The sequence below is a fragment of the Nicrophorus vespilloides genome, unplaced genomic scaffold, assembly GCF_001412225.1.
Source record: "Nicrophorus vespilloides isolate i.1.1-1 unplaced genomic scaffold, Nicve_v1.0, whole genome shotgun sequence".
NCBI classification, from domain to species: Eukaryota; Metazoa; Arthropoda; class Insecta; order Coleoptera; family Silphidae; genus Nicrophorus; species Nicrophorus vespilloides.
In genome coordinates this window covers 298,480-370,568 of record NW_017100110.1, presented here as the reverse complement: position 1 = coordinate 370,568, position 72,089 = coordinate 298,480, and the positions used below count along the sequence as shown (strand labels likewise).

Here is a 72,089-nt window from a genome sequence, read left to right as displayed (position 1 = left end):
CAAAATATTATCAGAAAGATTCACTGTTTCACAAATAATAATACACTTTTACACTTCAATACCTCGCATACTGTTTGAAACCGGTTTAAACGAGTTAAATCTGCAAAAATAAACTACACAAAAAGAGACTATACTGTAGCAAAACCAATCATTTATGTATCATATATCCATTATAAACATATTGTGATTGTATTTATAGAAAAACTTAATCTTCTCCACCCAACAGTGGAAGTTTGTGTACAAGGTTTCTGAACACAACTCCCTATGCTAGAATTTATACAAGAATGAAACATTTTCATCATAATAATCCCGAATCATTAGAGTTCATAATACTAAAATTCCTTAAAAAGATATGTTTTTGAAGGTATATACAAATATTTTGTCAACTTTGTACCGAGTATGTCATATGTTGTGAGATTATATCATTTCCTGAAGGTATTTTCTGTTGAGAATATTAATTGTACATTTTATATGTGTTGTCTCCACAACATCAGATTTTTGCATTCCGATAGATAGCCTTAACTTTTATTTTACACTGACTCACTAGATCAGTTTAAACTGATCTAGTGAGTCAACCTCTATTAAAAATAAAATCAAATTCTTTGATTTAAATATTGGTTATATTTTTGCCAAGAAAATATGCAACGTTGGCAATTACGCAATGGAACTTCGCGATAAATGTGATGCTAGTCGACATGATTGCTGATGATTCAAGTGCTTTTCGTTGGTAACAAACTCATATCGTAAAGTTGTTTCGTATTTGTAATGTATCTACCACATCGTGTAGTCTGTTTAATGCATTTATGTCAAGCATTTACGACAAGATGAAGGTAAGTTATTGAATTAATAATAATGTAGTAACATATTATTTCTGACTTCGTAATAACGCAAAGATATCCTTCATATTACAAGCAAACACGTGCATGGCAATGTTTTTCAAATTAGAGATAGATTTTTTTTATGTCGTGTAATTTTATTCACAATCTGTTTATCAATGTGAAAATTTAGTAAATTCAAAATCGCAGTTGACATTAAGTAGGTAATCTTTCCCGGTGGATAGTATGATGATTTTTTTAATTTTTATTAATTTGTAGGTTGGCTGTCGTCTTGTAAGTTAACTTCAGTAGTATATTGATGCGATTCCACTATTTACTTTGACTGTGAATCTGCTGCTATCCTTAACACTGTCAATGTCCATCCACTTGGCTGAATGTCCATATGTTCATCTGTGTTGAACGATGGGCTCACAAAGAGCCTGGCTTGACTAGGATTTGAACCCACTAGGTAGTGGGTGGGCGACTTAACAATTCGGATATTAGTCGCCCAAATCTTAAATTCCAATTGCAAATAAATAATTGGTAAAATTACAGACAACTTCAAAATATAATTTTGAAATATTTAAATTATAAACATGCTATCTCATTTTGTTTTATCTTTTGTAATTAAATTATCAATTACAACATGTTTCAATTGATTTATTATAAATACAACTATAAAAGAATCATTTTCCCACTCTATATTGTAGAGTCTACTGTAAGTACTTAAATTCAGCGAATTGTTGACATATTTTATCTCGCTGAATTATTATCAGACAAAATAGTGAATAAATTCTAATAATACAATAAGACATAATGCCTTTTCATAGCATAGACTTATCACAATAACTTTGCGTTTAGAATTCTATTTTTTATATTTAGGAGATCTTTCATTGGCTCCTGTAGCTTGTCTGGCCATCTCAAGACAATATGATTCTTCCTATTTTGCATTGACACCTGTGTACCAAGTTGATGATGAATATTTCACGAACAAAGGTCCAACACTTGCTACAAATTTACTGCTTGTTGAACTCGGTTATTGGGTATACAGTTATCGATTCTAGAGGCTTTCTGGACATTGTAAGATATGTATATCATAGGGAAATCGTCGTCCATGACTATCATAATCATCCAGCTAACCACAGCTTCTAACAATTAAATTTTTTCTTCTTCACTCATTCTTAATCGTTTCTTAAGCAATATCGTCTCAGGATTCTTCAGTCATAGAATTACCTCCATTAGGAACATACTGAAGTGTTTAATTTAAGCAAGAATGTAATATTTTTTTCAGATTCACTTAGTTCGCATAGATATTTCATATGAAATGTGGGATTACATGAATAAAAGTTTATTATGTTAGAAAACTTCTCATATTAGACTATAATTTTATTCGGTAACTGTAATAAAGAAGACTGTAAACATTTTAAATGAAATAAAGCGGTTTCAGCATTTGTGGGCCACATTAAGAGTGTCATGGGCCTTAGACATTCGGAGGAGTTGATGTCGGTGACTAATACATTGCAGTTTTTCGTCCATATAAAAATTAACATTAATTTTAAATAATAATTACAAATATGAAAACATTTAAAACAAAAAGGAAAGAATGAAGAGAACAATGCAGTAGACATTGAAGGTCATTTAAATATTAATAATAACCAAGTATGTAATCCAAATTAAATTGTAAATAAACATGAAAGTTAATATATTATATATGACATTTTGTGTACTAAAATCACTTATTCCGTGAAGAAAAGAATATACTTTTTTTTAACGTGAAGACGACGTTGGGAAATAAGAGACAATATCCGTCATATTCGTAGACGTTTGCGACTCAATGAATTATGCAACTGTATTGTCGCTTATTCACTTGATATTGTCTCGTGATGCGTATCGATACGTGTGCGAATGGCGGTGGAAAATCTTTATTTCCTCGTATTATCTGAAATGTTCCTCCGTTTCCTCGCACGGAATTTGAAGATATTCGTCACGTGAACGACACAACGCCGCTGCCACCGCCACCAAATACCTTATCTCTTTTTCTACCTCCGCCCCCCTGACGTAACAATGTTATCTTCTGTATACGATACATATATATATCTCTATGTGTATGCGTGTGGTGAGGGCGTTCGCGACTTTATCCAGGATCGGAGCAGGAGGCTCCCCCATCAGCCACCCATCGCGCTACTGCTGCTTCTCCCGGATCGGGACTCACTTTAACTTAACTCCCCGGATTCTCATTTCGATTGCCCGCAATTCTCGCCAAATTTATTATTCAGTCGAAGCCACCCTCATTCCCATCCTTCGTCTCGCTACTAGAAGAAGCTTCGGCACGGCTCCGGTGTTTATTTAAACTGCTGGTGCCGTAGGGGAGAGGAAGAACGAGAGCAAGAGAGACAGCGAAAGAGGTAGAGTTGGGGAGGAAAACAAGTAGTGGTTGCTGCCGCCGTCTCCCCTCGTTACGCTCATCTCCACATCCATTAAAATCTTATCTTAATTGCACCGAGAAGCGGACCAACAACAGCCCTAATTGTTATATTATGACCAAAATAGAGAAAAAAATACAGGAGAAGTGGAACATAAAATTAAGAGCTAATTTCTTTAGCGCAAGATCAGCCAACGAAATAACCCAATTTCTAATCCGCGATTTAATACCATCATCTGTTCTTCTTTACCTCTCACAAAGTTATTTAAGCCACTTAACGAGTCTTTTTTGTTTGTAATAATATTACTTTATCTGTAAAGAATTTAAGAACCTGCTAACACTCATTTCTCTGCAATGAAATTAAAGCGCAAACTCACGTAGAGTTTTACAATAAATTTTGAATTCTTCGTGTTTATAAATTCTACTTTTATTCATCAACAACGAAATAGTCCAATTCCTACTTTCTAATCTAAGAATAAAGATTAAGTTTAATTAATTATTAAGATAATATTGTGTACTTAATTGTTAAATGCGAAAAGTAAATTGAATGATCACTATAACTATAATAAAATTATTATTACATAGAAACAGAACTCTCATTTAATGTTTATGATAAATTTTAATTTATGTGTTCCAACAAATACATAAATTGACTTATTTTATTTGAGAATTATGGATTTTTTTAATGGTAATGTTAGAAAACAATATTATTGTCATGTCATGTTATTAAAATATTAATCTGATGTTTATGTCATATATTATTAGAAAGCCATATTGACATGGTTATAAATTTCGCATAAAAAGTACTCGTGCCTCTTCCATTTCTATGGAAATGGTGTGAAACTGGGTGCATTAACAACGCCTGTGCAGAAATTGTCCTTTCCGTCGATTTGTTATTGAATCTTTAATACGGTGGTCGCGGTTTAATAATTAAGTGGCGGCTCTCGTGTCGCCGCTACCGTCCCCAGCCGCCTTTTTCAAAACATCGTATGGTGTGGCTGCGCCCGGTTTCGTTCAATAATTCAACCCAATTTGAAGTATAAATAAAAAGTGGACTACGAATGCTCTTACCTCTTCCGCAGCCTTCTCCCTGTACACATGCATATTCCATATTGGCCCAATTGATTTACAACCCTCGCGCAAACATAAGAGTCCTCCGTATTCATCTTGCTGTCTCAGTCTCTTCAACTACGATAAAATACATACATTTGCAAGCTTTTTACATTTGAATGTAACGTATATTTTTTTCCGAACAAGATTTTTGACGTTCTACTTTTGTTTTATATGTTATTATTATCACCTAATTTTATTTTGGTTTATCCTCGTGCCGGGGCGATAAAGTTGCCTCGTACGGCAGCAGTAAATGGTGAAACTCGGGAAGCAGAAGCGACAGGGACGGAGGGCGACTGATAAACGCGAGGATATATTCCTGCAAAATAATAAATATGTGCGAGGCGGACGGAAAGAACGAAGAGATGACATGAATATTTTTCCGGTCGTATCCCTTTTATTGGCGGTATTTATGGAAGAATAAAAAAATAATAAAACTTCATTTTTTACGCGCTTCTCTCGAGACAACAAATGTTCAGTTCATCTGGTTCCAGGTGGAAGAATCGCGACGGGATTTATTGCGTAATTGCAATGTTTCAGCTTTGCGGAAATGACGCTACCCGAGTTCCCGGTTTTGAGGCGGGGGTGATTTTTCAGTGCGGACGGGGTTAAAAGAGTGTCTCTTTTCTATGGGACCATCCGCACATAAAGTCTCGCGGCTTAAAAGAATCTATAAAATATCGCAGGCGAATATGATACATAAAAATTGTAAATTTTATATTCTGTCAGATGTAAAGGAGTCGTGGGAGATTTAGTATTTTCAATTTATGTGTGACGCCTTCGACCGCAGGAAGGGTGGAATAGGCGTCGTCTTTGGACCCGAGTGTCACAATTAACCGGAAAGTCGGTCGTCTTGCAACTAGTCAAGTCTTGCAAAGCGAAGCTGTGGACAGACGGTGGAGAGAGAAAAGCAGAACGGGTCGGAGTCGGAGGAAGCGAAGAAGTCCGGAGATTCTCTCGGCTGGATGGGCCGATATGAAGTTGGGCTCCCGGGGGACAGATACGGGGGCCCTAATGGCTCAAGCCGGAGACATTACGGGATGGCCCACTTCTAATGCCCGCCTTTTACTGCAGATATCATGGGACAATAAAAAATATCCGCACTAATGTCTACAACTTCATTAACTTCTCTGTCTCTTTCTCCTTCTCGTCTTCCCCCCCTGTGTGTCACAAGCCACGCGCTTCGTCTAACTTTTTCCTATATCCAAGGTCTCTGACGCCAGCTTCCTTCGTGTCTCCCCACTTTCCACTCTTCAACACAAAAATTTACACCCATACCACCGTAACCAGTGAACCATATACCCTTGTAGATCATTCTCGACACTTTCACAAATGTGTACGCTGCAAATTGTCATTACAATTAGTTACTGTCATTTTCTCATAGGTTACTCCATATTATATGAGGTAATTAAGTTTAATTTTCTTAAAGCATTTCAGAGCAAACGAGATCAAAGTGCCGCAATCATCCCCAATAGTTGCTAGTTTATATTTAAAAATTACTATTAACTGTTCCAAACGGCTCATATCTAGAGTTTTTCTAACATTATAACATTTTTAGAAAAATCTTAAAATAGAAATAATGACAGATAACAGGACAGAAAGACCTATGGTCAATAGCCCTTTGTATCAGTTGACTTTTTTGAAATTATATAACAGATAATATTGATGAATTTGCCCTTTTATGTAAGTTATTAATATTTATTACAACAGTCACAAATAATATTCGTATAATCAAAATATTAAATCAAAAATTATCAACTGTATGTGATTATTTGTATAAGTATATATTACTTTCTTAGATATGAAATTACATGACTTAAATTAATGATATGTTAGATGATAATATTGTTTGCAGAACGTGCACTTAGTTATATCTCTCTATCATTGATATCATAATTTATAATGTAAATGGTAAGAATGTTGTTCAACCAAGAAAAAAAAGTTATGTGAAGTGCTTAAAAATAGATATGGTAACAGAATGCCAGTGTAAAAACTGGTTTGCAAAATTTATTGTGATAATTTTGATATTAAAGACCACTCTCTGGAAGTGCAATACAAGTCGATGAAGACAAAATAATGATATTTAGTGAAGCAAAATGCTACAAGATTGAATTTGTCAAATTTGGCCGTTTATGATTATGTCAAATATTATTATTATTATGAAACTTGTTCATCGAAAAAAAAACAAATTATTTTCTAAACAACTCAATATATTAAATATATTAAAGACTAAACAAGTAATAGCTAATAATTTATAAATTTATTTTAATCCATTATTTAAATTCATATATTAACTTAACCATTAATTTAATTATTTTTTACAGGTCTAGTCTTCATATTCATTATAGTTCGATAAAATAAAGATATTAAATAAAATAGTTTTTTTTTTTATAACAATGTATATTGTATTTGCTATTTAAAGGACAGTTTATTAATAATGTAAAATGAAAATATTCTCAGACATAATAAAACATGGAGCAAAAGCTGCGGCAGAAATGAATGGTATAATTTTAAATAAATAATCTCGGTCTGACATTTTTTTGGCGTTTTTCGCGCAGGACAGCAGAGGCGGAAGGACTGCCATCCCTGTTGAAGAAACGGGAATTCGGAATTGAGTCACGTATACACACGGTATTGTGTATTTATGTAGTGAATAAAACAGACTTGCTCCGGTACTTAAGTGCCTCTGTTCCAGAAACAGAAAACTGGGACCATTTCATGCATCTTTCAGGATCCCCTATCCCCCCGACGGCAGAGTAAAATTCGGGACCAACCGCCCATTCCTTGCAAATCCAGAGAACCCTTTCTCTGCGCGAAACAAAAAAGGAGCACTAATAAAGCTTTAAATGTTGCATAATCTTAATATTTCGCAAAGATTCCGAGTGCCGAGGAGCGCGTCTTTAAGTGAGTGAAATATGCATGATACTACCGCTCGTATCTTTTTTATTTCTCGCGCAGTCTAAGCGGAATTTCATTGAAAATGTATGGCCAAAAGTGTAATAAATTTCTTATTAGTCGAGCAAATAGTTCCCAACCGGCTGCTATGCAAAATAACTGTTTCAGAGCAGCGCATCCCATTTAATATCAATCCAAACTTCTTACACATTTTATGTTGCGCATGTATTTAATATATCACTTTACAATTAAATAATTTAAGCTTTGCTCAGCATATTAAACTCAATATACCGTACGTGCATATACAATTTTCCACTATTTGCTTTAGTCAGAACTTTTGAATACATGTTTTACAACAGAAAGTCTACAATTACCAACTTGTTACATACGGCTCTCTAATTATATTTTCTATAATAAATGTGTAACAAATAATAGTATTTTGTTACTTTAAACAATTTTCTTACTTTAAAACTTAAATATTAAAATTGACAAAACCAAAATGACCAAAATGACAAAACAATGAAGGTTTAATTTTTTTCATTTATGGTCATAGAATTATTTTACACTAACAGATATTATTTACAGCGAAAAGATATTATTTATTAATGTTCTAGTAAAAATAAAATTAAACAAATGACAACGCTGGACCATTTCAACATAAATTTAAATTTTAAAATTATTATTATTTTATTTTTTTTTGTTATTCAGAAATGGATTTTCAAATATTAAGTTAGGTTGATTGGAATTAATATATTTACGTAAAAGCGTTTCCCAATGGGATGCCAATGAGTTGGCATCCCATTGTTGGTCGCAAGTCGATTTTTAGTGAGTCGTGACAAGATTATGAATTTAAATTTTTATGATTTAAAAATGAAAATTCATAAGATATGATGAAAGTATAAAAAAAAATGATGGCAGCTCATTTTTATCCAAATATTTAGATAGTAGCAATTAAAAATATATAACATATTTTTACCATATTACAATATGGATTTACATTTTCTGCCGGTACATATGACGAACAACCATTATGCTTATTATGTAGTGATATTTTGGCTTCTAAACGCATGAAGCCTTCAAAATTACTGAGGTATTTCAATCAACATGAAACATGCAGGTTATTCATAAAAACCTATAAAATATTTATTGAAAAGTTTATTGAAGGCATTAAATCAAAGCAAGTATTTGTTAGAAAAGTATGCATTTACACAAGAAACATATATTTTAGCGTCTTACCATCATATCTAATAGCAAAAGCTAAAAACCGGATTCAATTGGAGAAGATCATGTTTTACCCACTGCAGTACAATTTGCAGAAACATTTCATGGAAAAAAGCATGCAGATGAATTGCTGAAAATTCCTCTCTCCAATGAAAATTTTAGTAGAAAGATTTCAGAAACTAGCAATACCAACAATTCATACAAATTGAATTGAATTGAAGAAATTCCAACATTTGCAATTCTGCTATGCTTTGAATATACATGAATATTTACTGTGAACAATTGTTACAAACAACTTTTACTACATACAGAAGTAAGGTGGTTATCAAAGGATCGAGTCTTAAAACAACTAATACTGTTAAAAATTGAGTTAATGCTATTTTTATAGAAAAAAAAATCCTATTTTTCGAATCTCTTCCATAATGAAACTTAGTTTTGCAAATTGTGTTTTTGTCAGACATATTCGAACTGAACTAAAATTCATTCATTTATGAAAAAGATAAACTTATGGAAACCAAGTGTGGATAATGACACTTTCGTAATGTTTTCAAGTGCATATGATTTTATCACAGAAAATAATTTGGATAATATTTTAATTAAGAAAATCATAATTGATATATTTAAAGCCCAATAATTATACTTAGAAAAAAACATAGTATGGCCATAAATAATACTTTATTGTAGCCAACCATTTCACAAAAATTATTTTTGTTGTAATCTTTCAAGCATATTTAGTATAACGTAAAGGGCCATCTGTGTATCACTGTAAGTAAGTCCTCTAGTAAGTAAACTAATTTTTGTGTCCAAGTTTATTTGCGAAACGGGAAGTATTTGCAATCAGACCGGACATTTCCATGTCGCCTTCTGAACGTATGCACAACGCCGCCGGAAATGAAGCAAAAACAGCTGAACTGCGACTGCGGTAACGACAACAACGTGAAGTTTAAAATTAACACTTATTGCATATTGCGCTTAAATATGCAAGCAGCACGCAGTAGAGCCTGAAACAAAATACCCGAGGACCCTGAAATAATTAACAGAAATGCATACAAATAAACGTTAAAATTTTAATTAGACCATCGCCAAAGCAAACGAAATGCGAACCGAGTCACAATGATAAATATTTAAAATCAATATATTAATTTCAATAATTAAATAAAATTTCTATTTGCAATATTTTCTTTTAAATTAATTTACGGGCATTATTTTCGATCGATATCTTCATTTTATCATTATTATTAGAAGACATTTCGCTTGATCTTAAGACTTACCAGCTCTAATCTAATCAAATCACTATCACACAATTCTTTCAGCCAAAGTAAGTTTAAACAGAATATTTATTAGTTATTTATTTAGTGGCATTTTTGTCTTTTCAGTAAACTTTTTCTAAAGGCAGTAAATTGTAAACACTTTGATCAACCACTTTCATATAAACGTTTTAAACTATATTACTAGTATATAAAGTAAGTGTATGAAGTATGTTGAAGTCTATTTATGCATATTGAATGATAAGTAAGCAAAACACATATACATTTTTAATTCTTTAATTATATCGGTCTGTTTCTTTTTTTGAAAAATGGTGCCAACGCCATTGGAATTGATTGGATTTCATTGGACCGCACAAAAATAAAATCGCAAAAAAAAAGGACCGCACAAAAACAGGTTTAATTATACTAGTTCGCATTTTCTTTCGGTCTATTTGTTTTTTATTTACTACGATTTGAGTGCCGTATAAGCAGTTTTATTAATTATACGTTGGTTAAGTTCAAACTATTGTTTTATGTAGAAATTATTTAATAATTATGTTAATAAGGTTTCATCATGTTCTCAAATATAAAATATATTTGATTCTCTGTTAAATATGGCATGGAATTTTACGATATTCTATAAAAAATACATATAAATAAGAAACAAATTGTGGAAATAAGAAAAATCTGGATTTAATAAAGGATAATAAAATATTTCTGGGACTCCAATATCGATAATATTTATATTGGGAAAAAGTGTGGAATATATAAATACGGTATTTCCTTCCGATGGGATGGAACGTGAATGCGTGTGAGTGTATGTGTTTATGTTTGTCCCTTGTTCGTCGCAAGACGAAGCTTGATCTGGTAGAGCGTGAAGCCAAGGTCGCTTCGCAATATCAAAGCATAACACAATTGTACAGGCCCCAACCCTAACTCGAACGCCGCCACTCCCGCAACTTCTTCATGGCTATTTGGCAGGTTTTGCTCATCTCGTTCGTTTTATTTTATTTTTTTCTTCTTCTTTTACTTCCTTCGCGGTCGGGATTGAGGACGGGCGGTTGGTGTCTGCGGTCCCGCAGGGGGATTTTTCAGCTCAGCCACTTATCTCTCCTCTCTTTATTTGTAACACTCTCCTCCGGCCTCCACTTCTTTTCCGTTTTCCCTTCCTTTACTCCACCGCTTGTCTGCTACGTGATCTCTGATGGCGACGTGACCGATTTAGAAACAATAATATTATTATTCGCCCACCGAAAACTTCCAACAAACCAATCCACCGACCGAAAACTTTTGCACCATGTACGTAAGCGGGTTGAGAAGAATAAGACTGAGAGATATATATATATAGAGAGAAAGAAAAAGAAGAGGACGAACGGATCGAAATCCCCGGAGCGATTCCTCATCTTCTCTAATCGTGCACTTATTACGTTTCCCCGTGTCAAAAGTTCGCGCGACGCTCCCTCCCCCATCCGCGATCACGTGAAACTCGTAATATGTCATTCGAACGGCGACGAGAGACTTAGAGGGGAGACCTAGTAATTTCGGATTATTACATACCTCTTACACGGCATGCCGTGTGCAGCTGAAAAGATAGAGAAAAAAACGGGAGGATTAGGCTTAGGTTTAGGGAATCCCTTTGGTTTCTATACGCGAGTTGCGAACGCACGTACGTAAAATGGATAGTAACCGAGATGGGGAGGAGCAGGGAGAATTCTATTTTTTGTTTCGCACATTTGGTGAGCAGGTTTTTAACAAGTTCCGCACCAAAGGTCATTAAGGTGTGTTTCGTTTCACTCCGGGTGTATGTTTGTGTATGTATAATAATAAGGGGAATCCCCCCTGTGCAGATTTGGTAGCTTAGTCACGCTTAGTCGCATGAGATATTGTTGGTGCCACTTCCAGATACGGGCATGACAAGCATCATCCTTTAAAGCCGGGACCCCTAGCGCCAACCAACCAATCTTTCGACTCACACCCGCTAGAAGCTGCTTCACCTTGCGTGCGGAGAGACGTGTGTAAGGTGCCTCATCAAAAATGCACATAATTACAATTTATACTTTATATAACCCGAAAACATAATACAAAAGTAAAGAAGTAAACAATAATTATATGAAAAGAAAGTCTGCATTCGTATGTTAAACAATTGACGGAAAGAAGCTTATGTCAAATAATTCAAGAAATAACGCAATATTTATATGATATTCCTGACTAAAACTTATTCCTCAAGTAAAAGGACCTATAAGCCTAGGTTTTTATTAATCTATAGCAAAGGTACTTCAGTAATAAGAGCCTCACAATCATATTGATAATTTTCAAGTGAAAATATTGTCGTGTCTTAGGTTTAAAAATCTCAGCACACCGTGGATTAACTCGAAGTTCTGTGTTTGTCAATCTTTTTATCTTATGGCACACTGGGAATTGCTAAATATTTACACACACTACTGCGGAAGATACACAGTTTAGCAGACACTAAAGTTAAGCATATGGACCTTCAGCCAAGTCGAAGGACAATGACCGTGTTAAGGATTGTAGCAGATGCACAGTCAAAGGAAATAGTGGAATCGCGGAGCATCAATATACTACTGAAGTTAATCTGCAAGACGACAGTCAACCTACAAATTAAAATAAAAAATCTTCATAATGGTAACTATCTACCGGGAAAGATCCGTTCACATAGTTGAACAAATTGTGAATAAAATTACACGACATAAAAAAAATCAATTTATTTGATATTTTAATTGTATAGTATTGCGTCTTACATGAATATATTCAGTTGACAAGTACTACTCTTTCGTATCATTTAAATCAATACATATTTGTTAATTTTGTACATTAATCAAAACTATATTGGATGTAATAGGACATAATCATAGAACATGATTTAGTATTCACTTGAATAATAAACATAGTAAAGGTTGAATGTGTGCTATGTAATACAAAAGAATATAAACCATAGCAGGGATACATAATTGAAAGAAGAAAAAAAACTAGTATTTTTGTCTACAGTGTTGGATGCCATTGTTTGTTAAATAATTAATGTTATTTAATGAATATATGAGTATGTGTTGAAAATTTATCCTTCCGCCATCGCACGCGCCATCTCTCTTCCACCAATGCCTGTTAATGTGTGTTAATGCGGGTCGAGGTATGTGTGTGTACGCATGATTTATTAGCGTTCCGTGTGGTTAAATGCAATGCTCGTACACTACATCATCGGCTGGAAGGGGGATCTGGTCCAGTTTTAATACTCTAGTTATACTCCCTAGCTGCAACACCGTCCCCCCATCCTCAAACCCTCTTGGAATATTTACCGGATATGAAGCGAAATAATTTCATTTCAGATGCAACCCGCCGCCACCGCCTCCATTATTTATCGCCTCCTCTTGCCCCCGCTCGGCACAGCAGAGGAAAGCCCTCCGAAAACCACTCCAACAATGAACAAACAATGCATTCATACATTCGAAATAGAAGGAACGCAGCGTTCAAAATTAGCAGAGGGGAGTGTAACCCGATAACGGGCCATTTCCGTTTCCTGCTCATGCACCGGAGCATCCCGAGCCCATCTCTTTATTCATAACACTGGTAGAGAAAGGCCTGCATCAATCAGCCGTCATAAGCCCCAATGAAAATTACATGACCTTTTACTAATTTTGTGATAAACAATTTATTTCTTTAAGTATCGAGAATTAAATATAAATGATTATATATTTGTCAAAAACTATTAAACTTAAAGACAAATATAAACTTCGGTTTTTTTTATAATTATATAAATAATAACAAACAACAAAGGTATGAAATGTAAAAACATATGAATCGTTGCAACAGGATTTTCGCACTATATTTATATATTTATATATTTTTATAAAATGAAAAATAATCGAAAAATTTGCTGATATGAAACAAATAAAAGCAGAATATTTATATAAATAAATAATAAGTAATGATACATACATGTTTCTTTTGCAAAGAATAAAACAATTTTATGATTTTATAAAATTAATAAATAATATAAATAAAAACTATAAGTCAATATTAGAACTCAATTTATTCAGAGAATATCTACAATAAAATAGTTTTTGTCAACATGTAAAAATGGTCTAATTAGACTTAGTATAAGTAAAATAAGAATTATGTTTATTTTATTCACATTCAATAGAACTTGAGTTTAATTTATAAATTCAATACATTTTAATTGTACTATATACTTCGCATAGTGCGGTTTCGATAAGTGAACATTCACTAATGTTCGATTTGAAAATCTCAAAATAAACTAAATTTTACTTAAGCAAAATTAAAATTAGTACAATAAAATATATTTTTATACATAAATTATCGATATTCCTTTATTCAGTCATTTTTGTCTGGATTATATTTGTATGTATGTATTTAGTTCCTAGATTAATTAGGTTTCAAACAAATTACCCGCACTATTTCTGTATTTCAAAAATTTCAATAATTCTTCCGATTTGAATTTTAGGAAGTGAAAATATTGAATTTTCTATTTGACAATTGAGCCGTTTTTTTTTAAGTGAAATAAGACCATTTCTACTAATCATAGTAAAAGACAAGAACTTTCTAATTGCAATTATTATTGGTTATTCAGCGTGCAACATCTTAAACAAGAAAAGTTAAAAGAAATAGAAGCGAAAAATACTATTATTAAGAAATTAAAAAATGGTTGATAATATGATGGATAACTTGATTATTTGTGTATTTACAAGTTTAATTATTATTGTTTACCTTCAAAATCCATTTTTATAAAGCCAATGGTTATAAAACATATGTATTTAAATTTCTTCTTGTATTTACTTCCTATAATCTGTTATTATTGAAAGTAGTATAAGTTCATTGGAGATAAAATATCGTTTATTTTCTTTAACAATTTAATAGGTTTAGTGTTAGTGTTAAAAACATCACCCGAATTGATTAACATTTGCCAATGTTTTTAAATTGATTCAAAAGCAAACCCGTAAATATCACGATGTATGAATAAATGAACGGCTCAATTGTCAACGCATAAATCTTTCATTTGTCGAAATTTCAAAATATTATATTGAATATTGAGATTTATTATATTACTAATTTAATAATATTTTTGCATGTAACTTTGTATCTAATTGGGATGACAGAATACAATCGATAAATACGTCTCTTATGAAAAGTCTGCAAAATATAAATGCTAATAATTAAGTCCCAATAATAAAATATTAATATATAATGAAAAGAAGAGTAATCAAGCATATCGAGCAAAATACCTGAAACTTCAGCACAGATAAATTTTCGAAATGATATCATCTATTTAAATGCGATTCTGAATAAAGTTCATCCAAAGTTATTATTTGTATCAACATATTTTTTTTGTTTCCAATTTAGAAATCGTTTAGGGAGCAATATTTAATAATCATAATTTAACCTCCATGCTCCATGCTTTCGTGTTCCATTGGTATTGGGTAAACATGTACAATATATATTAAGAGAGATGACAGAAGGGAGTTTCACAACTAAAATTGTAAAGTTATAATTGCCATTGATACAAATAGTTCGAGCAGTAAATTTTCACGTCCTTGATAACAATGTTTACACATAGGATCGTAACTGGGAGACAAGAAACGCAATAATTTCGCTCGAAGCCTCATAAAAATGCAATTAAACAGCAACGTTCATTACGTAAGCTCGCTTTTTTTTTTTGCAACTCACTGCAAGTTGTTGTTGCCGCAGGGAGAAAAGGGCGACGAGAAAAGAAGTACACGCGAACGACTGCGAAAGGGAGCCGTGCACGTATTTAATTAAAAGTTATGCCTCCGTTTATTCTTTTGTATAATTTGTAATAAAACCGCGAATAAAATTAGTGTCCGTTTCCCCTTGTTGTATTTTTCTTCTTCATTTCTCTTTCTCTCTCTCTGACCTTCTACTTTCTTTTCTTTTTCTGAACAGCTTTGCTTCCGCTCGAACTTCGGGCATGGCATGCTTGAGGACGGGTTTCCCAAGGATGAGGACGAGATGAAAATCTCTATCAAGTTTTATTGTCGCTGAATACTAAATGGTTCTGTGCGAAGATAGTCGATTACTCCCCGGGGCAATAAAACAAAATAGCTAGCAGTTTCGCCTCCCTGTCCGCCCCTCGTCGTCCCCCTACCAAGGGACAACGGAGGACGAAATCCGACTGCCGCAACCAGAATATTCCCGCGGCCAACTTGAGAAAAACCATCAATTAACCGTCGTGTTAGCGACCCTGCCGCAGCAATTACGCGCGAAATTTAAACGGACGGCTAAAGCTAAATTAGGGCTGAATTTATAATCGGCCCTGTCTCGTGAATTATACATTTCTAATCAGCGAAATTCTGTCCGGTAAAATTAGTTTACGAACCAGAAATGAATGCGTTTGCAAGTACATATTACGAAAAACCATATGTTATAAGTTACACACTGCACAAATTTGTTGCTGCAAACTCAAGTTGTCATCCAATTGTATAATAAATATTTTCTTTCCATTGAAAAAAACATAAAATAATTAAACATCTTCAAAGTGAAGAGTTTCTGCAAATTAATATACGATAAGTTATTTACATAACAAGTTGCACGTTTTCCAATAATTCATGTCTTGAGTACTACTTGAAAATGCATGCATCTGCGAGGATCGAGGCGACAGAGACATGAATATAATATGTAAAAGCAGTATTTTGCCTAAGGGTTATGAAACCAGCGACATTGTGTTTCGCATTTAATACATGTTCTTTGTTTATAAACTGGAAACCTGCACAACTTATTTTGTTTCAATTTTTGTAACTTAATTTTCTAATTATATTTTTTATGGTGTTTATATAATAGTTTAAAAGCTAGTCGTAATATGTTACATAATTAATTTTAGTAAAGAGAGAATACATTTAAACTTTTCTTCTGCTTCGCGCCTAATTAGAAATCATGAGGTTTATGTTAGTGCGCTGCTCTTTTACTAATGCGATGTTTGATTTACCCTTTCCACCAACCGCTACTGGCAAGAGTAATCAATAGATATGCAAATCATATAAATGGATGTATAAAAGCATTAAAAAAAAATAAATTAAAACAATTATACTTTTTTCTACCAGTACGATCTGCAATGTTCATCTACTATATGATGATACCGTATATACGGTAGCTCGTTAATTTCAGCAGCGAAGAAGCCTGGATAACGAGTGGTGATAAAATCGTGGAAAACGTTTTTTACAATGCAAGAAGTGGTATTCAGTTCGTGCAATGTCTGAGGAATACAGAGAGAGTTTCCATGTCCAGCTCTTGAAGTTTGAGGAACGTTATTCTTGCGACATGTGATCGATTGTCCTGCGAAAGGTCTGTCACAATCTATTCACAAACATTGGCTGCTTAATCCCAAGTTCCCTAATTATTTCATATATTTAGTTACAGTTACATTTTGATGATCATAATTGAAACTTCTCAAACCACAATGTACTGTCTAACACTTCGTTGACATTTCGAATTATCTGCGGGCGCATTGGTTCCAAGATGATACTTATTTTTGAGTTATAGTTTACAAAATTTAATCTGCAAAATGTAATTGATACATATTTACAAATAGAAACGTGTATCTGAAAGTACCTTTCCAATAAAGCAAATGAACTGTTAAAGTTCTTTGGTACTTCGATAATCGGACAAAGCTTATTTATTTTTTTATAGAAATAATTCATACCTACTATCGTTAAAAATAGTGAATAAATAAAATAAACAATGAATATATACAATACAGACAAAAATTTACGGTAACTCAAATTTTGTTCAAATTTTCTCTCGGAAACCGAATCAGTCGAGATAGAGTCAACATATTCATCGATTAAAAATTATATAAGAATTTGTATTTTTAAGGATTTTATAAGTCAACAAAGTAACTCAAATAGTTTATGAATTATATAATGAGTTTCTGCCTCATTCTCGGCGCCAATGGTATATTCCACTCGGAGAATGTACCCTAACACTGGCCTTGATTAAATAACGAAGTAAACAACGCGTGGTTACTGTTATTCTTTATTTCGTTCGGAAATATGCTCATAAATACACATAATTCCGCTCAATTTGTTTGTGAGAAGTATCAAGCAAGCTTCGAGATAAGTCGCATTCTATTTGCACTGTATTTAATTAATCTTGGGCATAATTAGGACGAGCAGACGGATTTAAAAAAAGAAAAGGGAGGATCTTCCTTTGCTGGATGTGCTTGGAGCGCGCATAACTGCGTGGGCGACCACTGCTGATGTCGGGGGGAATCGGTGATGCGTGAGAGAGAGTAAATATTAGTTAATTAAGTCAGAATTAGGGGCGATTTGCATTACAAAATGCGAGCTAAAGGGTGGCATAAATTACGCGGCTATGGCAATAGCTGTATAGAAGTGAAGCGTTCCATTGCTTATGCGACCGAACATTCGTTGATGCAATTACACTTAGAATTTATTGCAGGATGCCAAAATACATATATTTTGTTATATAGAATAATTTATTGAAAACAAATTAAATCATTCTTCATAGATCTCTGCTGTAAATAATTTATTATTTAACAGTATGTTATCTATATATTGTTTTTATATTTATTATTACAACTCAGTTAACGTACATAATTTATACTTAAATTGTTATATTCTAAGCTAGCGGTTCCCAAACTTTTCAATATTGCGACACACAATATTTTACACTGCCGTCTTTTGGACTTTGAGATATGGAGTAACATTCAAAAATATTATATTTCAGCTTGTATGTTATTTAAATTTAGAAGTAAGATATTTCAATGAATATTTACCCGGGAGGCACTTTAAAACGTTGGTGGTGGCCTTAACTAATAATGTTCACTGCCCAGCTGACCAACTACAGCGACGTTATTAGAAATTATTTTTGTTTTTACTTTAACCATATCTTATAAATTTTAATTTTTAAATCTTATAATAATAACGCCCTACTGCCCAGGTATGGCAAAGAAAAGCTACTGGTACGAAAGTGCGAAGTCACAATAAATGAAAAATAATAATAATAATATTTATTAGTCACAATTGTGATCAAAGGGCTATCGACCTAAGTCTTTCCGCTCTATTAAATCTTAAAAATATACATCTTGGGGTCTAGTTACCCACCAAAAATCGACCCAAGTTTGGGCAGCGCTGCTTTGAGCGAATGTTTGTTAATAGGATAATATTAGGGGAAATACATATATTAGAGATTTTATGGTATACACGTGTCTCTTTTTACGCGCGAACGTACCGACGTTCATCTTCGTCGACGTCGTCGTCGTCACAGTATCAAAACCGAAATCTCGTACCCAAGTTTCAGGACGACTTTTAAAAAATGGGAAAATACATAAATCTGAATTTTAAAAAAATCAAATACAAAATTTTAAGTCTCCGTCAACAAACACAAATAGACTGATATTATTGTACGTTCGTATGAATACTTGTACGTTAGTTCGATCAGAATGTCATACATAAACAAATATGTATTACAGATTATAGCTTAAATGAGCGCTGACATTATATACATTATAGATGACAGGGCAAAAATTATAATTTAATATAATAACATATGAAAATTTATTAGAAATCATCCCCATGTGGACATTATATATGTATCCACATTAACTTGTGTGCCGTGTCACGTGGTTTTTTTTTCCGAATTTTGAGAAAACTGAGCCCAGAATCTTCGCCATCATAAGCATAAGAAAGGATAAAAACTAACGAAAATTAAACAGAAGTTTATTTAATATATTATAGGTTTCATCTCAATTCAAATCTGTAATGAAGAATTGAAATAAAGTAATTGAGTAAGGATTTATAATTTAATAAAAACAGGAATTCATAAAGCAGTTGTGGTCATCGGTGGCATTTTACTTTTCTGTCTGGTGCTAAAAGTTTATGTCTAGGGCAAACTCTCTTTAACTGACGTGCCTCATGCATAAGACACACTAGACGCACGTACGCCAATCACAGTTTACATCCTGTGCAATTTTACATGTTTTTTAATGCATCAGAGCAGACATACGACATCCGTGAGTGAAGATCGTAACCACCGGATGAATCGTTCAATGTTAGTCTATCATTTGTAAATTGACCTTTTGATACGAAATTTAATATAAAATAATAAAAGTTATAAATATCTCTATTGATATACCAAAAAGTAACATTTATTTTTCTTACTAAAGAAATTGAGAAAAGAAATTCTTAATAATATAATTATATGTAGAGTAAAGTTATTTTAGTAGTATATCATTAAAATAATCAGTTATAAGTTATAAGCATTCCCAAGCATTTTTCTTTCTCTATAAAACTGTCGGCTTCAATTTTTCGAATTAATTAATTTTAATCAACTTTCACACTTTTGAAAAGGAAGTTTGCAAAAAATATCATTTACAATATTGCTATATTTCTACCTTTTGTCGTAGTCAAAAAAGCTAAAGAAGCAGTTCGCGACATTTGTGACGTGTGTGGAGTTGATGCTATAGCTCAGAGGACCACTGAAAATTGGTTTTCAAAGTTCAAAATGGCAATCAAGATCTACATCTCAGGAAGATAATTATCTGCGTCTGATGAGACTGTGAATGCGTAATCTATTGGAAAATACTGGAGAAGAACAAAACTGTCGACAAGAAACTCTATCTCTCCCAAGTTCATCGCGTGAAAGAAGGGCGTTACTTTGGCTAACGATATAGACTGAAAATGTAACTGTTGTTTAATTAATCATAACAATTTTATAGATTTTATAGTACTTCACCTGGGATTCAATAACAGATTAAGAAATTTTACAATTATATGATATGTTTGACATATAAGGTTTCTTCCTCTACTATTAATAATTTAAACTGAAATTAGTAAGTTATTTTTAGAAATAGTTTACTTGTAAATATTACTTGTATTTTTGTAATTCTCAGATTTACCGGTTTGTCAATAATCGATAAGAAAATTCTTGACGATTGAATTTTCAAAGTAATTATATTTTTATGACACTTTTATGACGGTTGAATATACTTCGAGGTAGTCTTCTCGAAGCAATTCGTTTGGTGGGAAAGCTCTGTATATATGCGCAAATGCAAATGGATTTTCCATCGGAAATACAATATACAGTATTGTATTATAGTGTGTTTTGGTTGGAAGAGGGGTGGGGCTGTGAGTGGGTTTTTGTTTTGGTTTTGAGTTATGGTACCCGATGGAACGATGCCGTTTGCATTTTCCTCCTGCCGGTGGAGTCCCCAGGGTACGACGGCGGCGGCAGCAGAGAGGATATAAGGTGCGAGGCAGAGACCCTTCGATGTGTTTGGGCTTTATTATGAAATACGGCCGACGTTTTCCCCAGACATATTAATATTTCGCGAACGCCCGCCCCGCGCACCCAACAAAAAGCGCCGCCTCCGCCCTTTGCCTTTTCAAAGCCATCCCAGCCGCATCACTATCTCGGGCCTTGCTTTCCTTCCACCCCCAGCCGCCCAATTTCCAATTAAATCTCCATATTTATTGGCCCATCGATTATAAAATAAAACCCGACGCCGAAAGACTGACCGAAATAAACCAACAAAAAATAAAAATGTATCGAAAATTGCCAAACCATTTGCAAAGTATTTAAATTAGCAATTTTATCTCATATTTTCATGATCGATTTATTTTTTTACGTTGACGTTTCCACCAAAAAATTAAATTCGCAAAATTTTTGACCGTTTTTTGTAAGCGCAATTCATTTGGTTTTCGTCGTTTCGCTAGAAACCTAGCCATTCCGAATGTTCATTACCATAATTATATGACCAACAACTTTTGCCCTCCCGACTCACAAACTCATAACATATTCATTAAACGACATAGAAACGAAAGCAGATGTATACTTGCATCGCGACGATATTACTGCTATTATTAGGTAACTTGCAGTAAGCACACCCTAGACGAGGGCGACAAAAATCCCGTATTCTGTGCAATCAGAATTCATTAGTGTCGTTCATTTGCGTTGCCGTGGTAACGCATCACAAATTGCAGTTTGCCGGGGGCTCGACGTAACGCATCTGTCGATACATTAACACCGCACTTGTGAAACATAGAAGCATGCGACATTGGCAGGATAAAAAACAAACAAAAACAAATAAAATCAAACACAGCACGCTCCCAAATTACAATTGCCGTGAAACCAATTTACGCGCTATATCCATCGAAATAACTGATAATTTGACGCGACGACTGTTCGATTTAACAGCATAAAAAAATTATATCAATCGATGTTTGGGATATGTTAATTAAAAAAATCCCATTTTTCACATTTCAATTGAAGATTAATTTTATAGGTTTTCATGATTATCAATAACAAAAAAAAATATACTAATTTATTATATAAAAAATAAAATTTGAAATTAAATACAGACTTATCCTAGATTTATTTTAGTCACATTTGCTACTCAAAACCAAACTTGAAGTTTACTACGACGGTCGGTTTATGAGGGGATTTATTTAGATTTATTGTAGGCTACTGTACTTGGCAAAGATTAAAATGCTCACCAGTGTATATTTGGTACTTATTATTGGGTTGTCCGGAATGCAGGTGCCGATTTGTCAAGAAAATTCACAGTCGATAAGTTTGTATATCGATATATGTACCATTTTGATCTATAACATTTCTACATTTTTCACTTAAGTAAAAGATTTCTTCCTCCCTAAATTTTTCAGCGAAACATTTTTCTAGTTGGTTTTTGAAGTTTTTACCGTTAAGAGATTTTTTCAAAGACGTAAATAAATTAAATCAGAATTCCTTTTCGTATGAAAACCGGCTTTCGGTGTGGATTATGGTGGTTCATTTCACTTACCCCAGGATCTTTTTCTTTCAACATTAAAATTCAACATAAAATAAATGATCCGATTTTCATCACCCATCATTATTTACTCTAAAAACGTGTGTTTTCGTTACGTTTATACAGCGAGTCGCAGATGAAAATAAGGTATATCAAATTTTGATTCGTTTGATTTTCATATTCTAACGATTTAAGTATCCAAACATAACAATATGCTCTTATATGGTAGTCTTTATGTTGAAATCACTAGGTCTAATCACTTATGCATAGTTCTTTCAATTAAAAGAACTTCTCCGTAAAAGGAATTTTTCTTAGTTATAGCTTGGTACATTGTTGGCTTTCCAGTAATAGATAAGTATCAATGCCTAAAATGCACTTTATATTCTTTCATCTTCAACAGTCGCAAAATATTTGATCCAAACCAAACTTTTTTCTAAAGACGATTGAAAAGTCATCTTTCAGAATATATTCATACATTCCGGACAACTCAATATTTTTTATAACTGATCTAAGCCGGACTCTTCGAGTTATTGCTGTACTTTTATCTTATTAGTAGGAAACAAATATGTGCTATCAACCATATTTTATAAAATTTATAAAATAGCTGAAACAAATTTATATTTTAATTAATATGAACACGTCCATATAAATATACAACTCATCCATATAAATATAAATATATAAATATACAACTAGTTTTATACGAAATATATATTACATTTCCATTATTATATTAATTTCAATTAATGTTTTATATTTCAAGAATAGTTTGTAAATTTAGTTATGTTATTTATATTTTCATATTTTAAGGTATTCAGTTTTATCGAGATTATATTATACGTAAAACAGAAAACTTATCATTATGACTTGCATAATAGATTTAATATATCAACTTATAGATATAGTCATACATGCATATACAATATAGCAATAACGGTCAAAATAATTTTGTATACAATAATTTATTTTGAAATTTTTAAATCGTACTATAATAAATCCGGATATATCGAAACCGAACTGTGGGAGGTATTGCTGTTTACAAGGGATTAATCTTTTTGCCATAATTTATAATTTTTATTTATGTTTTATATAAATAAATAGAAATGTTTCCTTTTACTTTAAGGTTTTACAAATCTACCTGAAATGTAGATTTAACCATATTATTGTCGTCTAAGGTTTATCTATATTTTCTTCATATTTAGTGTTCTATTGGGCGTAAATAAAACACGATAACATTTTGTAACAGTTGATCGTTTTTTATTTATGCTTATATGAATATGTTTTATTTGTTTATAAATGACTTTTACAATAAATATAATTATTTATTGTTATTTATCAAATGTGGATGACTCACATATAATACCATTTAAAATTGATCATAAAATATACTTTCGGCTTCAAAATTATGAATATCTTTCAAAAAATAAATAATACATTAAAAAAGCTTTATTACATGTATGTTAATTAATTAACTAAGCCACTAAGAAGCCAGGTTTATGAGCCTAAACTTAAAATTTAAAAATGAATTTATTAATATAATTAGTTGATTAAAAAAAATATTATGACACAAATATAAACTTTTGCGGGGACGGGTTTAAAGTAATATAATTTTTGTTTTCTGGTGCAAAAGAAGAAAGAAATCTAAAAAAATATATGTCATAGAATACAAATATGCAATCATAAACCTCTAGTAAAGATCTTTTTACAAATAAGCTTAGATTTTGGTATATGCGTTGGATACACTTATTTATTCCATGGAACGCGCTGTTAACAACCAATAAAATTACACACAATACAAATTCCCCCTGCAACTACTCTTCGCCAGTCCAGTTCTTCAGTAGGAAAAAAACTTACAAAAAAAAACGTCTGGTTCTAGTAATGAATACGACGTTTGTGTAAACGTAGCAAATGAGAGAATATTATCTATTTCTGCAAATTTTCTATTCAAATCAAGGACCTATTTGAGCAATAAACCTATGGACATTCCTTCCTTTTTAAAATCATATTTTCTGAGAAAAATAAAAAATAAAATAATATTTTATAGTCATTTAGGTGTATTGTCTGTATTAGTTTATGTAACTTTGTTATAAGTTTATGTAATATTATAGTTCCGTAAACCGGAACGTAATATTGCTTAATTGTAAAATTCGGTTCAATTTGTTTTTCATTAATCGCTTTCTTCCATGTATGCTTCATATGAAAACAAACCTAAACCGAAGGTGGTACGATAAACATTTACTTGGAACTTAATCGTAAACCGGAACGAAATTAATTTCGGTTCGTCTGTTTTTTGTATAATTCTTACTGTATAATTACAAATTTAATAAATAAACAATCTTGGATAATAAAGAATTACTATAGAACTTTTTTTTCTAAACCATCACTTAAAATGAATAATATATAAAGATTCTAATTATAAAATATCTTTTATTCATAAAATAACATGTATATTATCTTATAACATAATATTAATGTAAAAGGAGAGATTAATAAATAATGAATGTACACGATTCAACGTTAAAAACTTCATAGTGAATTTATTTAAAAAAAAACTTCTTATAAGAAAACATATGTTGCTTTCCAAACTTTCAATATTTATCAAAAAATATAAACTTCCTATCGGAAACACACTTTCTTTGACAACCATTTATTTCAATTCTATACTCATTACAGTATTATAATAAAAAACCGTGTTTCCGACAAGTTAATATTTTTTGTTAAAATAGCAGTTACCACAACCGCATTCGTTTAATTACAGTGTTTTTGTAACTCACGTCAATAACAAAATAAAAAACAAAAATATTTTGCCGTTCGATTTTAATTGTTGTTAATTAAATCATTGACAAGTATTCAACCGCAATTTAACCATCTCTTGTTCGGACTTCTACCAAAAATACAATATCTAAAATTAAACAACTTTTCAATAAATTTATCTTAAGTTCAATTAAATACCTGATAGGTATTTACTAACATAAATCAAAAATAAGAAAACAATGGCCAATTAAGTAAGTAGCAACCCTCCTTGCACTCGATATTATATATACGCAACAAACTCTCTTTTATACAGATAAATTGAAGTAAAATTTTTATATTGTGTTTATTTTATGTAGTCCTATATGTAGTTATTGTTATATTATTTAATATCTTATTCACGTTCATTGTTTTTGTATACAGTTATCATGGTTTAATTAAGCAATCCGTTTATACAAATATGGGTGCATCAGAATATTATCTGTGCGCTGTTGTTCATCACGAATATAAAAATATATGAGATCATCATATTTATCTACACTATATCAATTATATGCAGCATTTACATAGAAAAAGTGTAATTACATATTTATATATTGGCTTCTAACATACTTTAACCAATATACTTAATATATAATAAATGTAAATGGAGTTTTCATTAATTTTCATAATGGCATAGTAATGTCTTTGTATATATTAATATTCACAAATAAAATAGTTTATAAATTTTATTGTATTAATAGTATAATAGTAGTAGTTTTCTATTTTCAAAAAATATAAATTCTCCTATTTATTTTTAGTTCTTTCGAATCCAATCGTTTAATATTTTTTTTGTGTAAAAAAACTTGTTTTATTAATTAATTTTGATATTTCTAAATATTGAAATCATAGTGACATTCCAATGACTTTTATTTCAAAAATAAGGGCATTTTACTTGTTTATAACTGGATGAAATACAACTATATTTCTAGAAGAGATTTTGGAATGCATTATTGTGCAATTATAAAATTCATGTTATTGAAGCAGGTTCGCGAAATTAATTAATCACATCAATTGCACAACAAGTAACCATTACATAATCAACATCAATTAGTTGATCAAACGAAAATGCGAATAATATGTATGTAGGCTAGGAAACAAATGCATGTACCAATAGGATTTCAGCATTCTCGAAAATAATTGCAATTGTTTGGAACGCGAATGCAAAGCAAAAAATAAAATGCAGCAGCAATAACAACGTTCGACTAAATAATTATTAGGTATTTTGCAAATGATATATTTAGGCGTGCAGGGAGGGCATTAATTGCCGTGCAAATTTGCATTGAATTCATATTTACATAATGTAATTGTAATCAAATAAAAACATTCACGGCATGCCGTGTGCTTTTTAATGCCGCTCGGCTTAGCGCTGCAGCGTCCGTTGCGAGCTGTAAATGGGATATAAATTTAATTATCCTTATTCCTGCTGAAAACAGAGAGAAAAAATATGTATATGTGTGGAATAAAATAAACTTGGCGCGATTTTGCAGCGTGCGTGTCCCTCCGTCGCGTTATAATGAAGTGGTTTAGGGGGGCTTTGAATGCATAAGCCACTCGCGTACGTACATAATGTGCGGCGTTATTCCGCGAAATTTCCCCTTTGAATACCGTTTTTATGCGCGTTTCAACGGAAAGAAATGAAGAAAAAAGGAAGAGTAAGTAAAGTAGAAAACAACGTGAAACAAAATGCGGCTGTGGAGGAGAGGATCGGAAATCTTGGGCGGCGTTGCGCCTAGGATTATGCACGCGATATCTGAGGGGGTGAGGGTTCGGATGTTTGGTGCTTGGAGTCTGTGCGAGATCGCGGCGGAGCGGATCCGCGGACGACGACGGCGGCGGCCAGAGCCAGTCGATTGGAGTGCCCGGACCGACCCGGATCTGCCGCCGCCTCCGACGAAACACACGCACGCAACACCAGCTCCGAACGCCGACCGAACGGCACGCCCCTTTTTGAAACATACGACTAAAGAAATATTCAAATCTTAATCCTCGACATCTGGATCAAAACGCAGTAAGATGTTCAACTCATCAACACTCACAGATCACACATACCAATTTACATTCGTTGCAATTCTATAAAGTGAATCATGTTTCTAATTAAGACGATTGATACACTTAACGAGTATTAATTACAATTCCGATCCAACTGCATCGAAATTAAATATGCAAATGAAACAATAATTCCTCATAAATCTCAAATGCATACAGATTAGTTGCATATAAAGTTTTCTACTTTACAACAAACCATAAACATTTTACTTTGATCTAAATGTTCATCCACTTGAATCGTACGTTGTGTCACTTATCAAACGCAATACATGCATTTCGACATTATGTAATTATTCAAGTTGAATTAATTGACATTGTCAGATTAGTTTTTTCAATTAACTGCATTAATTAATTATTTGAGTTTAATTTTACATTATCCTTTCATTTATTGAAAATATTTAGATAAAACAACTAACATTATTAATATTCACTTATTCAACGTTCTAATTTTGTGACAAAATTGAATATGGAAATGAAACAATTCCTTCTCAATCCGAAATCGAATGAGATTAGTTTTCATTAAATTCATTCGAGGACTTCCTTCTGTGTTTCTGTTAGATCAAACAAGAAATCTTTTATTCCGACCTAACCGTTCATTGACATGAAACGGACGTTGCGTCACTTACCAACATACATGCATTTTAACATAATTATAATAATAATAATAATCATTTATTGCAACAGTAAAAAAATAAACGTTTTCATTTAAAACAATAAATAACAAAAAAAAATATTAATATTGTCGCATTGTCAACACTCACAGCTCACACCAATTTAAAATTATATGAATTAACCGGTTGATGCGTTTAACAAGAATTAATAGCAATTACGATTGTAACGAAATTGAATATCTGAATGAAACAATTCCTCATGAATCCAAAATGCACATAGATTGGATTTTCAGTTGCATTCGCAAGACTTTTATAAACTTTTCTACTTTAGAACAAACCAGAAACCTTTTACTCTGACCTATCTGTTCATCGACTCGAATCGTACTTTGTGATACTTATCTACATGCATTTCGATATTATTTAATTATTCAAGTTCAAACAATTGATATTGACAGTAATTATTGCAAATATTTAGAAATAACAACAAACCGTATAAAAATAACATAATTTTATGTTAAAATTAAATATTAAAATTGCGCCTTAAATCAACCGAATACTTCCTTCCTTCGCATATAAAATCTTTTTACTTTAGAACAAACATTTTTTTTCGACCATTTTTCTTCGACTTGAAACGGACTTTACGACACTTCTCAATCATAATGAATCTATCTTGACATAATTCAACTTCAATTAACAAACATTGATTATTTTTTTTATAATTTTATTTTTAATAGTCAAGTATTTATTAAAAAATATTATTAAATAAAATATATCAGTTAAAACCTTACGTGTTATTGAATTGCCATCAAAATTATAAACACAATTGCAGTACTTATAATTTTAACATTTGATGTGACGAAATTAATTATGAAAAGGAAAATATATATCGTCAATTCTAAATGGACGGAAATGAGTTTCTGTTTTAAAAGCTTTTTATAATAAAAAAATATTTTTATGCACAACCAATACAGATATTCAAATCTTAACGTAGTAAGATGCTCATATAATCAACACTCACAGGTCTCATTTTACCAATTTACATTCGTTGCAATTCAATGAAGAGAATCATATTTCTAATGAAGACGAGTGATGAGCTTTACGGGCATTAATTCCAATTCCGATCCAACTGAAACGAAATTGAATATCGGAATGAAACAAATCCTCATCAATCCGAAATGCACGCGTATTAGTATTTCTGTTGCATTCGAAGACTTTTACAAACTTTTCTAATTTAGAACAAACCAGAAACCTTTTACTCAAACCCAAATGTTTATCGATTTCAATTAAACGTTGTGTTATCAAATACAATAAATGTATTTCGACATTATTTAATTATTCAAGTTCAATTAAATGATATTGACAGTTTTATTTTACATGATTTGTCTAAATCAAGTATTTATTACAAATATTTACAAAAAAAAACAAGGGTATAATAACTCTTTAAAACGGATTGTGTTCAATAAATATATTTAAATAAAATAGAAAAAAACAACAAATATGATTAAATTTCACTTATTAACGAACATAACATTGTGGTACAATAGAATATGGAAATGAAACAATTCCTCTCCAATTCGAAATGTATTGAAATTAGTTTTCCGGATTCATTCGAGGACTTCCTCCAGTTATAAAAACTTTTTACTTTAGAACAAACAAGAAGCCTTTAACTCCGATCTAACTGTCGACTTGAAATGTATTGTGACATTATTCGATTATTGAAGTTCAAATAACATAAACTAATTATTTTTTTAGAGTTTTATATAATTTTATTCTATTATTCAATTATTTAAAAATAGTAATAATTAAAATATTGAGTCGGCTAGAAAGAACTTTCGGTTTTTGAGTGTGAAATAAAATTCATTTTTTAAATACAAAGAATGAACTTAAATCAATTATATATTTTCCATTTTGTCCGATGAACTTTTCCCATCATTCTGGCAACTCCATGAACTCGGTCTCATAGAACTTTCGTTCCTTATCAGTAAAAAAAACTGAATCTGTACTATTTCAGGTCATCACAATTAGTGAAAGTTTTACCATTCAAAACGTTTTGCAAACTTCGAAAACAAAGGAACAATGGTGAAAGGTCAAGGCTATACGGGGGATGCGATATTACTTCCCAACCGAGCTCCAATCTTTTTCCACGAGCAACCAAAGATTTGTGAGAATTTGCTTTATTTTGATGGAATACAATTGCCAATTCTGGCCATTGTTCTTTGATTACTTCCTCCAGTTTCGTTAGTTGTTGACAATAAACGTCTTACTTGATCATTTGATTCTTTCGATGCTGCTCAAAATACACAAAACCAGTGTAATCCTAGCAAATTGTATTTGTACGTGATTATTTAGAATAATTTGTGGAATATTCCGAACGACGGTTACACATTAAATCGTATAGTTGCGTCTATTTGTATTACCACTTAACAGCTTTCTGCAGCCCCTAAATATTTGGGCAGGATGATATAACTTAGATAAAGAAACGGTTGTATTTTCCACCAAACCCTTTTCTCCCACGCAGTCCTTTCTGAAATGAACACATTTTTGTATTACATAATTTAATCTTAGTCAGGGGAACAAACTGAGAGCAGGTCTTAGTAAGAGGGTCCAACGTAGAACATGGTCTCACTTGGGAAAGTCCAAGGAAAAGCACTTTCATCATAAATACTAACTTAAGAGGAGAATGTAACTCTTAGTAATAATCCCTGAGACCAACTATTGTATAGTTGACTTGTCAATAAAACTCCGATGTACACAATAAAGTTAATTAATTCATAAACCCCTCTAAGACTCCGCAACGACATAACTACGAGATAATCCACGGTGTCCAAGGATTTCTTAATCCCGGGGCACGACACAATTATGATTTTTATTTGGTCCTCACTGGTCGACCAATTCTAAAACGTGCATTCTGGTAAACTATAACTATCATATAATTCACATCCCTCTATAAGCATCAGCAACTTTCTCACCTTTACGGAAATAAAAAAGTTAAAAATGTTAAAACTGGCCGTAAACTAACTGATGCATACAAAATTACGCGCAATTGGCTTCTTCAGGAAAGTAAAAGTGACAAATTTCAAATGACAAAAGGAAAAAAATCATAACACGACAGAAGTCCTTCAAAACAAACAACACTATCTAGTTATGAAAACTTAAATTATTTTCTTTCTAACTTAATATATCAGTTACAACTTATGTGTTATTTAATTGGTTGCAATTGTGTATATACATTAACATTTCCTTTTTTTGTTGTGAAATTGAATATAGACAGCAAAATATATATATCGTCAATTCTTAATACACGGAAATTAGTGTTTGACTTACTTCCGTCAGTTTTAAAAGCTTTTCAACTTTAAAAAATATTTTGAAACATACAACCAATACAGATATACAGAACTTAGTCCAGGCCATATGAATCAAAACGCAATTAGATACTCACATGATCAATACTCATATACCAATGTACATTCGTTGCAATTCTAAAACAGGATATGGGTTGCTAATGTTATAGAAATTTAAAAAAAAATACGAATTCTTTGTATTTGTGGTTGCAATCGATTCTAGCCATACCTAGGACTTTTAAACCGCCTAAAAATAAACAGAACAAAAAGAGACTTGAGAGAAAAAAACTCATTTATAATTTATATAAATCATTTTGTGTACTATTTTATTAGAATTTATTCTATTCAATTAAAATTTATTTAGTTTTAAAATTTGTTAACCATACTATATACTAAATCCCCACAGATTACTGTTAGCAAAAATAAAATAAAAATGCTAACAATAATAGCCGCACCAACTTTTCAAAATGTAGTAGTGTATTTAGATAACAACAAAAAAAAGTGCCTAAAACTACAAAAACATAAATTACCTTTGTATGTCAAGTGGTTAATTATTATTACACGTTTAACATTCTTTTATTTACAGTGTTGATTAGTTTCATATAAATGTTTAAAGAAATATAATATCAGAATAAAATGTTTCTTATTATAAAAAAACAAACATCCAACATACAATAAGATGGTCACATTATCAATACTCACAGATTAAACAATTTTATGTATGTCTACTAATGTAAGTTCGTTGCAAATCTAGTTCATAATTTATATAGTTGATACGCTTAACAAGCATTAATTGCAAATCCGATCTGTTTGAATTAATAAACACGACTGCGGCGAAATTGAATATCAGGATCAAACAATTCATCGTTCTCCCGAAATCCACTGATATTAGTTTTCCGGTTGCATTCAAAGATTTACACTTTTAGAAACTTTTCAACTTTAAAACAAACTAGAAATATTTTACTTTGCTCCGTCCAAAGCATTAATCGATATGAAATGACTTTAACATATGACATATTTTTAAATAATTTTGTTATTTAAGATCAAATTACTAACATTTAACAATAATAATTTATTAGCCATAAATATATAGAAACATAAAGTAAAAATCAAATACCTATATAAGTAAATACATCTGGCCAAAAGGCACCGACATTAGTATTTTCGCTTATTTATTTTATATATATTTTTTGTCGTATAATTTAATTCACAATATGTTTACCAAAGTGAACATTGAGTAAATTTAAGATCGCGGTTGACATTAAATAGATAATCTTTCCCGGTGGATAGTTACCATTATGATGATTTGATTTGTTGGCTGTCGTCTTGTAGGTTAACTTCAGTAGTATATTGATGCTCTACGATTCCACTTTTTCCTTTGACTGTAATTCTGCTGCTATCCTTAACACTGTCATTGTCCATCGACAGGCTGAAGGTCCATATGGTGAACCTCATTCATTTGACTGTCCATCTGTGCAGAACGATAGCCCTATTGCTGCAAGCACTGAGAGGGCTAACAAAGGACCTGGCTTGACCAGGATTCGAACCGGCGCCCACAAAATCGTGGGTAGGGCGACTTAACCATTCGGCTATTAGTTGCCCTATTTTATATTTGAAATGATATATTAATATTAATTTAATTATAAGTTATAAATGTGTTCATTTGTAAGTTTTTCATTACTTCCCTGTTACATTTGAAGACTTCATGCAGTTTTTTTTAAAGTTTTTAAATTTTGAAACATACAGTGGAATCTTGGTTGTCGAACATAATTCATGCTAAAATTTGTTTGATAACCAAAACCAAAATTTAATAGATACAGATAATACATTATGTAATACCAGATGATTGCTAATTTAAAATTTATTATAAAAATACACATTTTTTATGAGCAATTGTAATTACAATATATTATAATTAATACACAATGACTGCAACGAAATTGAATATCGGAATAAAACAATTTCTCATCAATTCGAAATGCACGGAGATTAGTTTTCCAGATACGTTCCAAGACTTCCTCCAGCTTTAGAAACTTTTCTACTTTCGAAGAAATAAGTTTTTTTCTCTTCGACCAACCGTTTCATCGACTTGAATTGACTTTGTGACATTTATCAAACACAATTCATGCATTATTCGACTATTTAAGTTCAATTAACCGACATTATTAGATTACTTAAATGTATTCATTGTTAAATACATATATTATTGTTTAAGAAATGGTATTATGTCATTATATATCGTAAAATATTATTTGTTACAAATAAAATATGACTGTACAATAATTAGAGTAATTAAAATTTTAGTAATATAATTATTAATTGAATATTAAATGAAATAACTTTTACAATGTTTTTATTCTATGGAGTGAGATGGCTTGAAACAATCGGGTATTGAAATTCTTGTTCTGTTTATGTTTTAAAGTCCTCGTATTATATTTAATTCAATAACATTTAGCTATATTAGCTGATAATTATAGAGTATGTTTTAAACACATTTTGCTACCAACTTTCTATGAAGTGTTTACTCGTTTTGCATTATATTATCTTTTAGTTCATATTACTAGATATTTTCATATATTTTTACAGCGAAATTGAATATTCAAAGGAAAATATTTCTCTTCGATTGGAAATGCACTGAGATTAGTTTCTCAGATGCTTTAGAAGACTTACTCCAGTTTTAGAAACTTTTCTACTTTAGAACAATCAATAAATCTTTTTCTCTGTCCAAACTATTCATCAACTTGAAACAACAGTTATCATGCGCAGTAAAAACATTTTATTTGATAATTCAGTTACATTAATTGGTGTCACTTAATTACTTATCAAATACAAGTTTATATTGCGTGTTCCACTATGAGCTGAATGATTTGTGATGTCTTAGTTTTATTCTGATTTACTATAAAATTACCTGTAAAATATTTATGTAATAACTCATCACTTGCCTCGCCTTCAACACATTTTAGATTTGCGCTTATTTCCACAAGCTTCTATGTTGACTTTGACAGTGTGAATTGTTTCTAAGTTATTGGCATAATCAAATTGTACCACTCTTGCAATTTGATGTCTTTAGATTTTATATTTTAAACCAATTGATATTGCCAATTATAGAAATTGTGCAGCGATTATGTGATTGTTCATTACTTGGATGACACATAGCTCCTTCTTAGAAAAAGTAATTACCTCTATTAGACCACAAAAAGGTGGTTAACATCAAAGTGGAAATGTAATAATAGCAGCCGAAACAATCATTTGAGTGACATATTATTTTATAAATAATCTAGATGTTTCTAGTATATATTGTTTAAAAAAAATTGCTTACTGTAATTTTGTGTCATTTAATTTAAAAAATCAATTGTTCATCTCTTAGTGGTTCCATATAGAAATTAATGCCAGAAAAATCACGGTCTATAGCCATTTGGATGATAAAAATGAAAAAAAAAATTGATAAATTAACGAGTTCTTGCAATATGAGTTTATCTATACGCTTTGTCTGCCGAGCGCCGTTTGGAATTATGGATATTTGTCTCGCATACTCGCTTTGATATACGACTGTTGTTTATTTTTGTGCGGACTAAACAAGGACTTTCCTCAATTAGTGCGATTTCAAGCATTATTGCAGTAACTTAGGTGGGTTTATAGACAACCGAATACCTGTTTTGACCATGAATTTTAAATATATATGTATTATATAAAGCACTTCATAATAATAACACTTTTAAATCAACAAGTTTTTTTCCTCCCGGCAACAGTAACACTTTTCTTTGGCGTTGTCTTAATTTAAATGAAATTAACACATTTCTCCCTTATTCTATCTTTGTTTCGCATTACTGAATACAGCTCGCTTAACGAGCAAAACGAATTGTAGGAAAAAATGACTTGCTTAACGAGCGACGAGTGACAATGAGAAGAGAAGTTCCGGATTGCGCGTCTGCCTTTAAAACTTGTGTACACATATTATGTGTATTTTTGAATACGTTTCACTATACGAGTATTTCACTATACGAGTAAAAATCAGGAAATTTTGGAATGGATTAAACTCGTTAAGCAAGGTTTCACTGTATTCTCATTTATTGATCCGACTGAAGTAGAAATACGTTGATACTAGATAAAAAATAAACAGAAATCTTTTCCTATAAGCCAATAATTTATCAATTTATAATAAACCTTACTCATCAGCGGCAATTTCAATTTGTTTCATTCGGGTTATCTATTTTTTAAGTGAATAAAAAAGTTTTTCAATATTTTTAATTATAATTTAATTACGTTATTCCTGTTAATTAATTAAGCTAGCTACTCATCATTATGGAGTATTAAGCTAAGTACCTTGTCAATATTTGCATAGTTATGTACGGAATATTAATATTCTCCGGGACTAATAAACCTTCTTAAGAACTTTCATTATCAACTACATAAATAAACATTTAACGTTATAATTATATATTTATAAATAAATTTATTGACCAGAATATAGAAAGGAAAAACAACTCTAAATAAAAATAGCTATACAGTGGAACCTCGCTTAACGAGCACTTCTCATAACGAGAATTTCGCTTAACGAGCCACTTTTTGCATAACGAGTGACGATGAGAAGAGAAGTCCAGGATTGCGCGCCTGCTACATCATTTTTAAAACTTGTGTACACATATTATGATTTCACTATACGAATAAAAAATCGGAAATTATCCTTGTAATGCGAGGTAATATAAATTATTACTTAATTAACTATGTATATATTTATTGTCCCGTTAATATTAAAATAAATATATTTATTTGTTTTCACAGCATAAAAAAAATAAAGTAATTTAAATTCATGCAATTCACAATAATTGATAATAATGATATATCCCACTTTTTTTTTATTGCAAACATTTTTAATGAAATGTTATTGCTCTGTGTACAATTTGCAACGACCGTTTATAAATATTTAAATAATACTATTTACATAACCAGCTAATAAAACGCACGCGGCATTTTATATTAAAACTTTGTGCAGAATAAACTCGTACATGTCTAAATTAAATTGCATTTAATAAATGAGACATGTGTTTTCATTGTGTCATTGTTTATACGTCAACGTATATTATTAATTCTTATTCTGTCTGTCTCCGTTCAGTGTTCCGTCAGTATTTCAATGAATTCAATTTTATTTAAGCATAAACGAACACAAAATATATAAAAAACATATACGAATACACCCGGCGTCTGTATACTCAAAAATTGTTGGTAAATATATATATTTATATTAAAAACGAATGAATTTTAAATAAATTATACTTGAAATTTAACTTGGGAGTGAAGTTCTCAATATAGTTATTTCAATGACGTGTCCCAGGGATGCATTTCTAGACACTGTGGAATATTTTCTTCTGTTGTCTGTTGTGGAGCCTTACGTTTGGTAAATAATGAGTTTTACTTTTGGTTTAATATTAAAATATTCTTTAAAGTATTTGCTTTATTGTAATTCTTCCATCTGACACTGTAGTTGTCTCTTTAACATTCTTCCTAAGACTAATTACAAATACAGGTAAACGTCGTTTTGCGCCGGTTCGATTTACGCTGCTGCGAAATAACGCTTATTAATTGCTGATTTTACACCTATATAGAATTAAAGTTATATTACTGAAGAATGATATTGTTATGCTAAGAAAGAAGAAAAGTTAGACTATACAAAATTTCGGCAAAATAACTTTTTAAATTACTGAACTTACTATAAAATTCTAATTGTCGTACCAGAAATAAATCCATGTGGATTAGAATACATTATGCTTGATTGAACTTGAATGAACTGACTGACAACACAGTGATTAAAAATGATTTGTATGCAAATGTTAATTCTCCCTTTGTTACAGGTGATGCGCGAAAACATGTGAACGAAAAAAAAGGAAAACTCGAATCAGGGGAGAGAAAATTGCGGACGAAAAAAAAATCCTGTGCAGAAACGAACATCAATTAAATTTACTTGGACGTAGCGTCATGAACGGACTTCGTAATGGACTGCGTGGTCCTGTCCAAATACTGGTACTGCACATCCTGATCTTCATTGGAAGCAGTAAGTGCAAATTAGAATTTATATATAAAAAAAAACAATTAAAATGGTTCGGACAAAAGGCAACTTTTTGCATTTCAACTTTATTTTTCTTCGTGAGCAATTAAATTACATTTATCGGAGAATCGATTACATCTAGCCCGACATAAAAATTCAATGGAATCGGAAAATTGACTGGCAAAGTGAGGGAGAGCGAGCAGCAATTGCTTCAAATACAAAAAAAATATGATTGTAATTATCGTTGACCCGGGTATCGCTCGTAATTCGTTGAATTACTGCTGGGAATCCCCCCAATCGTATTCAGATTTGAGTGTGTATATGTTATCTATATAATTTCCGACCGATATCGACGTCCAAGAGAAGAGATTGCCCGAGATCGAGGGGAATTGATTTAAACTTGGTTTTTGGAAGAAACTCCTTCGAAGCAGAAACTATTACGTAAAACGGCATCGACGTGCGCATACGGATCGAATATATTGGCGATGACATAATTCAAATTAACGAAATGTAATAACATGTAATTTTGTTCATTAAATTTCAACAAAATATTTTCAAACTATAATAATTGCATATATTAGATCAGCGCTAACCTGTGGAGAGAATTTTGGTGGTCCGCAGAGAGGTTTGAATATTTATTTTTATTGTATTCTGATTTTCGCATTATTATTTTTGGAATATATCATCGTAGTTGCGACCGCTGTATTAGATAATCAGTTTAAATCTAAATAAAGTTTATATCAATAGTAATATCCAGTTTTCTAACATTATCTAATATCAAACTAAAAAATTTATATTAATTATTACAAATGTCTAGCTATTATGAAAAAGGACATAATGGACAAACGAAAGCTGAGGAAAATTTGGTAACCTACCCGTGATACTTCTGATAAAACATTGTTAACGAGGCATTACTAGAAAACTAGAAAAATTAAGCTCTTAAAGACTACCTCAGTAATTTGACTCCAAGCGAAGCCACCGATTATTCACTCTGGGGAGCCACTAAAAAAATGAAACAACCAGTACAAAGTATGACGCCGATTCGTAAACTTGATGGTAGTGGGTGAGAGCGATATGGAGAAAGCTAAATTGTTTGCTGAACATCTTGCCCGCGTTTTCCAATCATTTCCTTCAGTACTTGCCGACAAGGAGGAAAGTAAAATCAAACAATTTTTACAATACTCATGCCAAATGTCGCTTCTTATAAAACCCTTCAAAGTGAAGCAAGTCGAACGAATAATTCAGTGACGATTAAAACCAAGAAAAGCGCCTTGCTACTATTTATTAACGACTGAAGTCCTGAAGCAACTCCCATTTACAGGTCTAAATGGTTTTAACCTGATTCTTAGGCTTGGCTGCTTTTGTTCCTCAAGGTAGCGCATCCGGAACCCTGTTGTAATGTAATAATTGTTTAAGAAAAATATTGAAAAGAAATTATTCTTAATTAATAAATTTCAAGCGATAATTTATATATATCGGCGAAATATTAGTAATAAATCCTCACTCAATAAGTTCGTAGGATGACATATAGATGGCGCCCTTTTGAGAAGTAACAACCTTCAGACGCCTGTCAAAATTTCATGGCAATCTGACGTTTAGGTTACAAGTTACAGTGATTTTAGTGACGCTACTTTTGAAATTTTCAAAGCAATGGAACTGAATTTCGTGTGTTGATAAAACATTTATTTTAAGGCAAAAAATACCGTTTAAACAAAGCAATGATAAGTGTTATGGGACTCTTCTCTGTCAAGACAAATGGTAGATAAGTGGTTTGCTGATTTTAAACGCGATCATATAGTCACAAATTCAGCAAATTCGGCAATTGTTGCAGAAAACTTAACAAAAATCCACAAAATGGTTTTGGTCGATCGTAAATTGAAGTTGAGTAAGATAATATAATGAAGTTATGTGAAATATTGTAATAACTTCTGTTATTTGATTATTTATTATATACTAATTTCATTAAAAAAAATAGAATTAATTGATTATTGCACTAAACCTATTTACGCTCAGGTTTAATAATATAATTAATTTACTGTTTTACAAAATTATTATTTAGAAAATTAATAATATTTTGTACGTAATGAAAATAACTTGGATTGTTATTTAAATAGCATTATTATGCAATTCCAGGTTGAAATTAATAATATAAATTTGGAAATTCCAAAAATACTAAATGTAATAATATAATTTTCGTTTTTCAATTGGTTTTGTCAATATCCAATAATGTGTGACAATAATATAGGACTTTAAAACCACATTTAAATATAGTACAGAAAGAGAATTGATTATTGAGAAAAAAAGATCATTTATGTCAATATTTTTGTGTACTAATTTAAATGGATGGATCATTTGATCTTCCATCGAACTTTAATGTATAACTTCTAAATGGACGAAACGTGTTATTAATAAAATAAACAAATAAGAGTCCTCAAACAAAAATAATGAAAAATAATTTGTTTGAATGCACGATATCACTCGTTTTACAATATATAATAACTAAATAACATATATGCATAAGAAATCACTTGTGAAAGGACATAATAAATACCTGAATTATAATAGATATTAACTAATACAGTATTTACAGAAGTGAAGATATACAGGTGATTGCTCTTAATCCGGACACATTGGGAGTAGTATGCAGGATAAATAAAACAAGTCGGAAAACTATACGTATTATTTACATATATACTATAATATGAATGCATATTATAGTGATATAAATTCTTAAACAGTAAATATGTATGTAATATATCAGAGGTGGCCAAACTGTGGCTTGCAAGCCGCATGCGACTCTTCAAGAGTCTTGTTGTGGCTCAACTAGCAACAATACAAATATTTTTATATAAAATTAAATTAATTATTCTGGAATAATTTGTCCAAAGTGGTTACCTTCTATTTTACGAGATATAATGATATAAACTAGAACCACACTCCACCACCAAATATTCAAGTGTGAAACCCCGGCGCTACAAAAATTCACACACGATTAATGTCCCGATTAAATGAAATATTGTCCCGAAAAAGCGATGTACATTTTTGTTATTTTTTCTATTTTGGTTCCGTTCTTTAGGATTTGTCCGTAATAAGCGAATGTCCCGAATAACCAGTGTCCCAATTTAGCACAGTCGATTCTGTATTTATCGTCTAGAATATATATGTAAAAGATTATATCCGAATTGTACTGGAAGTTTCTATTTGGTCTACATAAAATAATATTATATTATTTAATACATTAACGTCAAATTGTTATGAATTGCTCATATTTTACGAAGCACTTGTGTCTCTTTTATAGCACAGTCGCCAAATATGCGCATATATATTTATGATATTTATATGAAGTTTGGGTTGTGGTGTGATTAGAGTAAATGTAGTGTGCAAGTCCGGAAACGGAAACGAGGCGTTCTGATGGTGTGTCCAGAAATGGGACAATAAAAACAATATGAAGAATAAAAAAGCAAGTGCATACACACAGATAGACTAAAGGGAGAAAGACGGAAACGTTGGTGAATACAGTAGAGGGAGTTTTCAGGGGCCAACGACACATTCAGAGGGCCTCGCACTGTGTATGCTCTCCCTCCTTTTTCGTCGCCCATTGGGAAATGTTCCTAGTCCGAGAAAATAGAAGCGATGCAATTTTGCGGTGCCCACGTCCACGCGAAGGCCACACATTTCATTTTATTCCCCATTCCCATCTTTATCATCCTGTTCCTCTCTCTCACTCACCCTCTCTTTATTTCCCTATCTTATTCCTCTTTCTAGCTTACTCCATATTTTTTTACTCTATTCTTTATTTCATTTTATGATTCCGCCCACTATCGCATATACGCTATGTCCCTTTCTTTATTTTTTACTCGGAGCTTTAAACATTTGTATTTATCGCGGTTGATCCGAGGGGTCAAAAATATACAGTTCCAGATAGTGAACGTTCGTGCAACCGGAATCTTAATTAGCAGAGTTGGTGAATGGAAAAAAAGCAAACAAGCAAACATTTTTCTGTATGCAAATCCGCAATGACCATCCACTTTGATCAGCGATGGAAAGGATCGCTTTTGCATCAAAGAGGCGGCGTATGCGGTTTCACTGAAGAAGTCGTACCAATTATTTCTCTCCGATACAAAGACACACTGTAGTTCGAACTGAAGCAAAGCTTTTTTTGGTAGCGTGCAGATTTTTCGGGCTTTAATTGCTGGAGCTAATTAACTGGGAGCTTAATGATTACACTTTGGTTTACGAATTCGCGTCACGCCACCTCACTCCCTCCTTCTCTTCTTTCTCGGAGAGAGAGGGTTTAAAAAAAAAAGAAGGGACATAAAATAAATTAAAGACAGAACGCGATCCGCAGAAGTAGCGATCCTTGTTTCCATCCAGTTCGTTCTTTCCCCCCAGTAATAATAATTAATTTGGCACGCGGATGACGAAATAATTAAGTGCTTTCTGTAGAAGGAATACGCGAGGAGGTGTACACTGGGCTATTAGTATTCAGGGGCGGCATCGCCACGGCGTAATTCGGTAATCAGTACTGGAAGTAATACAAAGAATTTCATTTGTGTTTTAATGAAACTCGCTTATCTCTCAGGTCGGATATACATGGGCATACACATGGCTCTTCGGTATGGCTTGATGGCACTCTTTGCTCCTTCTTGGATTCTGCTTAGGCCGCAGGCTGAGACGTGCATGGATTATTTTATTATTCACTCGCTCGCACACAAAATTTGAGGAAACGAGGAACGCGATGCCTCCTGAGTAATACTGCACGCACGATTTACACCTTCGGATATAGTTAACTGGAAGGAAAGAACCGGCGGATGCGCCGGGGTTTATAAACTCGATGTCGCCTCACCGCTGTAACCAATTTCCAAAAATTTTACATTTACTTATCATTTTCTTAATATATTCATATTTGCGCATAATTTAGCGATACATTTATTTAAAATGGTAAAGTTTTTTCATCTAATCCAGGGTTTCCCAAACTATGTTCCGCAAAACTTAATAGGCTCCGTGAAATAGGAATAAAATAATTACTAAATAAATAATTAATGTTTTTTCTCATTTTTTTTTTAATTTTATTAATTATAAACATGGTGTTTCGTGAAAATTTCAGGATTTACGAAGTGTTCCGTTGTAGGAAATGTTTGGAAAACCCTGAACTACTCAATGCAAAATTTGTGTAATATAAAAAATCCTTACCTTAACCCATTTTTAATCTTTTATTGTTCGTATTTTCTCCGCATATTTTAATGGTAGAAAATTTTTTTTTTTTAAGAAATTTATTATCTTCAAAATGAGGTTGATCCACTTAAGCATTTGCAATTCGGCTTCCATTATACTTTTACAATGAAGTAAACTTTTATACCACGGTTAGATTTAACAATCAAAGTAATATATTTGGGATTAATTTAGAATGAATAAGATAACATTTGATACACTCTAACTTATGATAAAATAAATTGCACGTTTATAAGTAATATTAATGCATTTTCGGAGTTGAGCTGTGTGGAACAGCATGTGCATCAAAACAATTCAACAATTTCAGTATAAATGCGTAAAAAATAAACAGACAAGTAAAAATGATTATTTTTAATTTATTTATTTAATTATTTATTAATATTGTCTTCCAGTAATAAATACTAAATTATAATTAATAAATCCTGAAAAGGAAGAAATAGTGTATAAATAAATATGAATTACATACAATAATTTAAATATTGACCCATTTCTTAGACCGATTTTTTATAACTTATTCTAGTAGAATCATAGGTAAATTTAACTTTCAACTTCTAAGCTTAAACACTTTCTCGCCGACTCGAACTCGTTTTCCACCTTGAATGATTTTTTTTCCACTGCCTTCTCTACGATCGCCAAGTTCTTCTCGATTTTATCCGCACCTCACAGATGTGTTTAAGAAACTCATTAAGAAATTCATAGTCGGACATGTCGTCAGGTCTCATCGAATATTTGGTGACCATCATCCCGTTGAACAGAGCCTTCTCAAATCCCTCAAGGAATTTTTTATCCATTACTCCATTATTTTGGTGTAAATAAAACTTGGTTTCAGTTGCATCTTTGAAATGCTGTTCCAATCGTCCATGTAATCGCGATTCTTCAATATTTTATCCAACTTGATGGAAATCACGATTTTTCAATTTGTCATTTATCTATGGTAACTCCTTCATTATTGAAGAACATTACTCCGCAATTTTGTTCACTGCAGCTGTAGCTTTTCTGTTTCCTTTTGTGGCAAATTCCATTTTTAAATTTAAGAAATTTGAGCGAAAAAAATGTTTAAATGCGAAGACTTGATTTTGAATACTCAATTCGTAATGAAATGAACTTTTTGCTAGAGTTTAAATACTGCCTTTCAGACCGAATATTTTGCAAGTGGTTGGGTGTATAAGGGTTGTTTTTAGGTAAAGTAGTTATTTATATAATTGTTTTCCCTTTTTGGTACTTGCAATACATTTTGTTTATTACATTTAGGGTTTGAAGTTATCGAGTTGAGACTTTACATGTTTTACACTTATCGTGTTGGTACAATTACAATTCTTGGTAATGTTACCTAAATTTCATTTTCATAAAATGTTGATTTTAAATTGATGTACGGTTATTTTTTTTTTCGTCTATTAATTTTTCTAAGAAAATTTTAAATTCCTATAATTTAAGTTATGTGCACACAGCACATAACTTTAAAATTAATTTGTTATTAACAACAAAGAAACTAATTATTTCTTAATTTCTTTGTAATTAAAAATATAACGTTTTTAGTAATTATTCAATAATTTTAAAATTATAAATTCGAATATTTGATTTTTAAAGTAATAAAAGGTTTTACAACTAATAATTATTAGTTCTAATTTAATACAGGCGAATATTATACTTTGCCTTTTAAAACCACTCAATAAGTTCATAGGATGACTAATAAAACAACAACTTTTTGGCAATATTCGGCTTTATTCATCAACATGGTCTCCTTCAAGAGTGATACATTCATTCCAACGCTTCTCTAAAATTTCGATACGTTTCTTGTCTTTGGCCTTAAAATACGGCTTTCACTTTTTGCTGTCCACTCAGCTGATGACCGATATGATTATGGAGTGTAGTGGTGGATCCAGGTTTCATCCACTGTTACATACCGCATGAAAAAACGTTTTATTTCGCGTCAACAGCTCCAAACAGTGCTTCCACTGTGAGCAAACGCGGTACCCACTTCGGACAGAACTTTCTCATGGTCAAATGTTCATGCAAAATTGTGAATACACTGTCTTCTAAAATCTTCAGGGTGTTATAAATCCATGTTATGGACTTTTTTATGTTTTCTGTAACAATTGCTGAATTTGGGAGACCAAAACATCATTTGTGTCTGTACGACCGCATTTAAAATCAGTAAACCAATTCTCTACCATTTGTCTCGACGGAGAAGAGTCCCCATAACACTTAACATGCTTTGCTTTGCTCATGCCATCATGCAATGTTTTGACAACACACGAAATTGATATTTTTCCATTGTTTTGAAAATTACAAAAGTAGCGTCACTAAAACCACTGTAACTTGTGAACTAAACGTCAGATTGCTATGAAATTTTGACAGGCGTCGTCTGAATGATATATATGTCATCCTACAAACTTATTGAATGAGGTATTATGTATCATCAGCTTTATTATTTTTAATTAATTTACCATTAACCGTACATTTTTCAAATCACGATGATGAAATTTAAATGCTTTTCTGATCACATATACAATATTGAAGATGTACCTGTTACATAACTATCGTATAATTCTGAGTTATGAGTACATAATGAATTTAACTGTATGTATAGAGGGAAACTTCATAATACATGCGTATGCAGTGAATTTTCAAAATAATCGATCCAATTACTATGTATTTATATACATAACTATTATTTTTTTATTAAAAATTAGTATCAATTAAAAATATCGCTTATATCAACAATTCATTAAGTTACTTTTAAATTATTATAATAATAATAATAATTTATTGGTCAGACAGAAAATACAAAAAAATACATTCTGTAAATAAATAAATGGTAAAAATAACAACTAAATAATAAACATAACTCTCAAAATAAGTAAATAAATTCTAACATAAATTAACAAAATAAATATATATATTATCATGCTGGCCAAAGGGCTATCGACCGAGGTCTTTCCGTCCTTTTAAATTATATTAAATTCATATAAATAGTAATGTAAAATACATAATTATATTCATTTTTATAAAAAAAATCTACATACAGGTTAAATCTGCTTATTTTAGTACAGCGATTCATGAATGTCGGCAGATTTTTTTTCCTCATGTGCGATCAATACTGAATGCTTGGTGGCTAGTTTTATATGTATAATCTTGATTTATTCGACACTATGATTCTATGGTAGCGCCAGGTTTTAAAAGATAATAGTGCACTATTTCCTTTGCGAACATTGTGGTGGTTGCCACAATGTTGGTGCTTCATCAGCATCCATTGTCCAGATAATTTATGTTTATCGCCCGTGATCTATTTATCGTCCAACGTAATGATTTGTTTACCTGTCCAGTATATATCATAAAGAATTGATACGAATATTTTGTGTTTAATCAGGCAGTTTTCCAACAAGGCTTGTTAAAACGCAAAAACTGATATGAGTAATATCACCTTTAGTTTCTTCAATGAAATTATCAAAAATTAAAAATAACTTCCCATTGAGTAGATATTATTAAAGTAATATATTATTATATAAATAATTTATTGGTCAGACTGAATATAAAAGATATTTGACATAAAATTTATCAAAAAACTGTAATAATATTTAAAAATTTAATAAGTTGAAATTAATGTAGTATTCTGATATATTTAAATTATTTACAGAAAATTAATCTAATAAATCGTATAGAGGAAAATGAAAATTTACAATAAAAGTATAGTATTTCATAATATTGGAAAGAGAGAAAATCTCATGATTCCGTGTATATTCATGACTAAATCTGATTCAAAAGCAATCATTTTATGATTAAATCCGTTGGAATTCTCATAGTTTCACTTCCATCAAATTGTCGAACAAGGTATAACCTCGACCCAAACATTATAAACTCTGATTTCCAATATGCCTAGGGCTAATAATGGATATTGCGGTTAATGCAATTTCCAGTGTTTATTAATTTGTAGATCAGGTACTAAAATTATGTTACCAAATGCCATAAGTTACTATTAATTATGTTCTAGCAAATTATGTCAATCTAACAAAGGTTTGTTTAGTGGTGTAAATAGTAACACAATTATGTATTATTCTACTTTAGAAAAGTTCCAATATTCTTTTTAAGAAGTAAGGAAGAAATTAGAATAAAATCATTGCACTATAAAAAGGTTTATTTATTTGACGTTTATGCACTTGACGTTTTATAACATCTTCAAAGAGATGTTTTCGGTCTATTAGCTAAATATTAAGTCACTCAAACATAAGTCCAAGTTTTAAATTATATTACATCTCTGAATTTTTTGAAAATGTAAATAACAATAATACTTTTAATAAACTGAATACCGGTTGATTATAGATTATTGATTATAATTGTAAGATAATAAAACAATTGATTTAATATCAATATGTGTGTTATAACTTACAAAATATTGCTATTTTTATTTTGTTAAATGTTTTCGGTCATCTCGTAGGCTAAATAAATGTTTGTGCTGGTGTGCTCTTGATTGTTCAAGAGATTTCGCAAATCTGCTTTGATCTCTTGCGAATTAAGATGACCTCTACCCTTAAAACACGCAACAGCTGCAGTCTCCATGTTACATCAAAGACAAAAGCGGCGCATAACATTGTTTTTCATTTCGCCGTTGTTGTTGATTGCTTATTATGCTTGTGCTTTATAATTCGGGTGTCCTCGATAAATCATAGTGCTTGTTGAAAGCCGAGTATTCCGTAAAACCGCGTCGCGTAATTTATTTTTAATTAATCAAGCGGGCGAAGTGGCAAGGGAGGGAAAAAAAGAGGAGTACTGTTTGATAATTAATCTTGCCGTTAAATTGCCGGAGATAAAACGAAAGCGTCACATTCTGCGCAAACAGGCAACAAAAACGTGTGAGTATATAAAGAAACAAGTGAAAAAAAGGCCTCAATGAGCAGCAGCATCTTCGTATTGCATGCGCTTGGGGTTAGGTGCAAACATTATAGTGTTTACTGTACCACCAGGGGGCCGCACACTAGCGCCTCAATGCGTCGCAGGATATTTTATTCCTAACGACTTTTTTTTTCATTAGGTCTTCTTATGTGTTTACAATTTCGCTAAACAAAATAGCAAAACAAACAACGTAATTTTGTCGAGCACTAAAAAAGTTTGTTACATAAATCAAACTCGCGTTTTCTTCCCATTCGAGAGCGCGTTTCTTTTCTCGATTTTCTTCTGCTCATTTTTTTTTCTTCGTCTTCGTGCTTCCTGTGATTTAATTCTCGCGGATGACGGTGACAGGATCGGAGCAATGAGAAACGGCCCATAACTCGCCGAGCTAATCATAACCTCATAAAACTATACGAAGATTTTTTCTCTCTCCCCATTCCTTTCTTTTTTTGGGACTCCGCTCGTGGCTGATTTACGAGACGCGGCCGAAACTTTTGCGCGAACACTTTCAATTTTAAATCTTAACCGGAATTTCCTCCGTGATGTTTATTAGGGGCGATCGGGAGCAAAGGAAACCGGAAAAGGAAAGTGCAAACATAAAATGAGAGGCAAAACGTAACATGCATTTATGTGTGTGTGTGTTTGTGTGTGCAATTTTAAATTCAATTCCGGCGGATTTCCTGCCCTGACCATTATTACTTCTGGCAGTTTACCGAACTGTTTGCCTGTATATGTAACTATGTATATATACTCGCATGCACACATAAAAATATATATAACGAACGTGCGCTATCCAATTTACTTACGAGACATGCCCGGATAAAAAGTTTTTTCTTTCTTGTGCCAATATAATCTGATTTCGTTACTCACCGTTCTCCCCCTTTCCGATTGTTGCAGAGGAAGCTTTAATCCTGAAGAATCTCTCCGTGCCTTTGGTCGCTGATCCCAGAGAAGACATGAACCTGGACTGCATCTTCGATATGGGCAACGAAGTCATGTACGCTGTCAAATGGTACAAAGATGATCATGAATTCTTCAGGTAACCGAAAATTAAGAAATTTGAGTAAAACAGTTTAATGATTTGTATGTCTTAAATTAGGTTAATGTTATATTAAATCTAAGATTATCTTTGATTAAATTTATATCATATAATAGTAAAATTCATATATTAGTATTATATAGTATTATTTTTGTTTTAAACATATTTATTGGTCATTATGATCAAAGGCTTATCCGAGGTCTTTCCACCCTCAATATTAAATTATCTTTAATACATAAATAATTATTTAACTTTTCAATGTCCAAAATGATGTATGCTTGAAGTATTGAAATAAAATAGTTAAAAACCTCTGTTTTGAAAAGATCTAATGAAACAAAAAATCAACATTTTATGATGCTTAAAATGTAAACCAGAGCTGTTTGTTGGTAATAAAAGCTTCTTGTATCTGAAGTGGGTACGATGGAGATAGCTATCGCGGAAATATTAATGCTAATAGAAATAAAAAGAAGTCACTGCAAAGCGGATTTATGCGCTCTTCGGGCACTTCAGTGTATAGTTCGAAGATTTTTCATCGGGATGCGATTTGGAAGTAATAAATTTTGAAAGACTTTTCTCCGTTTTACTAATGCGCACACAAATCCCTCGCAAACACTCACACACACATACCGCGAAAGAGATATTGAGAGATGCTGAGATAAAATTATTGTATAATTCTAGTGGAGGAGTTATTTGCCAAGCCATTACAATATTTCACTTAGCAGTGGAGTTCGTTCGCGCGCTAACAGTTTATTTATGTTAATGTGTGTTTGATAAGATTTTATTGAGTCTGCCTCTCCACCCTAGCCTCTCCTCTCTTCCTCTTCAACCGACCGAGTATTCGTCCCTCGGGTTGATGGCGGGGGTCGACTATGCTTCGGATAGAGGAAGGCTCCCATCCGGGCGCCAACTTTTAATTTGCTCTCCGTCCCTGATCTATGATCCATTTACAATGGAAATTTCTAGTTTCAATTGCTCCCCGAAAACTAATAATAAATAATTGACTCGGGAACATCTGAAAATATGCAGATTACAAGTGAAGAGTATCCAACAGTGGAATCCTTTCATATGCTTACAAACACTCCGTATATTAATCGTCAGATAATCTGATACAAAGTTCGTTTCTCTATTCAGCGACACTTCATTCCTTTTAAAGCGATCGATAAATAGTGTTTCATTTTCTTTACGTATCCCCAGTCTTAGGATCATGCTTTTAAAGATATGTCAATAAACTTAATGCTTATAAACTGGGCGTTTCTGGAGTACTTGTACGCCATCACAAATTTGCCACACCTCTATTCAATTGAAGCGAGTTATGATCCTTCTCACACTAGATATGAAATTAAAGTAGAAAAAGATTATATAAATCACTACAATATTCAGTTGTGTAACATATTAACCGAACTATTACCATGCGGAGCATCGGTTATTTTAAAATGTTTGAATATTCAATAAATAAATATTCTAAGTTTCAAAAATTACAGCAAATTTATAATTTAAAAACGCTCGAATTAATTACTTTTTCAATATACTAAATAGTTTTAGGTATTGAGTTTTAATAAAATAATTTGAATATTTTTTTTTAAGAATTAATTAGTTTGAATAATTACTTGAATTGGATTCTTATGATTTAAAATGAGCAATCAACTTGTGCCACCCCTAATCTATTTATAAATATAAGATTTAATAAAAATATTATTGCAAGATTCGTCTACATTTTCAAAAATGTCTTGAAAATAGAACAAACTTTGTCATATTAGCTATATGATTAACAAAATTAATTGTTAAGGAAACAAAGTTACAAACATAAAGTTTAGCAGGTTTAGTGTTAACATAGCGCATAAAATAAATGTATGATATTACAAGCATTTACCAATTTATCATGAAAAAAAATATATCTTTATTTCTGTGATTCAGAACATTTTACAAGTAAATAATAAATATATTAATTCTTAAAAATATTTGCAGTGGAACGTCGCTTAACGAGTTTAATCCGTTCCAAAATTTCCGAATTTTTACTTATATAGTTACTCGTATAGTGAAACACGTTTTCCCATATAACCTAATGTAAATTACGATAATGCGTTCCTTACCGGAAAAAAAAGTATAACTTATTCTCGATTTTTAATGATTTTGCTTTTCATGTCTATGGCTATTGTAATTCAGTGAATTGAAAACGGAAAGGAATATTAAATAGTAGATTATTGTAATGATTGGTAATTCGACTCTTCTGAGAATTATTTTGGATTTAATATATAGCATTTCATTAGGGGGATTACAAAGAGGGCCTTCCGTTTTAATGCAGAGAGGCTTTTCAGAATTGGATTTCGATGTAGAGAGGACGAGGAAGCCATTTAAAGATTATACTGCAAAGAAGGATATTTTAACATAGAGATGGTTCAGTATATCAATATACGGAACTGGCGGGATATAGATTTGATTTTAGATTCTAAATATTTCAGAATAGGAATAAAATTAAATTCAGGAATGAAAAAAAAAATAGAAAAAATTTATTGTATTATTTGTGAAACAAAGTAAAAATTTTGAGTAGTTCACTTTACATATAGATTATATCAATAATTTTCTCTACATAAATGTTAAATCTCATATTTGTTATAAACATAAATATTATATAAATATAATTGATTCCAATGGAAAAGCGAAGAAAACTGGTACTTTCTTTTTCTCAACTTACGATAATAAAAATATTTCAATTTGTAGAAACTACATTAATATTTTTTTTGTCTTTCTCGATTAACCTGGATTTGATTTTAGTTACAACATTATTCTTAATATTTCACAATTATTATTATTTAAAAATGTTCTAAAATATAATATTTTTCATTTTATTTACAATAAATATCATTATCCAAGATTTCTGTTGGCAATTGAATGACATATGTGATATAGTTGTCTTCACGATTATATAAATCTAATATAAAGGTGTTAAATTGGATACTCATATCAATTAAAAATTCTAAGGCAATCATATAAAACGTAATATAAAATAATCGTAAATATAAACTGTAGAACATGTTTACCATAATAATGAATTTATTATATTAATTACCAATAGAGTCTTTGAAAGTAATTGATTTTTATATGTATGTTATTAAGAATTGCACATTTTTATTATAAGAAAAGTTTTTCAAAATAAAAATAATTGATGGTTATATAATTCGTTCGAAGTAATAAGTGCATTATCAACATTCTAATTACCTTATGGTCGATTTGTCGGCAGGAACTTAATGCATTTATAATTGGACCGGTTTGCAACTTGCACTGATTTAATGTTCATTAACTGATTAATAATTCAACTTGTTAGCTTATGAAAATCCACTGCATCTAATTTAATAATACACCATTTAATCGTATATTTTCTGGATTATTGAGAATTGATTATTTGTTAATACATTTATTGCTAGTGTATATGATATATTGAGAATGGTGCCGTAACAAAAGCTCGACAAAAGCGCACAGACCAAAGCGAGCAAATCAATCATTAAGTGTAAAATTTTTAGGCAAAAATGTTGCTTTTCACAAAGTTTTGAATATTTTTTATTATTATGCTAAGTTTATTGTTTAATACACTCACAAAGATTCTAACTCTTAATAAAATTTGACCTCAATGACCAACAAGACATTAACTGTCAACACATTTAGTAATGCTGCCAACTTTTCATAATTTCCACATTTTATTATTAATAGCAGTGAACGTACTAGAATTTTTTTACTGAAATATGACCAATGCTTTAGTCACTTTTTTGCTGATAATGACCAGTTCTATGAGCGCTGATTTATTTTACCTCAGTGTACGTCTATGAATGTCTCAAGTGAAATTTTATTTCGGTTATTGAAATATCAAGCACATCTGGAAATGCATCGACTTATGGTGTCATCAAATTGTTTGGGTTTTAGGTTCATGCCTCACCAGCAACCCCACACAATGACATTCCCTGTGGCCGGGGTGCATTTGGTGCCTGGGTCGACGGATTGCGGCGAGGACAGTTGCAAGGTTCGTCTGACCCGTCTCACCAGAGACCACAGCACCGGCTCCTACAGATGCGAGATCTCCACCGAAGCTCCATCCTTCCGGCTGGCCTCCATCACACACAGCGTCACCGTAGCCGGTAAGCTTTCTTTTTATAGTTGATCTAAAAATCCTGTAATCATCGTAATTTGCTTCGCATTCCGATTCTTGTAATGTAATTTGTTATGGTCCTGGATAACGAATCGACATTAACATTTTGAGGCATTATGCAGATTTTAATCGCCCACCCCTTCTCGTTATCGGCCATCATCGTGATCACCATTATCCACATACGCCCCCAAAGACACCCGAGCATATACACGCATCGCTTTATTTTTATTATGTAATTCCACTTTTAATTACGATTTTATGGTGCCGGCTTTAATTTGCTCGGTTCGCATTGAAACCCAGAGCGCCGTGAAATTCCCTCTCAAAAATTAACTAACTTTTTTTGTTCTTTGTCTTTTTCTATTTACTTTTTTTTGTGAAAATACATGGTTTAGTAGCAATAGTCAAATAAATATAAACGTGGGAATTTTAACACAGACTATTTTATAAATATTTATAAGTTGTTCAGAGTTTTTACGATTGAAAAATTTAAAATAATTGTAATGAAATTTAATAATAATATTTGTTGAAATTTAACGTATTTATATAATCATAAACAAATATTTATTTTTAATTTATTATCTCAATTGTTATATACGAAAGAAAATATTATTTTTTATTTGAAAGCAAATTACTAATAGAAAATTATTAAATTAATTGTTTTAACTAATCTTTATTAACATTTTTAGTCCACAATATTTTTTTTTTATTTTTACGAATTTAAGAGACAATTGAAATGAAATTCATATTTATATTCATACTAAATTAAATAAATTATAATTTATATTCAAACTAAATTTTATTGTTACAACGAAACAAGTAGATTTGAAATGGATGATAAAGTAGATTGTACAAAAAATAAATATATTAATTTGCAAAAAAAAAATTGTTCCAGAAACTTTTCATTCCAATAATAATAATAACATTTATTGTAACAATAGAAACACAACAATAAAAATAAAATAAAAATTTAACTGCTGTAAATGTCTTTTTATTCTATTATCTCTAATATACGTTTCGTATATGTTTTCAATAAATTTGAGAATTATATTTTATCTGTAAAAGTAATGACATTTTGCTAATTGGATTTATTATTCAGATTATTTACAGCAAAATCGAAAACAACATAGTTTGTTTTACTTCATTAACGGAAATTATTAAACATAAATTCAAAGCAGGCAACAACTGGTTCGATAAAATATTACAATGAATTATTTAAAGGATTTAAATATTAAATGAACAGACGTAACTCAAATAGACTCTAAATATATATTGGATTAAAATAATGATATAAAATAAATAAAGTGTATAACAATGTATTGTATATGTAATATAATTTAATTGAAATTTACCAGGTAGATTTCATTACTAATTTCTAAATTTATAATTTTCATATTTTAGTGCCAACTAAAATGATAATTGTCGTACATTAAGGCGTATTTCATTGATGCCAGAGAGAGCAAGAAAGTTGTTGGTTTTTCCAACAGTGTGAACGGACTTATCGTGATGAAAAATGTAGCGAAACTTCCTTCTTTCTGGTTTCCCAACATTTTTTTGAAAACTTGTGATAAGTTGCAAGTTTTTATGTGCTCTCTTAGTTTGATCAGCAGCAAATTAAATCGACATCTTCACTTTTGCTGTCTTGCTTTACTTGAGGATTTGTACCTTCTGCGCTCCATACTTGAGTTGACGTCGAAATCTGAAAATAATGGCAAAACGAATTTCTTGCTTTGTTGGTGGAATTTCTACCGATCTTACATCACTAATATTGCTTTTTATCGAATCGATTCTTATCGATCTTATTGAAATATCGTTAGACAATAACAAATTGACAAACAACTTTCGTTTTTCAGAAACAAATGAATTAACGCTTACTTAGCGAACATTTAGACCCCCTTGTATAAATTTGTTAAAGATTCAATGTACCAAATGCATATAATATTACAAATTTTAGATATTATGTGAATAGGCTGGTGAAGTTCACTTTACGTATTTAATTTCACCTGCATAATTAGAGTTGAGTTAGCCATTTTATGTACACAATTTTTGTTTGTAGTTTTTTCATTTAATTTTACCATTATAATATTATATGAAAGAAAACACAAGTAGAAGATTAAATTAAATGACTCGGTTTGTCCAGTTAATTCAAACACATATAACATTACCTCGCATAGTGCGAGTAAATATTATGGACTGTTTAAAACCGGACTAATCGAGGAGTTTAAAACCGCATAAAAAGAAACTGTACTCAAAGAGATTTAACGGTATAAAGACGATAAATTGTGTTTTTACTTAAATAATTTTGTGTACTATTTATTTAGTATTTATTTTTTCAATTAAAATTTAGTTTATTTTGAAATTTTCAAATCGCACTATAATGAATGTATTTATTTTTTAAACAATTTAAAATATTTATTTAGATTTCGATAGTAAATCCTTAGAAAAAGGAATTTCACATTTTACGCACATACTACTTGGTAATTGCCAATTAAAACAAAAGTTACAATGGAAGAAATAATGTCTAACAATCAATGTTTTATAGAATTTTAGTTAAAAAAATATTTGTAATGCTAACTTCATAAGAGATTTTGTTTGAAATTTGCTATCGTTCACGAATCTGTCAAGTGTAAAGACTTATTACTCTTGCAAATTGTATACGTTCTACTAGAATGTCATAATACTATATCCCAACTTAGCAAAGTGTTATGGCAACCCTTCCAAGTACAAATGATTAACTTTCGTAAGCTGTGATATATATCGTGTATTCTGTTCCATTACTTTAATTTAGATATCAAATAAAATTAAAGTGTAAACACGGCACGTTAATTCTTCAGTACATTAAGATGTAATGAATTAAATGATTGATCATGTATCTTTGCAATACGTACAGTTCTCTTTCTTTGTTGAAACCCCTCGCTAGAGAAAATCGATTGTCGAAAATGCAGCATTCACTTCTACTAAATTCAGGCATGCGAGAAATCCATTTAATCAAGATTTTATATTGAATACATACATTACTTTCTAATAATCATGCTAAACTCAAATATGTATATACTAAATAAATATACAAATATGCGACTTTCGTATTTTCATATTTTAATTAATATTTTAAGTGGATAGGAAATTATGTTTATAGTTAAATACAGTGGAACCTCGCTTAACGAGTTTAATCCGTTCCAAAATACACATAATATGTGTACACAAGTTTTAAAAATTATGTAGCAGGCGCGCAATCCGGGACTTTTTTTCTCATTGTCACTCGTTATGCAAAACGTCGTTAAACGAGTAATTTTACTTACAATTCATTTTGCTCGTTAATCGAAATGCTCGTTATGCGAGGTGCTCGTTAAGCAAGGTTTCACTGTAATATATTAAACCTACACTTTATAAGAAGGAAAATACAACATCCTTCACGGATATTCCCAAATAAACTCGAATATCTTCAAATTTTAAATTAAATATTTGCAAAAATAATTATATCGAACGTCATTTCAACAATTCTATAAATGTTAATTATTTGTAAAAGTATTGACATTCCATTAATTAAACGAATTATTACGATTATATGGAATAACAATCAAAAATAATTTAATTTGATTTGCCACATACGAGGTAACATTTAAATATAAATTACGAATAAAAACAGACAAGAGATATGTGTTAATTTAGCAAACGACCATAGCACAAATATTCAATTAAATTTAATATTGTTTAATTCACGAAAATTATAAAACGTTATATCCATAAATAATCCTTCAAATTCAAATTGTACAATGAAAATAATTGAATATGTCCAAATTTGAGTTACGTCTATGGCCAAGCGGTAGCTGCTGTGTATTAATGTTTTTTTATTGCGTTTTCTTTCATTGTGCGAAGCTCCGTTCTTTGCATTTTGATTGATTGTTGAATAACGGGATCGGAATATAGAGAGGCTCTGCTTGTAAGTTTTCCTTTGTTTTCCCGCCGTGTTGTTGTGTGATAAAGATAAGCAATAAATCCTGAAGGATCGCTACTGCGATTACTTCGCCGCAAAAGAGAAAACGCGGATCAAGAACGCAGCAGGAGGAATAATAAAAAATAAGCACGGTGCAAGTAAGATTTGGAAACGTTCCTCCTTGTTAAACATAACAACCCCATGGGAACCAAAGCCGTATACACACACATACATTCACTCATATGTGCACGTTCGAAAATACCTACATATACACACGTGTGCACGTACCAACGAAGGTGGTGTGGAGTGGAAGTACTTATCGTCTCGTTGCAGTTACCGCCTTCCGCACAATACATTCGCCTTTTTCTCCCTCGTCGCAAATATTTGCATGCATATAACCCCCTAAGATCTGCGCCGCGGGGTGAGATTCGCGCACGCCAGCCCTTCTCAAAAACCATCTTCGCACCTTCGCTATACCGAAAATCATATTCAATATTCATAAAATTTTAAAACCTCCCTTCCGATAATATTATTACAATATAAAAATGCTCGGCAGTTCGCAGCTACCGCGCATAACAATTGCATATTCTTGTGTTTCTCATATTGCCGCGACGGTATTGATTAATTGCTTGCATCCGGGGATTTGCAGAGCGAAATCCTTAACGTTCTCGCCGGTCACGTTGCCCATGTGTTTTCTTGGGTAAACGTTCGGCAAACACAAAGAAATTCGGTTCATTCGCAGCCAGGATAGATCTTGCAAGTTTGTTCAACAATTGGTCATCGTTTAAAAAAAATAACATGTTGCTTCATTTTTTTTAATGTTGAACTTCTAAACGTAACCTTTCATACAATTATAGTAGAAATACTAACGTTATAATACAAAATATTTACACTGAAAAATAATCCATAATTCCTGTATTTAATTAAAAGATTTCAAACTTACTTGTATTTTGAATTTACAACTTATTGAATATATAAATTGAAATATCGAAAGATTGCGGCAAGTTTTATTTGAAGCCCCACATGAATAGTTATAAAAAATAAAGAAAAATGTTCGCTTAACATAAATAATCAAGATATTTACTTAAAACATTAATCTATTTTAAAACGCTATATGAAAATGTCTTGACTTGATAGCTCGTAAACCCTGAGGCCTGTAGACACGTGACTTATTGCTTTAATGGCTAATCCACCACTGTTTATATATAAAATAAGTAAATACTAACGGCCGCGAACAAGGTTAATTCAAACTGTAGTAAAATCAGACCGGCGTTTTAATATACTATTCATACTAAATAAATATATGTTATGTTTATTGAATGCAAATGTGTGCACATAAATTATTAATGTAATAACCATATTACATATTTAAGACAAAATTTTAACGTAAAGAGCTTGACTTTTTTCCTGCTGATAATATAAATTGATATTTTGAAAATACACATACCACTGAAGAAATTAAAGTTTTTAAAACGTTTTGGACTAAATCTATCAAGATCAATTTATAGGTAAATAAAACATTTCTTAAAGAATATATTTATTTCTAAATCTTTATAAAAATGTTCAAAAATTGTAAACATCTATCATTTATTTTACATTTATTCTACGTTTATTTGTTGCTATTTTGTTCAAATATATTAATGTTGCAAGAAAATTATTCTCAGTTTTATAAATTTATTAATCCACGATGCATGCAAGAACGTCGCACAACTGCAATTTTCTATGTCTTTGATGGTCCCCTTTTTTCGAGCGGAAACAGTAATTAGTGTAATTAAAACCGCTAAGCTTTTATATCCGACAACCCTCTTTTTTCGGCATTTAATTAAATCTCCGCTCAGTAATAACACTCTTGTTTCCATCAAATACGAAAGCATAGAATTTGCAACGATTTCTTTAAAAAAAACTACATGATTTTGATTTTATATATTTTTTTTGTATTTATTTCATGCTATTTTTCATTTTCTGTCGTAGAAATTTTAGTAAATAAGGTGGGAAATTGTGTTGGCGATCAATCACGAACGCCGCTCGGATAAATATTCAACGGGCGTTACCGGAAAATGTTTGGCATGTGAAGAAGATACTTGTGAAGGGTGTGTTTGTATGGGAACTAAATCAAGTTCGCGTGTCATTTTCCCATCCCCTGCAGTCTGCGATAGTCATTTGCTGGAAATATGAATATTTATCAGCGGCGTGGCGATTTGTTTTTTTGGTGGAAAATCTGACGTCGCGGTATGCGCGTCACGTACAACAGAGATAACGATGTCACACGCTTCTTCCACCTACTATCCCACCCGAAAACCTGGCCACGGATACGGATGTACATCACATGGAAATCTGGTCCAGGTATTTTGCGACACTAAATGTTTGAAAGGATTTCTGGTTTCTGTTCACAGCGATGCCTCGTGACCAGCCACGAATCGAAGGAGCAGGCAACAGCTACTACGTTGGTGATATTCTTGTTGCTGACTGCACCTCCGCCCCCGCGGATCCGACACCCGTCGTCGTCTGGTACATCAACAATAAAACGGTACAGATACTTCTATAATCACATAAATTACGTCTATTTATTTACATATCGCTGTTATTGAATACCGCCAATGCACTACATGAGGTATAGCTGAGAGTAGTTATATTTTATATTAGACATAGGTATTAAACTAAAATAGAAATGATGTGTGCATATGTTTTTGTTTGGACGCATTTTCTAATATGCGATTTTTATATGCTCTTTTATATGTAAGAATTTATGAAAATTTCGAATATTTTTTTATGCGGTTTCTTTTATGCACAAAAATAGGTTTTACTGTACTTGATTTCTAGTTTTTATTTAAATACAATATAATTAAATGTACCTACTAACTCATGAAGTCACTAACGCGTGATATATATTATAAACTAGTTGGATGTATCTACTGTTAGATTTAAAAAGTATTGAAGCTAGAAAGAAAATGAAAAAAAAAAAAAAAATTAATCCAAACTAAAAAGTAGTATGTTTATTCATTTCAAAAATTATAATTTTAGTGCTAGTAAGTTTTTTATATAGTCTTTAGAAATGTTCCAACATATAAATGAATCTCACAAGGACATGAATAAAGCTTCTCTTTTTTGGTCGTGTTTATTGAAGTCTTTGAGTGAACTTTTTTTTTTATTTACTGAGAGCCTAATTGGTGCATGTTCACGAGAGGTTATCCTAGTTGCATTTCTTGAACTTTCTGAATGAACATATTGATTTTCTATCCAATCTTTTGCAACTGGTAAAAAAAGGTAATCTTATTTTCTTTGCTGGAATCTGTATCTTGTATAGCACAAATGAATTGAATGAAGCATAATTTAACATAAACAAAAAACTTTTTTTAGTCTTAGTCAATCTGAGTGAGGTATCTTTGCTTCGTCCAATGAAAGATTTTGTTTTGGTTTATAAACTATTATATAACTCTATTTTGACTTTCCTTTTCTGGCGTTTTATCAATAATAATAATAATTTATTGACTAGATTTTAATTATAAACAACAAAAAAGTACATCCTATACATCAATACATATAATAATAACAACCAAATAATAACAATTCTGAAGAAAAAAAAAATTCTAACACGAATTAACAAAAATAATCAACATTAAAATATTTAAATAAAAAAATGCTCCACTTCAGATATTGGTGTATCTTCCCATTATTAATGTTTTTACACTTTTAAATTTGTTGATATTTATCATATTAATTTTTTTCTGTTACCAATAATTAAAAAAAATCGTAGCAATAAAATTCATAAGATTTTAAATATTTTCTGAATTTCTAGAAAACACCTTAAACTAAACTTTTTCGTCGCCTTTAACACATCAAAATTTTCCTCCACTCCCCAAGTCAAAACATTAGTCTATCACAGGACGAATTATTATTATGTTAATAATAGTTTTTCTTCGATTTTCGAGGGCGCCCCTATGGCACAGTCAGGGCACCCCCGGGGCAAGTCGAAGTCACTTCTTCACTTTAAGAATTCATTTTTTGCCGCTAGTTCTTAAAAAGCTAATGAAAGAAATACGGTACACGTTTTTGTTCAAATTTTCTGTGAATTTTGTAAATAAAAAATGAAGTGTTACTTATCCATTTGTCTTTTCTCTTGAATTCGTGGCTCTACAGGATATAATACATTATAACTAATTTCAGTTTACATTTGTTTCAATTCACGTATCAGAAATTTAAATATGCCTTGTTAATAAATTCGCATCTTGTCCTAAAGCCTTCAAACTTTTTATTTCATTTGGAAGTCAAGAATAAGACTTAATTCTGTTTGTTTGACGAAACTTAGTATTTAACAATATTACCGTTTTATGTCAGAGACTGGTTTTCAAAAATTAAAAATTGTCGCTATGAACAAAAACATAAAAAATAACATTTTAAAAGCAAAGTTGCTCTTAATTTATATGATTTGTTTAGTAGATAATAAGCATAACAAAGACGTAGTTCACGTAAATATTGCGAAAGTTGGAAAATGCAAATGATCAAGTGGGCAGGAAATCGGAAACCGCTGCTGCTGAAAGAGTCTGCAGAGCGTGTGATCCGTGGCACACGTAAAATGAAATACTAATCCAGCTAATAGTGATAATAATAGCAAACAAAAAAGAACTTAACATAATGCAGGCTGAAAGCTTTTGTCAGAAGTTATGAAATGTACAATTAGCGGTGCCGGAAGCCGAGCCACTTTTCCGACCAGCATTTCGTTGCGCGAACAATACGAGCGGCCAAAAGGAAACCCACGGTCCTTTCTCCAAGTTATGATTATTACTGCAATTACTGCTGGGGGATGCAGATGAACATATACGCACTCGTGTAATTATAATATAATAAAATCGTTGGAGCAAGCACACCAGTTTCCACTTGTTTTTTCTTCTTTTCTTTGTTCTTTTTGAAATTGAAATTATGGTTGCAGCGTCAGCTTCAAATATATTACTATCTATCGCATTTTAACTGCAAATGTCATCTCTCTCTCTTTCCTTCTCTCTTTTTATATATCTATCTCTTTCCATTACAGAATCATGCGGCTGAAAAGTGCTGAAACGCTAGCTACCCGTGAATTACGAGGAGAGGCTTTAATTCCGCTCCATTTAAAACTAACTCGCACATATTTATTGTAGTAATAATATACATATATTTTTTTAGTTTTTGGCCACAATTTCCACAAAAATCCGTTTGAATTATTTAAATATGAAACAACGAAATAAATTCAAAGCGCTTCCGCTATGCAAATTGAATTCGATCGCATTTCCATTCTACATGATATCCTTATTATCATTGCCTTTGTTGCACATTAAACATTATTTACAACAAAAAAACAGCACAGAATATTAATGTATTCAGCGCACTAATCGTTAAAAAAAATATGTAAAATAAATATATGAAAAAGGCAGTTTACTTCATAACCGCTCTGACACTGTTAACTAACAAAATAAAATGTACAAATAATGTTCAGAATAATCAACGATTAATATAAAAAAGGGTAACAAACAACTATAACTACTAATTAGTACATAATATAGAGCGGTTAGATGATACAAATAATTCAATTGGTTTGTCAACTTTGTTTACAGAACTTTGGTACCAAGTTAAAACTATATTTTGAGTCAATTATTATTTATAAACATACAAATATATTGTATTTGTATCAAGAGTGATACTTTATCGATGTAATCAATTGGTTGAAAAATAACTGGTAGTAATATTTTCTTGTTTACTATATTTACAATTTATTATGTAAATTTATATGGAAATGTTTAAGTTTATTATGTTTATAGAGTTATAAAATATTAAAATTGAGGTCACTCTTGCTGCCACGACATTGAACTGTTTTACTTCGTTGCAATCTTCTTCATTTTTGGTCTCCATGAAAGTTCCTTCCGTGCGTGAGACCTAATGGTTTCAAGATTAAATTAAAACTTTTAAATAATAATCGGAGAATTTAAGTTTTAATAATTATTTTGCCCCGAGCGTGAGCAGAGGAAGTTTTCTAATGTTTAATATTAGCCACCCCATATTAAATAGCCTTAAATTCGCTTCTTTAATTACGCGAGTTCACATTTTTTTTCCCTGTCTCCCTCTCTTTCTTTTCTTGCATTTTTTTTTATTCTTATATCGTTGGCAGCGAAGAAAGGAGACGGAAATCTGATTAGAGCCGGATTACACCTGCGGTGAATAGCAGCTTCGCCTCGATCCTCTTTCTTTCTCTGTTTCTCACTAGTAAGCCGTCCTTAGATACCTTCGTTTCAGTTCCTCCTGCTCTCAGTGGAATATATCTCAATGTAGCTTTCTGAGAGATTTGTAAAAGTTGTACGTCTTTTAATTCCCGGCTTTAACATTTGTTTAGGATTACTTTAATTAAATTATACACACACAAATATATATAAATACACTGATGTAAAAAACATCTTATTTTGGAATATTAATGTCAACTTAATAAAAGGATGGATTCAAGTATTTGACTATTTAACTATAAGTTATTATCAATGAATTATTAAATACTTTTAAGAATAATAATTATTGAAATATATAATATTAACTTCAACCTAAATACAGTGGAACCTCGCTTAACGAGTTTATTCCGTTCCAAAATATTCGGATTTTTACTCGTATAATGAAATACTCGTATAGTGAAACATATTCAAAACTACACAATACACGCGATCCGGGACTTCTCTTCTCATCAGAACTCGTTATGCGAATCCTCGCTCGTTAAGCGAGTCATTTTTCTTACAATTCATTTTATTCGTTAAGCGAAATGCTCGTTATGCGAGGCTTCACTGTATATGAAAATATAGAACATGTATAAATTGTAATTTTTATCTAAACTATAAATGTTAAATGGTAGTCTTACAGTGAAATTATAGCAATAACAGTGAATCTGAAATTACAACTATAACATACATATGTAGTTATTAGCATTAGTGCTTTAATTATGCATCCACATTATGCTTGACATGATATATAAATGTCGTCATAAGCATTATATGCGTGGTTATATTTGATTATGCTTGTCCCATTTGTATTATCTTTATTTTTAGCCTGATTTTCGGTAGAACAACTTTAGGGTTAGTCGGTTTTTAAAACCCGGTTTTTTGTATAAATTTATATAATTAGAAAACCGTTTTTTTTTAACTAAAAAACCGGTTATTGAGCATAGACATACAATATCAAAAGGAATTAATTGTTTTAATTATATAATTAAAAACAAACATTTTGACACATAACCCTCTTTGCCATAAAACGGGAAACAGTGTAAACTAATATATTTTTTTAGAATTAAATCTAATAAAATATGTGATTAAGTTTTGGTAATTAGGAATTTCACGGTATGTGCGTGGGAAACATGTGTATTCTGTGGAACGCGCTACAATAAATGATACCGGTGGCAATCGAAATTCCGACAATTAAAATTCCGAAATTAGAAATCTCGATAACCATAATCCCGACAGTATCAAAATCCCGACAGTGGGACCATGGGATTTACGCTTGGTGGAAGTTTCTTTGTATTTATGTATGTGTTTATGCAATAAGACATATAGACTAAGATACTTCGTAAATACATAGATTTCTTTCTATTAACAAAAACAATTATAATAATAATGGTTAGACGCAACACTCATTTGTTATTTTCAAGTTATAACTTAAAAATGTTATTGTAGAAATTTTAATAATGAAAGATACTGTCGGTATTTTGATACAGTCGGGATTTTGATACAGTTAGGATATAGATTTTCAAATTTTCTTTTAAGTTAAATAAATAGAAAAAAGTTGAAAAATTATTTGTCTCCATTTGGTGTGTGAAAATTCGAAAAACGTTATTTTTTAAAGACGGGTTTTCTATAAACCCTGATACCAATACTATGGTATATACTCTTAATAAAAAACAACTGCACGTTAAAATAGTGCAGTAGAGTAGTTGTTACATCCGACAGACATTTATATTTCACGTGTGCACATTCAGTTATTTTTTATTATTGCATTTATTACTTGCACTAGGAATATTTTATGTCACTTAAATATTAGAACATTTTCTTTCTAAATTTACATTTTGTATTATTTTAATCAATTTTAATCTGTTTGCAGGACTTTCAATTGTACAATTTTCTTACGTTTGTTTTTGTACAATATCATATTTATATCTTTGTAATGTATTTGAATATGTAAATGAAATCCTAACTAAAAACATACATATAATAGAGAAAATACACGAAATAGTTCATTGGAAATTATTGTTAATATAGATAATAAATTACACTAAAATACACAAAATGCTAATAAAATGTTATACTCTTTTAAATAATCTGAAAATAGGAAACACTATATTGAAATTAATAAACAATAACAAAAAATAATTAAATAATCTAACCAAAGTCGGTAAATATTTCTAAATAATAACCATAATTTATTGGCCATACAAAGCAAAAATTTTAAAAATAAGAAAAAAAACAACTATAATAAACAAACTATTATAATAATAAACCAAATAAATGAAATGATAATAAACCAAGAACAAAAGAAATAAAATAACAATTCTTCAATAACTTAGAAGAAGAAAAAAAATGGAACAAAAATATAAATCAAATAAAAGATAATTTATAATATACTATACATAATATGACGAAAAGACTTATGCTCTTTTGTTTCAAAGGTTCAAATTTCTATTTTTTTTTTCTATGGATGTTACATAATATTTAAATTTTATCGAGTAGAATTTTATTTATTTATATTTTTATAATATTTAAATAACTCACTGTTATTTATATAAGATTCAACTTAACATTTCGTCAGTTGAGCCTTAAATTACAATCATGCACAGCAACTACTATTACTTATCATGTAATGTGAAACAAACATAACATTAAAGCGTTCAATTTTCATCATAACCAATTTAATTTCACATTGAAGAAAGTTGCGCTTACTATGCTTTATTTACATCCCCACTCGGCACATAATTGTACATTGTATGCTACATATATTGTAGTTATTATCTAACAATACGAGAATAAAATAAATGTTGGAGATGAATGTTTCAGGTATCGTCAGATTTCTTGGGTGAAGCGACGACCTCTGCTCAAGACAGGTATGGCTTATCATCACGAACCGCCAGCCTCCGGTTCGCATTGCATCGGAACCACACGGGCCATCTGGAGCTCCGCTGCGAGGTATTCCTGCCGTCGGTGCCGATGAGGCCGCAGACCATCACGAAAGTAATCCCGATAAAGACGCATTTGCCGCAGGTATATCCACTTTTTCTTTTTACGTCCGCAACCCTGAGCTGGAAGATTTCTTCTCCCTCTGAGGATTTCAGTGTGTACGTGCATGTGTTCATATGTGTATGTGTAAGAGCGAGAGTTATCTCCACAGATAAATTTTATCCATTAGGTGAACAACGAGAAACTCCATTGGCCGAATTCGTCGAGCTCGCCGCCACGGATGAGCCTTATCTTAATCTTATTGCTGGCCGGCTTCAGATGGCGTCAATCCTGTTAGGATTTACTTCAATTGCAAGCCTCAGCGAAATTGGACTCCTTCGCTGCCGGCCGCGCTATCTCAACGGCTGAGATCTGCAGATAAACCCGAACTAAATACAAAGAGTCGAACGATATAAAATCAGCAAACATCGGCCCCTAATTGCGTTCGCCCATCCAATGTGCGTGGAATTTATTATTTCTCAACGTCAAACCATTCGTTCGTGCATATTGGGCATATCTTCAGAATGAAATTAAACCATCTTATTCTGAAGATATCAGTTTTCTAGTTCAACCATTCGTGAGTAATAAAATACATATTTTTGTTATGAAAGATCACACATATTTTCTTTGGGTTTGTACATACTGACTATTCGTTACATACATTACTTGCGTTTAGGTAACTTTGGGCACCTTCGATAATATTACTTGAGAGATTAAAATGAACATATGTTAATAATAAGTAAACCTGCACTTTAATAGATCTTTGTGATATTTAGTTAAATAAATCGACGAATAAATTATTTAATATATGTATACGAAACATTGACATTTTATTTAACTTATCCCTCAAATCTGGAAGGTAAGTTTTCTATTTAATTTTATTGTTGTAATTATAAGTAAATAATTTTGTTAGTATAACTGGCTTTTATATATTTATATAGATAAAGAAAATCTGATTTTTATTACCAATTTTCCCGGGAAACGAGTCTTCTATATTTAAAGGATAACTTATTTATTTTTGATCAAATCAGTTATTCTAATTTCAACGTTCACAATTATTACATTGTTTTGCATTATTTATATTTGTTAATCATGGTTTTATATGTTTAAGTTTACGTATAAAAAAAACAACAACCTAGATTGGCTGCAATGACTGAATATTAACTAAATAAAAAGGTCAATGTGATTAATTTATCTCATAAACCGATAATTATTAATAGTTCATAAATATCTTCGGTAAATGTGAGGAAAAGAGTGAAAAAAAAAACGTTTTCAAAATGAAAAACTTTACAAACTAGATACTAAATACGGCATTTTAAATCGACTATATGCAAGAAATCAATTTAGTATTTGCAAAGAAACTTTTTTAGATTAATGAAGTTCTAAATAATGAAATAAGTTTGAGAGTACTTGCTCGGTTTAAATATAATTTAGGTGATCAAGGAATTCAATATTGCAATTGTACAGTTATAACCGCCTGTACAATTTCATTCAAATCGTTGAAAATGTAAAAAGTAAAAAATCATTTATAATTTGAAATGCTATAAAAGTTCTTCCTGTAAAATTAAATAAATTACATATAACTTTCTTTTTATTTTGTGCTAATTTATAAAATTCTAATTTTTTATATTATAGTTTTGATAATAAAAAATATTTTGTCAAAATTTATACTATACTTCTACACAAAAACAAATAAATTATGCATAATCACTTTAACAAATGTAGTATAAATTTGTTTATAAGTAGTAGAATATAATACAAACAATTTTTTTTATTAAATGTTCCATGTAATTATTAACAATTGATAGTAATTAAGTTAACTTGTGGGTCGCTATCTTTAGGGTTATACTAAGAGTATGTTGAATTCATTTTCAATTTTATAGTTAATGTACATTGTATATAGTATATCATAATATTTTTATTTAGAGTAAGCGAAAAATTACCGTGTAAAAAGTATAGATCAATTATTAACACATAAGGAAACGTCAATAACACATGTCATTATATTGGCATTAACACATGCTGGGACCACGTACTATCAGCAGGCTCCGACAATAGATATGTATTGTTACAATACATATAATTAATATTAAATATAAACTCACCTAACAAAAAGGGACCCAAAAGGAAAGGAACCCAAAAATTTAATTTTAAATTTTAAGAAAAATATAAATGTATTAATTCATATTGCAGCTATACGCAATTCGACGTATATATTCTATTATATTTTGCCTATCGTATTTTCTTTTCCATAGTTCTTTATCGTAACATTTACATTTATTTATATAATTACTATCTGTACTGATTATACTTGTACACATTGTAATCATGTATTTAGAAATCGGTTAAAATCTAACCACCTAAAGCAAATAGTTTTATAATTGTAGTTGCTATTCGTTTTTTTTTTAAAGAAATTTACATAAATTTACACAAAAATCGGTGTTTATCAACTGAAACCCAGGTTTTTGAGCCTACTTAAAATATAAAAAATAATTATTTATTTATTGAAAACAAACATTTTGGTTCAAAAACTACGCTTGTTCAGACTCGATTAATGGAGCTTTGACCAATAGAGTTTGAGCAATGATATATAGATATTTTTTCCTTTTTAAAATCTTATTTTCTAAGAAAAAAAATATGAAATAAATTAATATTTCATAGTAATTTAGATAAATGAATAACATAGTTATTATAAGTACAGTTTTCTATAGAGTAAATTTTATTTTGTTATAGTTTTATTTAATATTATAGAAGATTTTAAGTTTTGTTTTGTGAGATTTTATTTTGTAATATTTTATTAATTAGTATAAAGTTAAATTAAAAGAAAATAAAATCCCTTGCCTTTAATTAACCGGTTCTTGTATAAACTCTAGTTCGAATGCAACTATGCTACCTAGATTCGATTTAGAACATATAACTAACACATCTTTTGTAGACATGACAATGGATTGATCGATATCGTCTCGACATTCATCGATAGAAGTTAATTCGAGTATCATATATATTCTATATTATAGCTTCTATATTGTAGAAGTTAGTATTACCATAGCAACAATAAAGATAATAAAACAATTTTGTCGGCCACAAGGAAGCGCGGAGATTAGGAATTTCGATTTTACGTCTCGGAACGTGGGATATGGATTAGGAGCTGGAATTATTGTTTATTTTAGGTGCAGTTGTATGTAATATCTGCGGGGTGGTTTTCGATGTGTCTGTTGACCGGGAGAGGGTGGTAGGGTCCCTAGCAGTTAGTTGATGGATGTTTGTAGTATGAACACGTGCTGGGGTTAAACCGATTTAGCGTGAGTCCCGGATATTAAGCTCCCCCAGGATAAACGGGCCTCGGACCAAACCAGTCCGGACGAACGAGAAAAAAATGAAAATAAATAAATGAAAACGGGACCCGGCGATCCTCACGAGCCGCCCAAACATGCGAACCAACAAAAAAGTATAATCAACGAAAATAAAACAAGAGATTATATGCTTTTTTAGTCTTTTTTTCTATCTCTGTGTATCTTTTTCTATCTCTCGGTTTCTTTCACTCTAATGCAAACTCCTCCAACCACTACCTCTTACCATTCACCGTGGCGTCCTTTATGCATTATATTTAAATTTTTTGCTCGTCGTACGGAATCTAATATTTAGCGTTTAATCTGCCCTACATGATGTATTGGCTTAATATAAAATACACAAAGTGCCTTCTGACGAAGGAAATTTAATATGATTCGGAAAGGGGCCTGCTGAAAATTTATATTAGTTTCATTGTGTGATCAATCAAAAAGATTATTAATAGCGTAAAAGGGCAGAGAATTCCCTACCGAATTACATACACGCTGCAATAATTAATTACTGTTTAAATGAAGCGATTTTTGCTTGTTAGCATTTCCCAATTACAAACAGCTGCATCATTTCAGCGCACGTTCGATTGTTGCAACGGGCAACCGTTTTTTTTTTTTTGCTGTTTCCGTGCAATTCCCATTATTAATACTCGCGAAACACGGAAAATGTGTTAATTCCATGCAAATTAGTTAGAAATCAGTCAAATTATTTGCACTCAACGTTTCATTTGTTTATAAACATTTGATCCGGCGCGTCCACCATAATTGATTAATTTGATTTACATATGCTAATAGAAATTTGTTTAAAATAAACACGAAATATTTCTATTTCCGTGCATAATAATTACATACGTTACAATCATTTCATTTTACTGATTTTTAAGCAGAAGAAATATGAAAAAGATATATGTGAAGATTATTGTGAAGAATTCGAAGCCCGAACCAATTTTAAGTATTATGTCTCAAACAGAAACAATTAAAGGAAATTTTAATAGAGAAATTAGCTTGGGTTTGTGGATGTGCTCATTTTGGCCATGCATTTTGTTTCCTCGGGAACAAAATGCGTGCATGCAATGCATGTATTCTGATCTAAACAACCTCAGTAAGAGACACGTATGAGACACGTATGCTTTCAATCTTATATATACTCTACTGTACAATTCAAAAATGGAAAGGGTATAGATTTTTTTAGTGCGCAATTTAAAGAAAATATTACAATGCACAAGGAATTTACTGCAAATCGATACTCGAAATTAATAAACGCTATTTTTTTGACAAATCAAGAACTACCTAGGACTTTTTGAGCATAATGAATAGCGGAAATTATGTAGAATTTCTATATGTAGTCAGTGAATTTTTTGTAAAACATCCCCTGGTTGAAAAGTCACCACACGATACTGGTGTATACGGCATATTAAATTAATTTAATATACAATTTATCTAAACGATAAAACTAATATTATTGTCTAAATTAATAATTATATACATATATATAATTAAATAACTAAAAACAGAAAAAACTTATTGGAGAAAAATGTAAAAAAAAACTTTTTTCAATAACAAATTGATGCAATTTATTATTATTTACAAATTTTTATTAGCCCTAATTTCAGCCCTAATCATTTAAATTAAATAAATTCATGTTTTTAATAATTATTTTAAGCGTATTAATAAACTTATCGAAATTGATTACTAAATAAATTAGATATATTGGTTTAATATTGGTTAACACGACAATTTTTTTAGAGGCCATGGAAACACATTTTTATGTTTTTATATTAGAAAATAGCGTAAATAGGATGCGAAGGGGTAGTTGTATTTAAGTTCTATTAACGCAATAGAAAACTAAGTAATACAGAAATAAATCAAATACAATATAACCTGATAAAATGCCCTTAGCTTAACACTTTGTTATAAATTATTTCTAAGATGAGACATGAATTTGATGATGTTTGAGCTAATCAAAAATTATTAATAAGAGAAATCTACATATTTTCTGGATATTTCTTTAGATTAGTTATTAATTAGTTATTAATAAAAAATTGCCGAAATTTAACTTTAACTTTTGTGAGGGAAAAGAAAACGCACAAAAAAAAATATTAGAAAATTTCATAAATTTTTAGATGCAACAAATAACTTTGTATAATTTATATTCAAAATGCACATACACAATTTAATTCATTAATATAAAACGCCCATATTCTTGTGTTGATTGGTTTAAAATCGACTAACAGAATCGTTTGAGCAGATTATGCTAGAAAACATTGGTATATTGCACAAAATAAATCGCATAAAAAAGGAAATCACAAAAACAGATTTAACAACTTAAGCTATCAACTAGTTGTTAGTCAGGATATTCTCTGAAGATATTCAAAAAGTTGACTTCAATACCAGAATTAATTACGTTTATCCCCAGTGCACTCACCACATCCCCTGTGGCATTCATTTATTTCTACGCTTAAAATAATAAAAGGAAAAAATATATAAGAGGTACACAAAAGAAAGCAAGAAGAATGAAACAAAGAAACTTTCTTTTGCTTTCATAACGCGCTTTTTCTTCTTCTTATTCGGCAAAATAGAAACAAAAGTAATTATTTTAAGACGCTGGATGAGAGAGAGAAATGGAATGAAGTGGAAAATATCCCGGGGCTAATAACTTAACTTAATCGCTGAGCGGGTTCAAAGAACAAAAATGGAGAGCACAAAAACAAGTAATGAAATTCTTTTAGGCGGCTTTCCTTTTTGTATCTTTATAGAAAACGATGTGTATTATTTTAATGGAATTTATTATTTCAGCTAAAATCTATAAATAAATGTTTTAGGGTCTTTAACTTACAATTATTTTGAGATGCGATATAATTTTAATACTACAAGTACATAATTAATTTTGGCGTTATTTACATATTATTTTAAATTCGTTCAAAAAACTTTCATCGGATGTCTTCTTATAACATATTTTTCTAAAGTTAACATAAACATTATTG

At 31.1% G+C, this 72,089-nt stretch overlaps 1 protein-coding gene across 1 annotated transcript; it reads left to right on the top strand.

Moving 5' to 3' along the window:
• The first annotated feature begins 27,112 nt into the window (after positions 1-27,112).
• Positions 27,113-66,551, top strand: LOC108568466. The gene is made up of 7 exons (XM_017929580.1): positions 27,113-27,301; positions 37,141-37,340; positions 48,351-48,492; positions 52,408-52,619; positions 58,955-59,088; positions 65,609-65,812; positions 65,958-66,551. Exons 2-7 carry the CDS (start codon positions 37,265-37,267, stop codon positions 66,063-66,065), a joined length of 876 nt encoding a protein of 291 aa, XP_017785069.1. The 5' UTR covers positions 27,113-27,301; positions 37,141-37,264; the 3' UTR covers positions 66,066-66,551.
• The last annotated feature ends 5,538 nt before the right edge of the window (positions 66,552-72,089 follow it).

Excerpts from the sequence above, each read along its gene's own strand:
- LOC108568466 (XM_017929580.1), top strand. The coding sequence starts at position 37,265 with ATGAACGGACTTCGTAATGGACTGCGTGGTCCTGTCCAAATACTGGTA. Across the intron at positions 37,341-48,350 it reads CCTGATCTTCATTGGAAGCA|AGGAAGCTTTAATCCTGAAG; the intron begins GTAAGTGCAAAT and ends CGATTGTTGCAG. Across the intron at positions 65,813-65,957 it reads TAAAGACGCATTTGCCGCAG|GTGAACAACGAGAAACTCCA; the intron begins GTATATCCACTT and ends TTTATCCATTAG.